This window comes from Lissotriton vulgaris, chromosome 10 (assembly GCF_964263255.1).
Source record: "Lissotriton vulgaris chromosome 10, aLisVul1.2, whole genome shotgun sequence".
Lineage (NCBI taxonomy): Eukaryota > Metazoa > Chordata > Amphibia > Caudata > Salamandridae > Lissotriton > Lissotriton vulgaris.
Genome location: NC_141698.1, coordinates 363,671,433 through 363,743,521, shown reverse-complemented (window position 1 = coordinate 363,743,521; position 72,089 = coordinate 363,671,433). Strand labels below are relative to the sequence as shown.

At 45.1% G+C, this 72,089-nt stretch overlaps 1 protein-coding gene across 1 annotated transcript; it reads right to left on the bottom strand.

Annotated features, from left to right (window-relative positions):
• Positions 1-14,428: 14,428 nt before the first annotated feature.
• LOC147685260 (nmrA-like family domain-containing protein 1) lies at positions 14,429-71,375 on the bottom strand. The gene is made up of 5 exons (XM_086941153.1): positions 71,215-71,375; positions 48,803-49,041; positions 48,314-48,563; positions 47,731-47,921; positions 14,429-14,808 (listed from the first exon to the last, which is right to left on the bottom strand). Exons 1-5 carry the CDS (start codon positions 71,249-71,251, stop codon positions 14,629-14,631), a joined length of 897 nt encoding a protein of 298 aa, XP_086797279.1. The 5' UTR covers positions 71,252-71,375; the 3' UTR covers positions 14,429-14,628.
• Between the last annotated feature and the right edge of the window lie 714 nt (positions 71,376-72,089).

Here is a 72,089-nt window from a genome sequence, read left to right as displayed (position 1 = left end):
CTATGCACTCCCGCAAGCCCAAGTGGCAACGTCATGTGATGCAAATCAGCATTAAATGAAGTTGATCATCACCTAAATCTTTGTCTAAGAGTTCTTCAGTTTGATTTTCAAATGACAGTGAGGAAGGATGTGCAATGCTGATGACTACCTCAGAAAAACGTGCCAGATTGGCTGCATGCAAAGAAAAATAAGAGTCAAAGAAAAGTCAACGAGTACTATCGCAAAAGCCATTCAAATATTGTCTGAAAATTACCCTAAAAGTAAATGTTTGCTCCATACCTTTTATTATTGACAGTGGTGCATTGATAAACATTAAGCCTGAGGAGAAATACAATGAACTGTCTGCATTGCCCCATTTCACACTGTCGACTACTAAAGTGGATACAAGGTCTGCATCAATACCATTGAAAAGTCCAGGTTCATTTGTAGCAACAAAGAGTCACAAAAAGATTAAAGTACAAACACCCATTCATGCACTTCAAGGTACTGCGTCAAGTGCCTATTTTACTCCGTTTCAATACTGCTGCTCTTATGGGACTGACGTCTGTGAACTACAACATGAATGCCCATCACGAAATAGGAAGTCAGTTCCCGTTATTGTTTCATGGATCCATAAAACCTCAGACTATAAAAGTGCAACTACATATCCAAGAGGATGTTCATCCTGTTGCCAAAAGACAGACAAATTGCATTCCATCTATAAGAAGCTGTTGAGAAAGAGCTCAAGGGATTACTAAAGCATGATATCATTGAGTGATATACTGGTCCAACTCAGTGGTTTGAGTCCATAGTGGTGGTTCCTAAAAAAAAGACAGTGAAGGAGCTGTACGCATCCGAGTTGATGTGTCAAGCTAACAAAGCAATTGAAATAGTAGGGCATCCCGGTCCAGACATTGATGACATGATCACATAGTTAAGGGTGCCAAAGTCTTCTCTCGCCTTGATCTGAACAAAGGATATGATCAGTTGGAACTCAAAGAAAATTTCAAGTACATTACTACCTTTTCTACACATATTGATTTCTTCAGATACAAACAATTTTGTTTCGGTGGGTCATCAGCTACAGAACTTTTTCAAGATGTCATTCAACGTATCATACAACCTGTCATAAATGCTTTCAATTACAGTGATGACATTCATTTTTGGAGCTACTCTAAAGGAACATTATATAGTTTTTATACAAGTGTGTTGTTTAGTTGCTGATGCAGGTCACAAAATTAATCTCAAATTCTTTGACCATCTCTTTTCTGATATACGATGCCGGATCCAGCTAAAGTACAAGCTGTGTCATTTACCAGTCCTCCACAAGATATTACCATGTTACATCCATTCCTTGGCATGGCCAGTTACTGTTCCAGATGCATTCGTGACTTTGCCACAGTGAGTGCTCCCTTAAGAGGCCATAAGAAACGCTTAACTTTACTGGCCAGAGGAATGTGAACAAAGTTTTCAGAAAATCAAGCATGCAATCGGAAACGCCATTGAAATGGCCTAATTTGATCTAAAGCTGCATACAGAGGTTGTTGTTGATGAAAGCCTGGTCGGGTTGAACGCAATCCTTGCCCAACACAGTGGACACCCAAATGCTTGAAGGCATATTGTGGCATATGGAAGCAGACGTTTGTCATAAACTGAAAGTGCCTATTCACAACCTGAGAAATAAAGTTTAGCAATGGTGTGGGCTTGTGAACATTTCCATGGATTCTTATATGGAAAACCTTTCACTCTTGTAACAGATCATTAAGCATGAATTACCATCTTTGGAATCCAAAACCAAGAGGCCTCCTACAATTTAACGTAGGGTTTGCGACTACAGGAATGGGACTACACTATTGTGCACCGTGCAGGAAAAGATCAAAACCCTGCTGACTACTTTTCACAAGTGCCAGTACAGTGTCCTAATCCTTCCAAATTAGTTGAAGCCTACATTAACTTGGTCGTAAAGTCCAGTACCGTGTCGCGATTTCATTAGCACAAATCACTACTGCCACGAGCAAAGACCTGTTGATACTAAAAGACATTATTGCACATCAATCCTGGAAACACACTCGACCTGTCACACGTGTCAGCGATTTTCAGTTCATAAATTAAAAAAGCGGAACTGTCCGTTACTCAGGAAGGCTTTGTCTTAGGAGGTTTGAGAATTGTTATACCTGAAAGCCTGTGACAACAAGTAGTTGTAGTGGCCCATGAAGGACATTGTGGAATTGTTGCCACTAAACAAGCTCTCAGAGACAGTTTGGCTTCCTCGTCTTGATAAGAGCTTTGAAGGTCTGTCATTTGTGCAATTGTTCATCTCCCAAAACCACTCAACATATCTTGAACATGTCTGATTTACCAAAACATGTATGGGAGAGAATTGCTGTTTATTTCTTTGGTCCTCTCGACAATGGACATCACCTGATGGTGGTTATCAATGAACATTCCGGTTAGAAGATCACTCAAGAAAGAGTCAGAGAGGTTAGAAGGCATTTTTGCAACATGGAGTGTTGCTTCCATTGCAAAGTCTGGCAATGGCCCACCGTTCAGTCGAAAAGTCAAAGACTTTCTTGATCATCTCAATGGGCATCATTAGTAAAAGTACACCTCCTCAGCCAAAAGTAAATGGTGTTGAACGCTTTATGAGCACAATTAAGACTGCCTAGTGTGATAAATTTGAGAAGCTTGATCTGAAGTCAGCTCTCCAAGCTGCTCTGAGCTTACCCGTCTACTCCTCATTCAGCAACAGGTGAAAATCCTGCCACCCTGGTGTTCATGTGTCTTATGAGTTAGTGATGACTGGGCCTTTTTGGTTCCTGATGGACTCCATAGACCTGTGACATAAGTGTTGGGGTATTGTGAATAGAGTTCATGTTTAGAATGTTAATTGCGCAGTTGCACACACAGCAATAAAGATGTTTAAGATTAAACTCCGTGTGTGGCATAATCATTTACAAGTACCCAGCCTGGGTCGGGCGCTACCCCGACAAGCAGACGAATGGATCAAGAATAAGCAATCACCATTATTAAACATGGGGAGTCTGAGTGACATTTCTCGGATTATGAGGCGAGCGCTGCTAAGAGCGGGGCCTAGAGGCAGCGAATCAGAAACCGTATTAGCTCAGTTCAGAAAACACTGTGGTATGGAGCTGGGCGATGGAGTGCATGCCCTTGGGGTGAGTGGATTCAAGTGAAATGCTTATGGTGGAATGTGAAAGAAAGTGGTAGGTTATAACTTGGGAAGCTGGAGGGATGACTGGAAGGAGGGGGACATCAACATTTAGAACAAGGTTCAAGTCACAGCATCAGCTCCCTATCTTGTGTTTGAGCAAAACACAATCTGCACATGCTTAAAAAAAGGAAGATTACTGGTGCTCATGTACAGTGCTCCAATACCATCTGGTCAGGTCCACATTACATAAACTTGTACAAGAAAAGTGTAAACACACTACACTTGGAGCAGCAAACTCATTAGGACCAATCTTCTCACACTATAGCAAGACTGTCTGAATAGAAAAGGCAGAGATTTGGATTTCATAATAAATGCCAAATATACTTTATAGGAAGCAACGCAGCTGTCTGAGGGACACGAATACAACAGTGAGAAAACCGAATAAAACCACTATTCATATTTAAACATGTAAAGCGTGGCCACACATAATATCATCAACCTCCAGTCCGTGCTTTTTTGGCAACAGTCGCGTGCATGCTGGAACTTGGAAGCTCAAACGTATAACAGCAAAAGAGAACGCAAATGTCCAAAATGCAAAATGCGGTTTTGTCATTTGGCATGGGGCAGGGTGGGACAGGGGCAGCTAGACCGCGTCCGCGTCACTCGCATGGAATCTTATTCTTTGATCCTTTCCTAACTTGTGTCTCACCGGTGACTTCAAACACGACCAGGGTGTGCTTAAACACCCTGGCAGGACAGGTAGATGCTCCAAGTCAGCAGGCCCGGAGTGCCGCACGGACTTCACAGCAGTGGGCAGATGGCTCCGAGCCAGACGGTCTCCGTGTGCCGCTACACACTCGCGTACGCGCCAGGCCTCTTCAGTTTCTAGAATACGCAGATGGGTCGGGAACTAAGTCACTCTCCTACGTCATGCAGGCAGCTTATTGATTAAATAGTGGTGTGTGTCAGAATTATCGATTGCATGCTTCGGCGTAGTTCAGCAGGCGGATGTTTGGAAGCACTTGAGTTCGATTATTAAAGCTTTTATTGATATAGCTTGAAAGGGAAACTTAGTGCAAGCGGAAGTACTTATGTTCTTAGTGTCACTGCTAGCGCACTGCGTATCCCCTAGGGCACCTGCATGCACTAAACCTCCCCTCCAACGTTCTTCTTCGGGCTGGTTAGACGGGTTTCGGGATTCAGCACCCTGTGCGCCCATGTGAATCCAGGGTCTCCCCACACTGAATTGAGAAACATTGAGATTTCTTCTGTGTGATCTTCTCCAAGTTTGGATTGCTTGTGTGAAAAGTGATACACCCTTTTTCAGCGCTAACAGTAATATAGTTTTGTTTGATAAACCCTAGAAGGATAAAGTATACAAAAAGTGATTAATGGAATGTTTGAATGATTCTCAGCCACTGGTAACTACTGGGGCTGCATCCCAGTTCGTTATTTTCAGGGCAAAAGTCCTAAAACAAGCATTTACAATGCAATGGTCTCGGCATCATTAAAGGTAGAGCTTTTGGCATTGCTCATGACATCTTTTTTTTTTAAATCATAAATAAACGGCATTGTCATTTACAATGCCAATAGCTACACCCCTACACAGAGCCACCCGCACACAGACAGAGCCACCCACACCTAGAGCCACCTGCCAAAAAAAGCTATCCACACATAGCCACACACAACACATTCCCTTATTGCATATGGGGATGCCCGATATGCCCAGATACAACAGTTGTTTTTGTCACAGGGAATGCATGATCACTACTAAATCGGTTCTATGGTTGCAAGAAGGGACATGTAATATAGCCCAATCGGTTAGGTTATAAAAGTAATCTCTTGAAGTGGGACACATTGGTTGTTGCTACCCACGAGATGCGGTCTCACCCATCCCTCGATTGTTGCGACACTAGACCTACGTGTGCCAGCACAACCGACAACTGGTAACACACTGTTTGCTACCTCTTACATTTTGTTTGCTTTCGATACTTGCACAAGTGCCACCATTGCCTACGTAATGTTTGTTCTTGTGTTTGAGTGTCTTCCATTTATTGCAGAATTATACCTCTACGTGTACTTTGTTCGCTTTTGTAACCTGCACACTTGCCACTTTATCGTCCTGTAATGCAGTTTCCTAACGATTTTCACTTTTGCCTCATGTAATGTAACTTTTGCTTTTGTAATTTGTTCACCAGTAATGGTGTAATGTTCTCATGTTTCAGTTCTGTCCTATTGTGAAGCGCTCTGACACTGTGCTGGTCAGAAGTTACATGTTGTATCCCTTCAGATAGAGACTTGAGCGTATGGACAGCAATGGGCAGCAGCTGTTCAACAGTGCCCATCTGGTACATCAAGTAAAAAAATAAAAATGGGCGTGGAGAAGGCACAGAGTGTACTTACTTTGTCTGTCCCACACTTTGGCTCTTTTTCCTCGGCCACCTCCTCCGAAGCGCCTATTCCCAGAGAAACCTCTCGTTCCCTGGAACATGTTCTCAGGGTATGCTTTCTGGGAGAAGAGGGAAGGGGTTCGGGGGGGAACCGGAGATGCCAGAACCCCACCCGCCCACTGGCTGTGGCTCATTCCATTGTCCACTCATGCGACCAGGAAATGCCAGCATGGGTCTGTTTTTACGCCCGTCTCTGCCCCAGCTCTGACTCCGCTGCCCAAAGTTGCTGCGTGCTCTGGAACTGGTCCCTGCGGTTCCCGTAGGAGCGGTCATAGCGACCTTCATAGGTCCTGTCCCAGTCATGTTGCGCCTCACTGTAATCGTAGCCGGACCTGTAAAGATCAGTCATTCAGTGAAGACCTAGAGTCGTAGGATTCATACTTGCAAGAGTCGCACAGCAAGCAAGGAATCCAAACAGAAGCAGATAAGGCAACGGGAGAAAGAGCCTGCCGAGAAATGGCAGCACAGACGTTAAGCAAAAGATAGAAAAGAACATTAATCTCCAGTGGGAGTGGACCCGTCGCCTCCAGCAGCACCTGCGGTGCACTTCTTTCCAGATTATTATTAACAGAAGTGGAAGTGAGATTGGGCGCTGCGGAAATGTGCCAGGAGGGAGAGCGAGGAAGGGAAGTGACGTGAAGTGGTGCCGGCAGATGTCTTGGGTGCAGCCGAGGGTATGGGACCGCCGACAAGTGGGGAGGTGCTGGCTGGCTGCCCAGAGGTGATTTCAAAGAAGAGGGTCTCACACGGTGGCGGGCGGGTCTGGAGCAACAGAGTTAATCGGTGAGGGTTTCCTTCAGTTTCATCTGTGGCAGGCTGTCGAATTGAAGGACCCGGGTGTGAGCTGTGTTTCGGGTGTGAGCCGCCAGCAGCCTTACTTTACCGTTTTTCTTCTGTTATAATGGTCTTGTGGAACACACCTCATCACACGGTTACCAGATGCCTCGGTGTCATTAGGGACACCATGATCCAGTCATGCTCTCTTTTCCCTTGAAAATAAACTCAAACGACAACAGCCCCACCTCCAGAAGGCATTTCTTGGGTGAAAATGGTGCTCTTGATGGCATGGCATCCAACTCATCTTTGGGTGTGCAAGTAGTTCATTTGGTCCTATTTAGCTCCCTCGTTTGCATTCTAGATGTTTTCACATGTGAAGTCGGTAGTAAAAGTCCCAGAGTTAAGAGAAAAACACAAGGATGAGTCAGCCATTCGTCTGACCTGGGACAGATTTACTTTACACATTCGCGCAGCCTGACTTGTATGTAGGTAGCACTTAAAAAACCAGCGATTGGTGAACTGCACTGCCCGACCCTGTACTGCATCTCAGGGAATATTTTATTTTTATTTTAATTTCTTATATCGCGCTGGATTCAATCCCGTAAGGGTATCTCCACGCTTTGCCAGCCATAGGATCAGCAGGTTATGCGAGACAAAAAATTAAAGGGACCGAAATGCTTCTTGGAAAAGGAGGGTTTTTAGTGCCTTTCTGAAGGACAGGTGGTTGGTAGTCATTCTTACATCAGTAGGAAGTTTATTCCATAAGGCAGGACCAACCGAGGAGAATGCACGGTCTCCTTGTCTGGATTTTTTTGTTACAGGGGGTTTTAAGAGGGCTTGATTGCTTGAACGGAGTGACCGGCTAGGAAGATACAACTCAAGAGATTGTGATAGGTATTTAGGGCTAACCCCCATATAGGCACTTGTGGACCGTACAGCATATCTTAAAATTGATACGCTGCTGCACCGGGAGCCAATACAGCTCTTCCAACAAGGGCTTAGAGGGAGTCCTGGCCGGTACACTCATGACCAATCTCGCCGCTGTGTTCTGGACTACCTGCAAACGACCCACTGCATCTGCATTCGCTAGAGTCAGCAGGCCGTTGCAGTAGTCCAGGCGGCTAGTAACCAGGGCCTGTACAAGTGTCTTCCTATAGGTGGCAGGAAGATACGGGAAGACACGTCTGAGAAGGCCGATGGTGTGGAAACACAACCCTGCAATGTAATTGGTGTGTTCCTTTAAGGTCAGTTTTTGGTCCAACTTCACCCCTAGATTTTTAACATGAGGTTTTGAAGAGGGTACTGGGCCCAGATCTAATGGCCACCAATCTGGGGACCAGAGAAGACTCGCCTTGCCAAAGAGCATAACCTCTGTTTTTCCCACGTTACATTGGAGGCAATTTACAGCCATCCAATGTGACACTGCCCTCATACCCTCAGCAAAGTTCTCCTTGACTTTAGGGCCAAGGGAGCTGAAAGGGTAGAGGAGCTGGGTGTCATCAGCATAGGAAACTGGTGTGAACCCATACTTCCGCACAATCTCAGCAAGGGGGGCCACATATACATTAAACAATGTAGGGCTAAGGCATGAGCCTTGTGGCACCCCCTTCGTGAGCGCCCTCGAGGTGGAACGATAGGGGCCCAAGCTGATAGATTGTGATCTCCCGGAAAGAAAGCTCTCCAACCATGATAATGCTAAGCCTCCAATTCCTACTCCCTGCAAACGGCTGAGAAGGATGTTATGGGACACGGTATCAAAGGCCGCGGACAGGTCCAACAGCACTAGAATCATGGAGCCTCCTCTATCCTGTGTCATTTTGATCTTATCAGTCACAGAGAGAAGGGCCGATTCAGTGCTGTGGTTGGGCCTGAACCCAGATTGAGATTGGTCCAGGCCCCCTGTCGCCTCAATAAGCTGGAAATGATGGAAATGAGGCGCAGGGATCTGGGGCAGTGTTTGCTTAAGATCACACAGTTTGATCAAGAGGAGCGAAGTCCTTGGTTTCACAGCCGAGAGTGCGGGAAAGGAGGCAGGTCGGTGCGGGCGATGGTGCCCCCGAAGACAACAAAAAAATGGCGGCCGCAACTTTCGGATTCGGGGGCGTGTTTTTGGCATTCTGAGTGACGGATGACGTCAGTTGAAAGAACGCAAAAAAAACACGCCCCTGAATACGAAAGACTGGGCTTGACTGGAGGTATGCCCCTCTCCTCCAATGGCTGGCCTCCGTTTAGGAAGCCAGCCAATGGAGGAGAGAGGCGGGTTCAAGCCCTAATACTCAAAATCATTAAATCTCCTCCTGGAGAACTGCGCAAGCGCAGCCTTCAGTCCTCGACCTAAAAAGAAGTGGGAGAACTCTCCAAGTTAGGTTGTGTCACAGAAAGTGACATCAAAGCGCGTGGCATTGCAGGAAGTGACACCACAGGAAGTAACCTCACAGCGTGTGACAGGTTCCTTTACCCAATGATTGACATACTAACTCTGCTGCCAGCCTACCACACCAGGCGTAATCGATGATCGATAACTTCTACACCAAGTAAACCTCACTGTCTTATGGAACACATCCTGTACAAGGATTTACAAACTTATGTGATTTATTGACAATATAATATGTATGTTTGCTGTAAAGTGATCTGGCACCCTACATTGGGATGAATAGCGCTGTAAAATAAAAAAAATACTGGTATTTAAATTGTATTTTGCATGGGACAGAGTAACACATCTGACATTCTTACAGTACATGAAAATCTTATATATGGGTGTCCGAACAGTCTTAAAATCGTGCCTCTTATGAGCCTTTGAAGTGTTAACAAGCTGCTGCTTTTGTTTCCGTTCCTCTGCGCTTACATAGAGGTGTGAGGCTACACGAAGCCCCACAAAGCAGGCCAAATTGGCTCTTAATTTCGGCCTTTGTTATGGCCCAGCTGGAGTCTCAAATAACAAAACCCCTCTGTTTGCATGTTGCTGTTCGAAAGGAAAGCAGATACCGAGCAGGTGCTAATGTATGTGTCAGTGTCTCAAAGTTACACCAGGACTTGTTCAGCATATTTTAGAGTGGGGCTCAACTTCTTGGCAGGGTGGATGGCGTCCACCCTGTGAAAAGAGTGGGTGGACACCATCCACCCACGTGTACCCAGATTCGAGCCCTGGTTATTTTGCACGCCATGCCACATCAGTTTGGAGCCAGACGTATGCAAATTATTACTGACCTTGCTCTAATGGGAGCATGCCAGATCCTCCCTGAACCGGAAAACAAACCACCTAGGACCAGTTTCACCCTGATTAGGGCCCATCAGCCAGGTACAGCTTGGTCCTAGTGACAGTGTGCACAAGAACCACATTTGACATACACTCCCACTTAAGGCAACACACCGAAGTACACAAAAAAGTGATGGATGGAATGATTAGATTAATCAGGCTGCATTGCAGTCCATCAACGTTTTGCACACTAATCTACCTCAGTTTTGACCCACACATGTGAGAATCAGTCAGGACCTTGCTGTAAAAGTGCAGCCCGCATTGCCAGCCCAAGCCCTCCCGAAGGTGGAACACAAGCAACCTACAGCCAGTTTCACCCTGATTAGGGCTCATCACCTGGGTACAGCTTGGTTCCATAGGTACAGTGTGCACAGGATCCACTTCTGGGCATAACCGTCCCACTTAGGGCGACACATTGAAGTATACAGAAAGTGATGCATGGAATGCTTGAATTAATATCAGCCTCTGGTAATTACTCGGGGTCACATCACCGCACCATGTCACCTCAGTTTGGACCCAGTCTTGTGTAGCTCAGTCTTCACCCTGCTCCAATGGGAACAATCCAGCCCAAACTGCCAGTCCAGGTCATCCCTAAACCAGAACACAAGCAACCTTTTCGCAAGCAACCTCCAATCAACTTGTGTGTTTGATGCAACGCCCTAAATGGCCATGGGTATGCCCAGACATGGATCCACTGCTCCTTGTGCCACTGGAACCAAGCTACACCAAACTGAAGAGCCCCAATCAGGACAAGACAGGCCTTGGATTGCGTGTTTTCCAGTTCAGAGAGGACCTGGTTTGCAGATCACACTGGATTATGTCGGTTGAAGCAGAGTCAATACTAATTTGCATAAGGCTGTGTCCGGTGCTTAATTTGTATAAAAGTAAGTGCTAGGGCTCATCAGGGGAGGCCACTGCAGTCTGCACCACCCATTACCCCCGTCAGTGCTGCCAATTACAATATCAACTACTTCTAACCATTGGACTCCTGCAAATGATACGATTTAGACAACTTTTTTTTACTTTTAGAACTATTCAACACATGTTGTGATCTCAAACTTACAAAGACAGCGCCACCATGTGGTGGAATTTCACTAGAGCAGGTGTGGACAATGAAGGGCCGGTCTGAGAACCAGAAACCACAGGCTCAAAAGAAGCACTGGCTGGGTCTAAGATGAGGTAGCACGGTGGGCAAAAGGATGGGTGCTACCCTGAGCAATTGGCAGTGGTTATAGTTATTGCAAGCATTCCCTTTACATTTTGTGTGTGTTTGTAGCAGGATGAAAAACCAATCTAAAGATAAGAGAATGTATAGTGAAATGGCTAGCTCACTGAGCCATATGGCCCACTTTATTTTCTGGCTAATTGGGATTGCTTGGAAGGCAGTTGGCTGAAAAAGGCTCTTGTACAATTTTCTGTGTAATGAACAGCTAAAAAAACGGTATCTTCATATGTAGGGCTTCACATGGGGTGATATGTGCTAGTGCACACCTCAGCAATGGTAATTAACAAGCATTGGTAAAGCCAATAGGTTTTGCCTGTGTGGGATTTATTGTGTTTGCTAATTGTTTTTAGCTAGGTTGCAAATGGCTGAAAGTAATGAGAAAAATAAATATGACAGGCCGCGTGGTCTGTTAAAGTGCTTTTTATCTTTTCAGTTATGCAGCGCTGAAGCTAGCACTGCTGTATAATATGGCTAAAAAACAGATAAAAACTATAGATTTCACATAGGCGAGCGCTATTGGTTTGGTCAGTGCTTGGTATGGAATGCCGTATGGTAAGTTATAAGAGTTTATATAGTGTTACAAAGGCTGAAGTGCTAATGTTTATAGATTGGAGAATGCCCATGCCAAGGGGTTAGTGTGCTCAGATTAAGAAGCATTTTAGGACCATATAAAACTGAAAATACGCCCTATAAATGCGCTGAATGTAACATGTTGTAGGTAGACAGAAAAGTCCAATAGGTTACAGCTTTTATTTCATTGAGGCTTTAGGCTGGGAGTTTTTCTGGGTGCAAGGATTACAAAAACACCCAAAAGAGCACTCCCGACTGCTTGCTTAGTAGTAAAATACAGCAATAATCTGTTCAGTGGGATTCATACGACCTTTGAGCCCCTGTACAATTCACATCATGGCCCTGGTGCCTGCAAGCTAATTGCACTTAAGACTGCTTGCTCAGTAGTATAATATAGCAAGCAATCGTTGTTCAGCAGCTTTTCTTGACCTTTTGGCCCCAGTGCCATTGCACCTTCTACACCATTCAAATTATGGCCTAATGCCCGCATGGTAACTGCACTTATTATTGCTTGTTCAATAGTAATATACAGCAATAATAATCTGTGTTCAGATTACTTCCTAGACCTTTTGGCATCTGTGCCTACTACACCATTCATATAATGACCCTAGTGCCTGCAAGGTTATTGCACTTGTGACTACTTGTTTCGTATTAAAATATAACAATAACCAGTGTTCAATGGGTTACAAAGATATTTTGAGCCCTGAGCCACTGCACCTACTACACCATTCAAATTATGAAACGTGTCTGCAAATAAAAAAAAAGAAGAAATGGTCTTTAAATGTATCTAACTCTCCAAAATGAGTTGCCACAGACGTCATACATAAAGCATATGCATTACACATCAGTGCAAAAATCAAGCATTGTTAAATTGTGTTACAATGTGGCTGGTTCGTTCCTGTGAAAAGATCTGCTCCTCTGCTTGGTAGTGAATGGGCCATAAATAGTGTAAATTGCCCAAGATCACAATAGGTTAGCCTGACATCGAGAATAAAATGCAGTGTTGTACTTTACCTAAAAATGCAAGTTTCCCCAAACTAAATGGACTCCAAGAAGAGTAATTTTTGAAAAAACAAGCAAATGTTGTGTGTTTTGTGCAGATTAAGAACGAGACACCTTTTGACATGGCTATGTCTAAAATATTTTTTTTTTAAAAACAGGCAGGCTCCATGGATGCTCTTTCCTATAAATACTCACTTTAAAGTCATCCAAAAGCAAAATAAACGCTAGAATCCCACAAAAACACAGCTTGACATTTAACCTCTGCCTTTGAATGCCCATCAAACGTGACAAGATAACAAGATTTAAAGCCTGGGTTATTACAGAAAAAGTTTGTGGAAGAATACTGTTAATACAAATTTAGCATGAGAGGTACGAACTCAAGCTGCACAGCCTAAAACTGGAGTCTCCAACCTGTTCTGTAGTGAGTTACTTCTGATCAGTGAAAATAATTGCGAGCTTCTGACTGCTATCCAACTCTTGCATGGTTAGCAGACACCCCCACACCAAGCTTCATTGATCTGAAGCCTAATGTCCATAGAGTCATATACTATAGTTTGAACAAACTACTTTCACCTAAACGACAGTGGTACAAAGAAGCTCAAATGAGGTCTCAACATGAGTCTCTCCGCTTGTGAACACACAGTAAGAAAGCTTTTAGAGAACACTTGGGGTGATTTACGCCATTTTCAGGTGGAAATTAATGTTAACTAGCAAATTGCTTAATTTATGGGTACAAATTCACTTTGTAATTCACACACTTGTAATATTAATCCCATTATTGAGTAACATTATATGGGTGTAGTCTGAGGGAGTTTAAACTTTTGCAGCCTATTCCTCTGCTTGAGACAGTCAGACATGGGGGCAGATGTACTTGGTCTGCCCCATGCACAAACCATATTTCAAGTCGCTAACGTATTCGCAAGGCACAAAATATGGTTTAAGACTTGGTATTAGGAAGGGGCATGCCAAGGGAGCCCCTTCCCAATGCGAATCTAACACTAATGTATGATTGTTTTGGTGGTAAACCACTTGCAAATGAGATGGAATGGGTGCGAAAATATTTTTAGAGCAGGGACCACTGCCTGCCCTTAAAAAAATTAAACTGAAAAGTTAAAAAATGTTTTTTAAATGCAGCCTGCTTTACTTCAAGGAAAACAGCTGCATTTAATAAAAAAAAATTCAACTGCTTTATTGAAAAAGCAGTCACAGACATGGTGGTCTGCTGACCCCAGCAGACCACCATACCTGTGAGTGCCAGCCATTCCCAATGGGCTCGCAAATTGCGCTTGCCTCATGAATATTGATGAGTCATGCAATTTGCGACCCAATTGGGAATCGCAAACAGTGTCTGGGACACTGCAGTACATTAGTTTAGCGAGTCCCAAATTGCAAGTCGCAATTCTGCGCAATTTGCGACTCGCTAAACTTAAAGGTCATACATATGCCCCTTACTCCCTTCAAGAGCAGGCGTAAACCCCTTCCCATAGTGGGAAAAGGAAGGGAAAACCTTGAAAATAACGGCCGGGTTGGAGGGCAAAGCTTTTCCCAGTGTGGAAAAGAGCAAGTGCAACTACATTGATGCAAATACACTTTCAATTGCACACTATGTATTTAAGCATAAAGAAATGTTTTTTCAACAACGTTAATATGAATTCAAAAACAACTGCCTTGAAAGCAGATTACATCGAGCTCTTTATGAATCCAAGACATTTGGACAGCTTTTCAATCTATAATATTAGCCACATTCCAAAAGAACACAGGTGGATAAGCCTCTACTAAAACGTAACTTTGTTGTCAGCAACAAGTGGTACATGCGAAGGCTTGATCTGTCCCATCATGATCTTTGAATGGACTTGTCTGAGAAGTAAATTCCTGGTCAATGGCAAAAGGTGGCACAAGTTCAGAAACAAAAACTGTTTGGTGAAATGTATTAAAGAGATAACTTCTATGCACAGCTGAACGAACAAAGTGTTTACAAATTGGGATTCAAAGAGGTGTTTCATACAAGATGCCTTTTATTAACTTGGGCTAATCCAAAGCTTCCGATGGTACACAAGGAAGCATCCAGCACTTTAGATAAAGTTCAACTTTGAAAGCTTTATGTGTTGCAGGAAGACATTTCGGAGAATGTTGTTCTTTGAAACAAAGCCACAAGAAAAGAGTCCCAGCTTATCAATCTATGTGCATGATCCAGCCACTACAGGTCTTTGAAGGCATCTTTCTTCAGCTCCATCCACTCTGCAAACTTCTTGGCCTTGGGGTTAAGCTGTAACGTGAGCTGTATGTCACGGTTCGGTTTCATTTCGTAGAAACGGAACATATTCGCCAATTCTACAGCACCAGGGAAGCCCAGTTTCTCATAAGCTTCGGGAGTCATCTGAATAAAGGTAAAAGGAAACAGCAGCATTAAAAAGGGCCCAATATCACACAAATGTAATACACAAATAGAAGTAGTGTCTGCACGAGGTTGAGGCTCTTTCCTCGAAGGGCTGGTTCGAGATAAGGCATTCACTCATGTGTATTAAATGCTGTAGTTGGTCCATGAGCACCATTCCCTTGCCTATCATTCTTTACCCTGTCCAGCCTGGGAGCCACTGTTCAATATTGCATTCAGCAGTAAGTACCATCAAGGGTCATATAAAGCATGGACATGTGAGATTAATACAAACCACCAACAGCTGGAGTACTTGGGTTAATACAAGTCATTTCTCTATTTCATATCTAAATCGTCCCCTTTTGCCTTTGGTTAAGCAGGTTTTTCCAACAGACACATCTGGACCAGAAATGTTATTACCGACAGGAAATTGTGCGATTCCATGCCTTCCACAAACTTAAAACATCCTAAATCAGAGTACATGAATATCTGCAACATGTTACAGAATTACTTCCATGTATCTTGGAAATCTCAACAATTAATATCCATATTATGCATTTCTACCCTAACAGCATGAGACTTGTATCAGACAAGTAGAGAGGTTAAGGATCTTTAAACCACACAAGAAATGGGGTTACAAAGCCGCAACGGATCGCAGAAATCCCATGTCTGAATCTGCAGTCATTTACAGGTAGATTCTTCAAGCCGAAATCGGCTCGCAAAGGGCCAGATTCTGAGAGTCTGGCCCTTTGCGAGCGCCATCTTTGCATTTGGGATTCATCATCCCAAATGCAAAAATCGCAATTCTAGAAATCGCTAAATTGCGATTAATTGCATTTAAGGAATCTCAATTTGAGATTCCTTAAATGCAATTCATGAACCAATTTAAAATTGTGAATTCGCAATCTGGGGCCGCTATTTACCGCGAAGTCCAACTACGTGGTAAATAGCAAAAACTTTAAAAAAATGCACTTTAGTGCATTTTTCTAAGTTGTATGTTACACACACACGTCCTTTGGACATGTGTGCGCGCAACACCAGTGTACATTACCATTTCAGGGGTGCTACAGGGTGTCCTTTGGACACCCTTGAAATTGCTTCCTTATTTGCGATTCGCTAATCGCAAATAAGGAATGCCTCCCCATTCATTCCTATGGGCCTTTAGGCCCATAGGAATGAATGGGAAAGTCATTCCTTATTTGCGATTAGCAATTAGCTAAATCGCAATTAAGGAAGCAGTAGAAATCGCATAAAATATTGAGATTTCTACATGCATCCCGTTTTGCAAATCTTTAATGGCGAATCCTTAAAATTCACTATTAAGGACTCGCAAAACATGACCATGATGAATCTGGGGGATAGTCTGGTGTGTTACTAACACACTGAGGGCTTTAAGAAGACAACCTTGCAAGAAACTGAGTCACGAGGGCATGAACTGAAAAAGGTACTGTGGAAGCACAGCATTAAAAAAAAAAAATAGAACAGAGGACATCTTTTCTCCTGAATTATGTATTGGCAAAGGCATATCAGTCTAGTCTTTGAGCCCTACTGACTTTGACAATTGTTAGTAGCCACACTGTACAGCTTCCTCATCATTTTGTATGTTTTGAAGGTGCACACCAACAGGAAAGGTTAACTCTTCTGACACCATTTCTGAAAGACTCATTTACATGGAGGGAGAACCACCAAGAGGTAAAAAGTAGTAATCCTGAAAATGAAAGGTGGACAAAACAGAAAAGTGGACAGTAAATAATTCCAGCATCAAAATAATCTGTAAGCTTATTGCAAGAAAAGGAAACTCCAGCCACAGGAGGCAGCGGAGGGAGTCAGAATGCCTTCAAAACTCCCCACTAAAGTACAAACATTACAACAATTCCACAAGAACATACCATAACACAGGCCAAAGGGAAAAATGCAGGAGATGCCAAATACAGGTTCTAATAAATACACCTGCTAACTATACCACATATTTCCCACGGCCAAAGAAAAACTAACATCACACAAACCAAAAACCCTAAGGAATAGGAAAATGAAAACATTTCAGATGGGATTATGGACAATTTTGTTAAAATTCCAAATCATATCATCCAACTTTATCGAGTGACAATTTCATGGAGCTGTAAAGTCTACAAAACATGAAGAATTGAGTCATTCCCTTTGCTAGTTTCACCTTTACCATATCCACCCCACCTTAACACCAAGGGACTGGACTGCTTTACGGCGGACACAGTTTTTTTTTCTTTCACATTGCATGTACAGTTCTCTAGCCTTTCCTCATCTCAGCCCTTTTGTGGAGTGTTGTACCTGCTTACCAAGGGCAGACACATCATAGTACATGGCATGCATGTTTAAGCAATTAAAAAAAGAAGAAATGCCCGTTGTACAGGGAGGAATAAACCTATATTCCACTATCATATCCTTCATTACTCGGACCCAATCATGACCTCCATGTTTTGCAATTAGAATTGTTTCTTTGAGCGTTCCATTGCATCATTTCATCATCCCATTTGTGTTTGGGTGGTACAAGGCACGCTTCTAGTGTAGAATACCTCTCTCATTCAGAAACGTCATCTCTTTTGAGGTAGAACACCTTGTTGAAAAACCTGATCAGCGAAGATTTGGAGATGTCTTGCCCTACACTGACCTCAGGCCACCTCAACACCTCGAATGCATGGCCATTAGTACCAATAAATACTTAGACATACCAAAGTTCAAAGGTCCCATGATAAACGATAATTCCACTCACTTCCAGGAATCTCATGACAAATTAAAGGAGATAATTTGATTTTCTGTGTCCGATCACTCACCTGGCAGTCATAACAATATCTTACAATATTTTCCACCTGAATGTCCAGATCAAGCCACCAATAATGATCTTGTAATCATTACTTAGTCTTGCATAAGCCCTGATGACCTTCGTGTGCAAGCTGCACCAAGTGACTTCACACCACACGGAGGAAATAACCTTCCACATTTGACTATTAGCTGGTCGCCAACATGAAGCTCACCCAAACCTTCATGAAATCGATTCCGCTAACTGAAACCTCACTAACACCCTTGATAGCTTCCCTGACCTTTGAGGGAAATTCTTCCTGGTCATTTTCACTCAACCACTCACACACTTCCACCAGAAAGTTTACAAACCGTGACCTCATCTTCTTTCCACTGTGCATCTTCCCCACCACTTAGACTCTGATCAAATTCAATAAACAATCTGTTGTCTTATTGTTAATACCAGGAATACAGGACACAGAAAAACGATAATTCTGCAAAGCAGCCAACAATCTATATATGCAAAAAGTAACATGATCCAACCTTTTCTTGCCATAAGCCTCTTGAAGAGGTTTGTGATCAGTTTCAACAACAAACTTCACACCCCATAAAACTTGTTTGAATTTCCTTACTGCCCAGTTCACTGCCCTGCTAAAGCCTCCTTCTCTATGTTGGGTTACTGAACCTCTGCTCCTTTCAAAGAGCAGAGTACAATCGTAACGTCACTGCCATCATAGTACTGTCAATACAGCACCCAAACCTTTCACTCGCATCAGTCACAAGAAAAGGCAAACCAGTAACAAAGCTCTCTTCAAAAAGACTGTGCGGAAGCTAAAATTGTTTTGATGTTATAAAACTCTTCTTGCTATTTTTTGGCCCAATTCAACTCGACCATTTCTTGAGCAACTGCTAAATAGCGAAGTTTGACAAGCAAAATTAGGAATCAACTTGCTAGAAAACTCAGCCATACCCATACAAACTTGCATTTCTTCTTCCTTGGAGTGATGTGGCAAATCTGTAATGGTTACGACAATATCAGTTCTGGGTTTAACATCTTCAGCTATGATAGCATGACCCAATAAACCTGTTTAAGGTTGACAAAACTTGAATTTGTTGACTTTCAAATGAATACCTTTAAGACTTAGAACACATAATGGAATGGAAGGACATTTATAGAGCACATGGCTACCCCGAAGCATCCTAGCGCTAGTAACTGACACAGGGGACCAGAAAAGCGAAGGAAAGAGTATGCCTTTAATTGCTTCCCGGAAAGCCAGGTGGTCAGGGATTGAGCGAAGGTGGAGAGGCCAGGAAATCCAGACTTTGGAAGCATTATAGGAAAAAAAAACACCACTCCTAGACCTCTTCATCCTAGGGATCTCTGCCAAGTACAGATCATCTGATTGAAGCTTACGATTGGCTTTATATGGACGAATCATGATGGAGATCATAGGTGGGCAGAGACCTGGCTTGCCTTATGTACTAAGCACAAGGCCTTGAACCTAATCCCTTCCTGAACTGGGAGCCAGTCGAGGGAGCGGAAGGCCGGTTTGGCCGATAGCCTATTGGTGGTTCCCATCAGTCTTGCAGCACTATTTTGTACGGATTGAAGTTTTGACTGCGGAGATGGGAGCGCCCAGGTACAGGGCGTTCCCGTAATCCAGTCTGGAATGTATTCATGATTGGACCAGTACTTTCTTAACTGCAAAGGGAAGGAGGGGCAGGACCTATTGGGCCATTCTAAGTAAGATGTAGCAGAGAGCTGCTGTTTTCCTAGCTTGGGTCCCAAGACTGAGGTCCTGGTCCAGCCATACACCAAGACTCTTAATTTCTGCTTTCGGGATTGGGGCTGGGCACATGCAAGAGGGCCACACCAAGCTGGGATTAAAGCGGAGAGAGTTGCCTAAAATCATAATCTCGTTTTTCCCTCCATTAAACCTAAGCTGGTAGTCGTCCATCCAGTTTGAGATATTGTTTAGACAGGAGTAGAGGGTATGGATTTACTGTTCGGCTTGATTGAGCCAGACCACCAGTTGAGTGTCATCGGCGTAGGTGACTATCCGGATTCCATGTGAAGCTATTCTGGCTGCTAGAGGGGACATAAACATTAAAATAGTCGGGCTGAGTGAGGAGCCCTGAGGCACCCCGCTCAAAAGGTGTGGGCTTAGAAATAATATTTTCCTCAAAAACCCGAAAGGTTCTTCCCTCCAGGAAAGGCGAAAGCCATTGGAGGGCCGTACCATCCACTTCTATGTTACTGAGTCGCCAGATCAGAATCGAGTGGTTCACCATATCAAAAGCGGAGCTCAAGTCCAGGAGTAGAATGGCCTCCGAACTTCCAGAGTCCAAGATTTTTCTACTTTCCTCTACCAGTCAGAGCGGTTTTGGTGCTTTGGCGTGGTCTGAAACCGATTTGGGGGGGTGGGGCAGGCTATGGCTTTCAAGAAACCTAGAGAGAGTTAGGTTAACGTGTTTTCAGTTACCTTGCTTATGGCCGGAAGGAGGGATATGGGGCGATAATTGCCCAATTCAACCGGGTCCAGATTGGGCTTTAGTAGAGCTTTAACCTCCCCTCTTTCCTCTTGGAGGCGACTATTCCAGTGGTAAGCGAGGCGTTGATCAGGATTTTCAAGTTATGGGCTATTATTGGAATGACCTATTTCAAAATGTTCAGTGGCGCTGGGTCAGTAGGAGAGCCGCTCTTTACCTTGGCCAACAGCAAGGTGATGGTTTCCTGAGACACCGGTAAGAAATCCTCAAGGATGTATTCAGGGGGCCCCGATTTAAAATCTGTCTGAGGGAGGGGAGGAGGTTCTTCCTCAATCTTAGGTGGTAGGGATTCAAGGATAAGCTGGACTTTGTTATTGAAGTCTTCGGCAAGTTTATTGCACCGTTTGCCCGAGGTTTTCGGGACTGATCGGGGGGGGCGGGCGCTTGAGGTTAATTTTTGATAATGTTAAAAAGTTTATGGGCGAGTTGGACGCTGCTAAGAATCTGTTCTCATAAAAAATGCTTGAGCTTTCCTTAATTCTGCATTGTAGGCAAGAATGGCTAGCCTATAGTCCTGTTCTTTAGAAGAAAATCTCTCCTCCAATGTCTTTCCTTCACTTTACATTGCTGCTTTAAGGTGCGTAATTCCGTTGTGAACCATTGGGCATTATGGGGCCCTGCCGACTTAATTTATCTTTTTCTTTAGGAGGACCGGATTGAGGGACTCCTCGATCCAGCCAAGGAAATCCTCTTTAGCTTGTACCGGACATTGGTTTAAGCTAATTTTTGTCTTTTCCAGCTCCTGGGACCATTTCCCTAGGGGTAGCTTGTTCCAGGGGCAACCAAATGTCCAGGATGATTGTGTCATGGGCCTGGATGTCTGGGGTGACCAAAAAGATTTATCAGGAAGTGATCAGTCCATGGTAATGGAATAGGGTCAGTTTCATTCCGGTCGGCTAGAGAACACTTGGTCGAGAAGGTGTCCTCTAGCGTGAGTGGTCTTACTAATTTTTTGGGAGAATTTAAGAGATCAGATCTCTGGATAGCTCGCATGCATTGAGAACTTGCGGATCAAAATGGAGGTTGAAATTTCCCAGGATCGTGAAATTGCCTGTTGCGCTGCCAAATTGATCGTGGCCTCGAGCAGTGAGTTATTAAATTACCCCACTGGCCCCGGGGGATGATAACTCAAAATGCCTGTGAAAACGAGAAGTGTGGAGAATTCAATAGAAAACTGAACATTCTCGCAGTCTGAGCGGGTTGCCAAGGAGGACACAGGTAAGCTGTTCCTTATGGTCAATGGCGATCCCACCACCTCGACCAGTCGGTCAATTCTTTGTAGCACGAAGCCAGGGGGAAGAGCTTGCGCAATATCTGGCTCTGAGCTAGGGGTGAGCCATGTTTCCGTAAGGAGAAGTAGATCAGGGTCTTGGTCTCTGAGAAGCATCCTGGTGAAAAGCAGAGATTAGAGCCAAAGTGGTAAAGAACTTTGCATCCCCCAATAGGCGTACCATCTTAGAAATGTTAGGTAGGGGTAACCGGTCCTCAACTACTTCACTGTTGAGCTTCCATAGATCCCTGCAAAGTCTGATCTCACCATAATTCTGGGTGGCAACTACTGCAGGTGCAACTATCCCCTCATCTAATCGATTCAATTCCATCTTGACTGCAAACTTCAGGATAAACCATATAGCCCTAACCTTAGACACAATAAGGATATCACCCGCCTTGAATTTAATGTAATGCACATGACCTTTAATGCCACCCACTTTTTCAAAAAACACTTCTGGAAATTCATGTAACATCTCTGGAACAGTATTTACATTTCTGATTTGAACCTGGGGATTAGCATTAGGAACAAGATACATTCTCAGAAGCTTACCAAACAAGCCAGGCACAAAGAGAAACAAAAACAAACTGCAAACTAACTGACACCAGTTGAGAAAGACTTGATCACGTGTAGGAAGAACTGCCAAAAGTTAAAAAGCAGTAATCTTGAAAGTGAAAGATAGACTAAAGCAGAAAAAAAATATGGTTACCTGACAGGATATGAATACCGCATATTCAAATCCTATCCGGCTCAGTGGATCGTTAGATAAATTAACATATTTACGGCCACTTCATAAATATGGGAGGTGCAGTGGGGTAATCTTAAAAGACATGAAATTTAAAAGTGAGAACTCTGAATCAAGGCGAATGTAAGGAGATCTGGCTAAAAAAACAATATGTATTAAGAAAATGTAACTATTGGAAGTCATCCATCTACCCGCCTCTACTAAAAAAAAGGTACTGAAAAGCTCTTGGGTGAGGGGGCCAGCAGGGAATGCCCGGGAGTACACCTGTTTATTTCACCTTTCTTGGGCAGACTAGAGCAGAAAAGCAGTCAGAGAAAATGCGGAATCCACTGGTAATTACTCAAGCTGCATCCCAGACCATCATTTTGCACACCATGCCACGCCAGTTTGGACCCAACCATATGCAAATCAGCCATGACCCTGCTCCAAAAGGACAGTCCAACACAATCTGCCAGCCCTAACCAGGTGCTACCAATATGGGAGACCAATAAAGTCTAACGAAGGGCACCACCCATGAGACAGATGGGGAGCCAAACGAGTCAATCTCATGGAGGCGGATCGAGAATCTTGGTTGCCGTCACACTTTCAGCGTACTAGGAACAATGTGGAGGGGGGGAGGAGGCTGAGGGGGGAGAGTGAGTGGAAATTTAATGTCTGTTAGTTTTTTCGGCCTGCCTTGTCCAGGTTGTCTAGTTCGTCCTGTTGGTCTTATCCGAACTACCGGTGTCTCTGGACTACTCGGTCAACTCCTACTACACACAATCCTTTCTACATCCTGCTCAACACTTGCTTAAAAGGAAACCAGATGCACGGGAATGGGATCTTATCGTAGCGAAGCTCCTAACCAAAGAGAGGGACCCTGGAGGGATGCAGACGGTGCACAAGGTTGACCAACAAAACCATAAAACTAGGAACGCTACCCACAATGGGGTGCTGGGAGGATGCGCGGCACGCATTCAATCTAAGACATGTCACACAACAACAGCTCCTCCCTGGCAAATAATCTGAAGATAGTTTTCCTCAATGTCAAGGGCCTTAACCACCCAGTCAAGAGGAAGAAGGTACTAGACTGCTCAGCCAAGACTAAAGGGGACGTCATACTGCTACAAGAAACCAAATTATCCCTAGAAGACACAGCTAGAGTTAAGGCGAGATGGATAGGACAGACTGCATGCTCACCAGCGGTAGGGAAAAAATGAGGAGTGATCACACTCAAACAATAACTCTAGAATCCCCATAGAAGACCAACTGCACGATGACACAGGTAGACTACTAGTAAAAGTTGGAGGGAGCGAAACAATCCTAGTTGCGAACATCTATGCCCCAAACACAGATGACACCGCATACTGGGAAGAGGTCTTTAAGAGACTAGAAGCAGGGGCCCAAAACGACATGACCGTGTTGGCAGGCCACTTCAACTTAGCTCGTGTCTACACCCTGGACAGATAATCACAAGTGCACCCCCCCCCCCCCCCTCAGCCTCACATAACATTTAAAAAAACATATGCAACAGATTAAATCTTAGGTATCAATGGCGACTACAACACCCGGACCCCACACACACCTTCTACAAAAGCTTCAGGCCACAACTACTCCCAACCATGAAAAAGGTCTTCAACCACTGCGCAGGGGAGGGAAGGGTGACGAATACTATGGCGGAAGCAAACAATTATCCCTAAGGAAAGCAAGAACACTCAACACCCCCAGAACTACAGACCCATATCGCTCAACTTAGACTGCAAAATCAATGCCAAAATCCTAGCCACAAGACTCAACATAATCCTCCCACAGCTGATGGGCAACTCACAAGTAGGCTTCTTGAAGACACGCATGTCACATGACAACACAAGACTCCTGTGCCACGTTCTCGAACAGTCAGCCAAATCCAGTACACAGGCGGTGGCAATCACCCTCGACACAGAAAGTCTGACAGTGTCCTGGCACTTCCTAGAACAATGCATGAGGTCATACAACTTGGGAGCAAAATACACGCAGACAGTGATGGCACTATACGCAAACCCCAGGGAGCTATCAACGGGGAGAGTGGGTGGGGGTCTCAGAACAACTCACGCTACAGCGAGGGACAAGACAGGGCTGCCCCCTGTCCCCCACGCTTTTCTTGCTGGCGCTCGAACCCCTGATAAGGGATATCCTGACCAACAGAGGTGTGGCAGGGGTCAATATAAACAGGGCCACAGCCAAACTAACAGCCTATGCAGACGACATCCTCAGTCTCAGAAGACCCCAAATCCTCCATCCCTGCCCTCATGGAAACCATCGGTGAGTATTCAGCCCACTCAGGATATAAACTCAGAGACAAAACGGAATGCATGCCTTTCAATATCCATACCACCAGAGGGGTACTCGACAACTCAGGTCTTTTATGACAATCCGGGATCATCAAAGACCTAGGGATCCATTTCGGCGAAAACCTTAAATCCACACTTTAACACAACTAGAAGCTAACCCTTGAAAAAATGTAAAAAAACTCTTGGAGTCCTGGTCTCCAAAATTTCTATCCTGGTGGGGCAGAGCAGACACAATTAATGTGATTATCACTCCGGTGATCAACTACCTGGCCGGAATGATCCAATTTACACTTTGATGACTTCCACCGCAAGACTGAAAAATTGCTAAACAAATTCCTTTGGCAAGACCAAAAAACGAGAATAAGCCTGAAGAAACTACGATTAGAGAAGAAACTAGGGGGCCTGAACCTGGCAGACTTCAGAACTTTTCAGACTGCATTCATTGCGAGACAGGGGATCTATTGGATCCGTCCCAACCAGAGCTACACGCCGCTCTGGAGAGGGCCATAATCAATAAACTCGACCCACTAACACTACAAACCACAAACATGAGCCTCATATTCAAAAAAACACCAGACTTGCCCTGATTAAGGTAGATCAAAAACTAAAATACAGCATTAAAGACTCAAAATGGGAATAGCTGTGGGGAAACTAAAAAATGAACTAGAAGGAAACTCCTAACCATAGACGCATGGAAAAGCCTAGAGACCTCATTCTGAGCCCATCTGGAAGAAGAGGGAGCACCCCTAACCTTCAACATGCTACAAAAACGTCATCAACTACCAGACCTAGAACTCTACAACTTTCTTAAAATGAAAACTGCCCTACCCAAATCTAGCATAGCCAAACACTTTCCCTCAATTTTCCAGTATATGGAGAACTTTAACAAAATTGGCCATCAGGTCTACCACATCTACAAACTACTCTGCCCAACACATCCATGCTCAACAAAACCACCAACCACTGGGAGGCAGAACTAGACTCGGCCCAGACGCCTCTGTTCGGCTCCCTAGTAAAACATGGTCTCTCCTGTGCTTGCCCAGACAAAATTCTGGCTGCTACACAAAGTCTACTGGACCCCAGCTCGCCTAGCGGCCATGGGTTTGAGGGAACATGACCGATGCTGGAACTGCGACATAGAACAGGGGGACCTGGCACACCTCACCTTCCACTGCACAAAAGTCAAAACATTTGGGAGCAAAATGTTCTCCTTCATAAACAAAGACCTAGGGTGCACCCTTAAAGCAGAGTTCTCTTCACTCACCACCGCATTCATAACATCTGACCTAGACTCGCAACATGACAGAAGCTTCCTTGACCTCTTACTAACTGCAGTAGTTAAAATAGTCCTTACCAATTGGAAGGACACATCCAAAGCCACATTCAAGGGATGGCTCAATTGGGTAGCATTCTTCAGAGGAGCAGCCCTACGCAACACACCATGGAGAAACCCTAATAGGGGACTGTGGGCTTCCCTGTACAGGTTCCTAGACCCGTATGAACCACCGTGAAGGCACAGAACAATACCAGGGGCAGGACCCAACTCCTCCCCTCAGAGCATGACACCCCTCCCCTTAGAATCTTTTCTCCCCCTTTCTTACTTCCAGAGTAGTCTATGAGACAGGTGCCCGATTAAGTCCTTGGCCTTCTGCATCCCAACCAACGCTGCAGACACCCCAGCACAAAACACCACTGGGTATAGGTTATGTTTTATGTAGGACAATGGTGGTGTTAACAGGATGACCACGCCTTTGCATCTCATGCTACCAGCTCCTAAGCCTAATGGATCGTCACCCTGTATGGACTATGCATAATGCTTGAATGTCAATTGTATGTGTTTGTGAAAAACACAATAAAAATACTTTTTTTTAAAATGTGATGGCTGGAATGTGTGAATAATCAGCTACTGGTAATCGCCAGAGGAGTTTTGTAAAGCAGTACTACAAAATAATGCAGTAAAAAAAAATTAACAAAAATACAACCACTGGTTCAAGTAAAAAATACAGTTAAAGAATAAAGGAGATTGACTAAGGAATTTAACACCTTTACCGTACGAGTCAGAACACACAAAATAGCACTTCTGAGTAAAATGTTTATAAGGTGTTTGATTGGAATCTGTACTTTTTGACTGACTTGCAAAACTATTTCAATTAGGTCAGGCAGTGCAAGCCAGATAAACGGAGATGACACACTCTTATCCAAAATGGCAAAGAATACTTTTTTGGTTAAGGAGCTCCAGGAACCCCTTCGACCCTCTAACCGAATGTAGCCAAATTTACATCAAAAGAATTTCAGCAACTTCTGCAGAAACCAACTCATCTAAGAAACAGATTTATTTCTTGTGTATATTACAGTTAATGCGCCTTCTGGAAAAAAGTGATCATGGACACAGGAGTTGGCCAAATCTGACCTGCATTACCGTCAGTGTTATTGGTAGTAGTAAACTACAAAATTACACCATTCTACTGGTGTTGCCACTTATTAATTGTACTGCAATTCAAAATCTCTTTTCAATTTTTAGATTTTCAAATCAAAACTAATGCTTGTAAAATAGCAAATACAAGAGATTTAAAAAAATCTAATAGTTTAGAAATGCTTTCTTCCAAGAATGAGAATTTCCTTTCCACTTAAATTTAGAGCCAATTTCCAGAAAAGAGAAACCATATCTGAAGCTCTTGTTCAAAATATAGAAAAAAAATATAGAATAAATGTATTATTGAGCAGCCAAGATGGATTTAAGCACACTTATTAGATAATCTAACTAGGTCTGATAACAGTCATGAAGACAAATCTCAATAAGTCACTTAAGGTTAATCAGGCACACAATACTGTAGTCTAAAAAGCAATTAAAATAAAGTAGGTAACTCAAATAGAACTGCAGATTTGTACTTTTAGGGCTTAGTTACATTTATGATATAATTGTGGTGTCAGGATCAGTTACTAAACTATATATCTAACTCAAATGATGTATTTAGTTCGATAAGACATTGTTTTGCAGTGCAGGTGTCAGAATTCAGTGCTGTATCCAAGCTGAGTGGCATTTTCATAACTATGAAAATGTATTATGATCCAAGGTTTTCAAAAAAGGATTCTCCAGTAAAAGACCTGGTTGTCCTGTACTAATACTGCTGTTTTTCAATGGGCTGCTTCTAAACTTTGGACATGTCCAGTGACAATCGTGAACCCTGACATTCAGGGCAAGCCTACGGGAGGAGCTGCCTCAATGAGAAGACAAAGGCGTACCAGGTTACAGAGCACTCCAGACTGCCCTGTTTAGCAGGTTTCTGCCTACAGCAATAGTCAAAAGTCCAGCAAACAGCCACAGGCCAAAACATACAACAAATGTGTAAGAGAGGAGGGAGATTCATGCGAGAGGGTGAGGTTTCATGGGAAAATAGTTCTGTGGAATCTTGCAATAACAGGCCACAGACCTATAGCAGTATCGAACTGGCATCCAAAGCCCACCAGCTTAAGAGGTATCAAAGGTGACGTGGTGCCAGTGGGAAAGAAAAGGGTAAAATTTTGGAAGATCTGCTTAAAGAATCGAGGTCTGCATCTTTCAATTGCGATAGGCGAGGGCTCCTGGTTAATCTCCTACAGAAGTGGATAATACCTATAAATGATGGTGGTCTTCATTCAATTCCTCAAAACCTCTTGCCAAAAACTGGATGGCGTCGAGTGAAGCCATCCATCCAGAATGAACTTCAAATTGAAAGGTATATGCATGCTTGTGAGATTGAGCCATTCCCCAGAAGCAGGGTATTAGGGAGAGCAGCAGATCATCAGAAACCCCAAATAAATTAGGTAAGCTGGTGCAAAAGAAGAGCTAAGAAATGGTCACCTGTCCAACCTAACAATACTCCTTGATGACCTGATTAGCGGATCTTAATAACAAAAGATAGGGTGGCAGTGTTAGAACCCAAATTGAGAACATAAACCCCCTCCACTTCTAAACAGAGGAGGCATATTGTCTTTCAAGCTGCAGAAAAAGGTCAAGTGACTTCACAGGTCTTATGAGTTTGCAGTGGTCAATACCATAAATGTTATTAGACAGACCATGATCAGCAGATGAACACTTTGTACAGATCTTCATCCTTCTTGAGTGGTGTAATGTCACCTAAGTGTGGATCGCAACTTACTTTTTTGTCAGACACTGAATGAACATGCAAAGCCCTGTGTTGGGTTCATGTGCTTAACAAAAGCATTGCCTAAAGAAAAAAAAACTATTGTTCCATCTGAAATATCCATTGTATGCAGGTGATAAATAATTAGTGCTCAAAACTGTTCAGCAACAAACATTTTCACAGACTAAATATTGGCCTAAACTGATCTCTCAATGGATACAAGCCAGCTGCCGGCAGAAAAGCAGCCAAAAGAGGAGCTATTGTATTCAGAACATTCAATCAAATAACCAAGAGTTGAGCGGCTGGGTGTAATCTCATTTTTACCAAACCTACAACTCCATCCCATCAGGTTACGCTTGGATTCATTCTACAGAAGAACCAATCACTACATTGCTAGGACCATCAAAGAAAAATCTGTTGTCACCTCTTGCAGTACAAAACAATTATCTACTGTATTCAGTGCCTTATAATGCCTTGAACTCCTCTAAACATTAACCTTCAGTACGAAAAAAAAGCCTGGCCATTATATTTAAAAAAATGTTTTTAAATCTGCAAACTGCGGGGGGTGTGGAGGGCTAGGGAAGTCAAGCCGGCGACCAAAGATGGCCACTTAGGGACTCTGCTCCGCCGACCTCCCTTTCCTGCCACAACATCCTGCCATTAATCCTGAGCCCCAACCCCACACCCATACAGGGGAACTGGAGACGCTTGCGGTGTTGTTTTGGGCCGCCCCCAAGATCCGGTGGCGAAGATACGCCGTCTGGAAGATTGGGGCCTGGTCAGTTCGAGAAGCCGGGGCCTCAGGTGGCAGCGCGTCCGCCTGGTAGTGCATCAACATCAGACGCCGCGGGCCTGCCCAATCTGGGGGAAAGCTGCTATCGGCCCGGGACATTTGGCAGGCCCCACAGCATGAATGCAGCGGCTGGACTGTAAAGGAGGGGCATTGGCACAGGACGACCTGCTCAGCCTGCCTGCGGTGGTGTCGTCACCCAGGTACCAGAGGTGGTTTGGAAGCCCATTTAGAAGGGAATATTGGTGTGGCTGACCGGGGGGACGGGCTTTAAACGTCTTGTCGGTGGCCAGGTGCTGAAATTGGTCGCAGGGGGTGCCCCCAAAGTCCACCCTGTAGGGGAGATGCCTGAGACGGTAGATGCGGCCAAGAAGAGCTGTGAGGTGTTGCTGGGCATATCTCCCAGAGTGGTAAGGAGCCGCCCAGGAGAGTTTTGGAGACGATGGCTGAAACTATGGGGAGATCCCGGAGGAAGTGCTGGCCATAACATCTGCTTTGTAAAGCGGAGGACCCTGCCAGGGGGGTTAAATCCACTGCGTTGTAGTCAGCAAGATATCTTGACCGGAGGGAAGATTTTAACAGCAGCGAGGAACCCCTAGGTCGTGAAATACGCCCCCAGGAGTTGAGCAGTGTGCGAGGAGAGACTGTCTGGGCGACAGGGTGTGGCCTGGTAGAGGAGTGGGGCGAGATTGGAAACAGCCCGTGGTCTAATAACGAGCTGGGACCTCGTTGGCAGGTGTGGAGAAGAGACATTTGGGATCAGAAGGAGAGATGGCGACAAAAACAGACCTGGATAAATCCCAGTCCTCTAAGGGGGCCAGAAACATTCAAACAAACAAATTGGATCGCTACTCTGCCTAAGGGGTCTCTGGTGGAATCGAAAAAGGCCTCCGCGGGAGGTGCCACTCCTGCCAGGGATGAACCAACGCAGACAGATCTCATGGCGGTCATCACAGGAGTTCAGACATCCTTGGGGCCAGAAGATGGAGGCCCTAGACAATAAACTTGATACTGTCACAATTGAGGTGGGGCTGATGAGTGGATCTCACAAAGGCAAGTGAGAAGGTCAAAACACTGGAACTCAAGCCAGCCAGCCTAATAGACTGTGAACCTGTTGCAGCAAGAGAGGCGTGATCTTAAGGCCTCAAGAGTTCTTACCGATCACAAACTGGATGATTATGAAAGAAGGGCACGGCGCAACAACGTTCGTATACTGGAGGTGCCAGAGTAGTCAAAAGGCCAAACCCCTCAAACCTTAAGGTCTTAGTAACTACTTCATGGTTGAACGTGCCCACAGAGTCCCGGGAGGTAGGCCTAGACCGGGGGCACCCCCGTCCTATGATAACAAGGGTTCTGAACTTTCGGGACAGATATGATCCTCCAGGCGACCCAGGCTGGGGTTCCACCGAGATTTGAAAATGACTCTCCTTCCCGGATTTTACCCAAACGGTACAAAAGCAACGTCAAGGCTTCTCGGTGAAAAGGAAATTGAGAGACAAGGGTATAAAATATGCTATCATGTTTCCAGACCGCCTCCAGGTGGAACTAAATAGGAAAGCCTGTTTTTTTGACAATCCTGAGGTGGTAGCGGATTGGTTAGACAGTACCCACATGCCAGAGTAAAGACCGAGAAGAGGCGGATGGACAGTGATTTAGTACACAATGGGGACTGAATGGGCTTCAATTGTAGTAAGTCGTTGTGAGGGTTGGGGCGGGTATGTAACTGATCCCCTGACTTGAGTTCTGAAAGATATCTTGGTGGGTTGAACACAGGGGTAGCGATGGTGTGTCGGGGGGGGGGGGGGGGGGGGGGGGAGGGTGTGGCGGGTCTGTCCGAGGGCCCTCATCTGTTTTCTACTTTTAGTTAATTGTAGAGTAGATTGGGGTGACAGGCACACTGCTAGTTGGGGATGAGCGTTAGCTATATGCATCAGGTGACAGTTTTGCTATTCAATGCTAGCGGTGTGGGGGTAAATGTCTCGTACTAATCAGGGATCGAGGATAAGAGTGTTGAGCTGGAATGTCAACGGTCTGGGTGACAAGATCAAGAGAGGGATGGTGAATCAGCTAATTAGAAGACACTCCCCGGAAGTTGCACTATTACAGGAGAAGCATCTTGTTGGGAATTGGTGCATGGCCCTCCATAGTGGGGGATATAAACTAGTAGCACATGCTAGGTTTACATCCGGGTCTAGGGGGGTTGGCATCCTCATTAAAATTCCTTCCCAGTTCGATCTAAAGGCTACATGGTCGGACCAGAGGGGCAGATATGTGGGTGTCGGGGCAGGTGGGACGTTACCTTCCTTTCCATATATTTACCACCGGGCCCTCAATCCGATACTTTTAAAGATCGGAGTGCGGTCTTTCCAACCCTGCCCTGGGTCTCCTGGTGCTAGGGGGAGATTTCAATGCTGTGCTTGACGAGGGAGTGGATAGGTTCCCGGCGCGTATTCATACGCAATCACAGAAGTTGCTACCCGACTTTCTTGAATTGCTAGGGTTAGTAAATTGCTGGAGAGTGCGTAACCTGACCCGGAGACACTTCACTCGTATATCCGCCGCACATAATAGCATGTCTAGATTAGACTACAAACTGGTGCCGGCAGCTATGGCAGACACAATTAGAGAAGCAAGATACCTGGGATGGGGTATTTCAGATCATTCCCCGATGTGGTTACAGGTCGAGATCGGGCTATTAGTGGTTGGCAGAGTGGCTCCGATTAATGCATGGCACTTGAAGGACCTGGCCACAAAGAAGGGGAGATATTGCCAAATTTCGAAACACTATTTTCAGGAAAATGTGGGCACAGTCGACTCAGCACAGTCTCTGTGGGAGGCATATAAATTATTACTGCGGGTGAGGTCCTCCTTGATTGCAGGCAAAAAGACGACACCAGGCAGAGGTAACCAGGGTAGAGGCCGAAGTTGTGGAGTTTGAGAAATGGGTGGCTGAGACTGCTGCTCAGGGAGACCTGCATCTGTTGAAATTGAAACCAGATGAACACAAGGGCCTCTCCAGGGAAAAGGCAGTCTCATAACAATGACATACAAAGTCAAGTATACGAGCATGGGGATAAGGCTGGTAAGTTAATTGCTCGGTTAGAATGTGGAGAGCAGGTCTCATTTGGTGCCTGAGCTAGAAGGGTCGGGATCGGATAGCATCATGGATCCGCAGGCAGTAGCAGACGCCTTCTCAGAGGATTATAAAGAAGTATATACCTCGGCGAATGGTTTTACCGAGACAGAGAATGGCGAAATGATCAGAGATATAGCTATGCCGAGCCTCTCCAAAGACAATAGAAAATATTTAGACTCCATCACGGATGATTAAATTGCGCAAGCAATTATAAGCATAAAGTCTGGGAAGAAAACAGGTCCGAATGGAGTGCCTATAGAGCTATACAAATTGAATGCCCATAAAATTGCTCCGCATATCCGTGCCAGGTTTCTAGAAAGTAGAGTAGGGACAACTCCCATACGACCAGCGGGTGGCGAATATTGTAGTTATTCATAAGACAGGCAAAACTAGGACGTCCCCTTCCTCATATCGACCCATCTCACTCCTCAATGCTGAGCCCAAGATATTGGCGAAGTCACTCGCCACTAGGTTGGTCAAGCTCATTACAACCCTGATACACCCCGATCAATCTGGCTTCATGCCGCGTCGTAACAGTCCTGAACCTGCGGAGACTCCACAGGATTTTAGGTGGCTCTCGGAAAATACTGGAACCGGCGGTCTTGGATGCCACTATGGCATTTGATAGGGTTGAATGGGCTTATCTGTTTGCGGTTTTTACTAAGATGGGCTTTGGCTCGGAATTTATCGGATGGGTTCGATTGTTGTATGTCGCTCCTTTGGCCAGAGTGATTGTAAATAATTGTAAATCCGCTGATTTTGCCCTTGGGAGGGGCACAAGACAGGGATGTCTATTGTCCCCTCTTACTTTCGCACTGGCGTTGGAGCCACTGGCAGCATGGATCAGATGGGACCGGTCGATACGTGGCTTGCGGTGGACACCGGAGTGGGAAGATAAAATCTCGCTCTACGGGGACGATATCCTGTTATATCTCACTAACCCCAGGGCATCCCCGAGTAATTTCTTGGATGTCCTGACTATATTTAGTAGGTACTCCGGGTTTGCAATAAACTGGATGAAGTCAGTAATGTTTGTTATATCGGGTGTGTCGCCCGTGGTCCCGCAGTCATGCCCTATAACGATCGAACTGGTGGGATTTAAGTATCTTGGCATGTATATAACACTAGACCCGTAGGCGAGATATACTAATAACTTGGAACCCCCTTTGGGTCGGCTCAGAAAACATGTGGAATGTTGGAGGGCTCTCCCCTTGTCGTTACTGTCGCAGGGATTCTGCTCCTACACAGAACTGTGCATAGAGACTTGGAACCTCGGTGTATTAGGGTGTGCCAAAACTCACCTTCGTATCCAAAATCCCCTACCAAATTAGCAATCAGTATCTCAATGGTTCTTACACACCCCTAATGATTAGACAACCCAGAACATGAACTTAGAACACCTCAGGTCACGTGGAACACATAAACACTCTTTCGTTATACTATCATACCAGTCCAGAACGAGGAGTAAATGAAGACACGTGCAAGTTTGAAATATTTATTTCTAATGCAGTGTTCTCAAGCGCAGTATCTTGGCTAATACAAGCAAACATATTATAAAGCACCAAGGTTATCAGCATAGTTACTAGTTCATAAAATACAAAGGGTGAAAGCATGTTAAAATGCTAAAGGGAAAAGGTCTAAACAGAACCTCAGTCTTACCCTCCCTTGCTAGTATATTATATTACAGAAGGTCTCCTTGGGTTTTAGAAGGGCAGCCCCATACCTCTGGTCTTAGTAGAAAGGGATCACATCATCTTCTACACCAGTTCTCTGCATGCGAATGTTCATCAAGTACGTGTGCATGCTCTGCGCAGTGCATTATTAAAACGCGCCTAAAGCCAGAGTTGGCCACAGCTGCCTATGTGTTCTGTCTAAGACGTGCGCTGATCAGACCGAGCAACCGCTGTGTTAAAATAACCTTGAAGGCGTCAGCACTCACTGTTCAGACATAGCTTACCAAGCAAAGCTGATACTATACGAAAACATTCGTGAGAAGCAAAATATTCCACTGGGCTCAACGCATTAATAAAAATATGTGCTGTGTGTAAAAGCAGCAGAGGTAAAATGGCGTTTAAACTTCTAAAAAGCTCATGCTAACTTAACACAGTGTAAAGGCAAAGCCTATCTACATGACATTACTTGGCAGGACGGTGTTCAAGATGATGGCCTTGCCTCGGTTCCTATACATACTGCAAAACACTATGGATCCAGTGCCTGTTGCTTACTTCAGGGAGATTGAGACACTCCAACGGCAACTTCTTTGGGACGGCAGAGCCCGCATAGCATTTGTAAAGCTGACTCCCGTGATATGATGGGGGCATCGGTCTCCCAGACTTGAAGAAATACTGGGCCTCTCACCTTGCAGCGGTGAATCATATGATTTATGGCCCCCCAGGGGACCCAGGCTATGCTATGGACCGTGGACAGGCACCAGGTGGGGATATTGTTAAAGCTTTATGCCAAACTGTTTTGGTATCAAGGAACCTGGCCCAACAAATTGAACGTGGCACTAATAGCAGGGTTTGAAAGAAAGGACTTATGAGATAGATATGGCCATGGGCAGCACCAGAGATGAAGGGAAGTATCTCTCAAGTTCCATGCCCCAAGAGAGGAGTCTTCTCCAGGCAAGGTGGGCAGTAGGAATCTCACGGGACTATGTGATATCCTTCCATGATGGATAAGGCTTCAGCCAAGCATCTTTGCAGGAGGAACAAGGGACGAAAGATATCAATTTATTAGCAGAAGCCAGCCAATTTTGAACTGCTGGTGGTTTTCAGTTTAGAACAGGAGACAGCATTTCGGGTCAGATGTGCTACAATGTTGCAGTTAGAAACCCTCTGATTTGGAAAAATCATGCAACTGCAAAATCCTTTATGTATGAATTCTATTTTGGGATTTTAAAATTTTTCCAAAATCACAAAACTGGGCTTGCAAACCATAAATCGTAATTTGAAAGGGATTTTCCTTACAGATTGCTTTCTGAATCTGGGACCACTACCTGCTCCCCATGAAGTTTTCTGATATAGACTGAGAAGATTAAATAAAAAGATAGTGTTGGAACACAATCACAAGGAAGGTGTCCTGTGGTCTCTTGCAGGCTACCATTCCGGTAATTGGAGCCAATCATAGGGGGGTATCGTAAATAGAGATCTGCCTAATGAATATTAATTATGCAGTTTGTGCTGCGACCCCCCCCACAAGTCCCCATTTTGTAAACCCACCCACGATGCAGAGTTTAGAGGTCCACCGCTCTAGCCATAAGGCTAAACCCTCTCCCCTTTAACTCCCCTCCACCTTCTGTGGTTTCTAAAGCCCTGGTTCTCCTCCCACTTTCCCTTGTTTATAACCTACCCTCAGTTTCACCCACCACCCCCTTTTCCATTATACTTTGTTTCTCTCCGGCCTCCATCCCTAGGTGCGCATTTGTGCGTTTTGAGAAAACCAAAGAAGGAATTTTGCTACAAACTGGTTCAGAATGAAAACATACAGCGTAATGATTCAGGTGGAACACAACTCACACTTGATTGCTTCACGTCAAAGCACACATTTTTTCTGGCTTGGACTGGAGTTAACAGTCGCAAAAGATTTTAAGGTGCTTGCTGTTTACAAGTTTAATTTATCAAAAAAATAACTGATTTCAAGGAATTCATAAATATCTGCATGTGTGGCAACTCCGGATACATAATTATGATTGGATAATAAGGTTTTTTTTTTTTTTTTTTTAAAGGTGCACGTTTTACTTTTTGCACCTTAATTTCTCTGGATCTCAGTTTTGAGGGTTCAGTTTGCTCAGTGAGCGCGCCTGCATCCAGTTTGCTTGATTAAAGTGGAAGGACTTCACTGGTTAGTCTGTGGGTACAAGGCACAGCTGAATATCAATATTGTGATGCATGGCAAACTAGTTTCCTTGAAAGACACAAAATTTACCAACTTCGAGGACACAGACAAGAAGCCTGGGCCAAAATTCTGCTCTGTTAACATTTTGAAGCCCTCTCCTAATCAGGGACAAGTGCTTTAGGTCCCTTTCCCTTAGTTCTTGCAGGTAGTCCGAGTCACCACCAGATTGAACTGGTCATGATCAGCATGTATATTGGCCCAGACTGAACCAAGCAGAAAGGCACCATTTCTAGGAGACGGAGACATAGGGAATGGGTGTGGAAATAGAGGGAGCATAGCTTTAGAAAGCTTTGAAGAAGATTCTTATTCTAAAATCGCATGCCTACTACAAAAGTTGTTCTTTGGAACTGCCCCAAATATTTAATCCTAAATACGTTTTTATTGCATGTCTCCCGAAACACAAGAGCAAATGGACAATGACTTCTGCCATCAGCCTGCTGAAAATGGCTACCATGAAGAATGGTTACTTCGTCACATTGTGAAACCCTTCCACTAGCTCTTCGTCTGGACTTCTGCACCTCACATTATGGTACTGTTAAAAGAAGTTGCTAATCGACTCAAGTGCCAGCTAATCATCACCAATTTTAAGCAGCATTCAACAGCTGGCCAGATGTATGCGCTATACAAATGTGCTTACGTACACCTGTAAAAATGGTATTACCAAAATAAAAGCCTTACGGATGCGACATGCAGTCTCCAAACATAACTGACAGTGGAAGGCCTGACCAATGTCCTGCCAACAGGAACAAGTATTTGCAATGCAATAGGTCTTGCATTTATGCGAGTTTAAGCTATTGGCATTGTAAATGACAGTGCCTTTAATTTCGGTTTTAAAAACAAACAAAAAAAAAGGCTTTGTTGCTATTTGCGATGTCAACACCTTAAACTTGCGTATACGCGAGACCTATTGAATTGCAAATGCTTGTTTATTTAATTTAGCAGAAACTGAAACCATTTAGTGTTAACTCTGAAGCAGAACTAATGTGGGCTCTGGAACAGAAGAGAACGGTTGACTAAGTGCACTGCCAGTTCAGATAGGCTATGCTCTTAAGGTATTACCGCAGATTCTCTTTCAGCTGTGGAGTATTATTATGCCATCACTTGAACAGACCCCTGGAAACCCCAACTTTTCACTACAGGAGATGCAAAGATGCGCTACTGCAACAATTCAGATCAGACGGCACGGCAGGTGAAATTCAGGAGATTGCTTGTAGCAGCGTTTGTAGCTTTGTTGGCATGACGGAGAGGGAGAGAGGTCAAACGGATCTTTGTTTAAACTACCACCTTCAATACAGGTTTAATTATTTATATTATTTCAAATGTAGGATTTAACTCCTTACTAGATGGAAAACTCAGCCAGCATTTACACAATTGACGATTCATACGTTTTATACAACGCCTAATACCGCAATTCCGCAGTTTGGCACTTTAAATGAGGGGTGCTACTAATACTACCTTTAATGCTACTGAGTTTAGCGACCTCGGAATCAGTCTTGCCGGACTTCTGATGGCATACAGATCACTGCACTTCCATCATGCCACCTTGGAAACAGATGTGAGCAAGGCCAGCAGATGTATGCACTAAAGTGGGTCAATACAAGTTTGCTTCAAACAGCTATTTGGAATTAATAACGTATGAGGAATGGAGCATGCGACGTGTACCAACAGAAGACCCATCTCGCTAACACTGGCAAGGACATTTAGTGCATGCCCACTTCCTTTACTTCAGAGAGACTATTCCCAGGTTCACAGATCTAATCCCCTTGAGCGCCTCGTGGGCTGCAGTAACATTCCAGGACTCCACATTTCAACAGGGAGACAGTTCCAAGAATAGTACAGTGGCTTCTCTGCCTTGTCAGCCATCGAGTGACCAGTTTAGTGCCACATACATTCATTCTTATAACTGAGGTTGATAGGTTGCACGTGAGGCTCGGTAATCGGCTCTACAACAAACGGATTCTACATGTTGTCTTGCCGCTAGCTCTTGGTTACAAGGGTGATTCTAACCTGCAGGTGACCTCAGGGGGGGGATAATGAAGAATCGCGGGTGCCGTGGCGTATAAAACAAGGCACTGGAGAAGGCAAGGGGCAGCGACCCCCGAGCTACAGAGGGCAGATGCTAGACATCGGACCGAGGGTCTGGGAAAGGGGGGGGGTCCCTTTTAAGGGGTCACTCAGTTTTGGAATTGCAATGCAGCGTTCCTCGATGGACGGGTTTAGGGATCGGATGATTATACGATCGCCTTTATATGGGCCTCACTGTAATATGTGCTCATGTACACGCGCTCATACATGCGCTCATGTTTATGTACACGCGCTCATGTCTATGTACACGCGCTTATACGTGCGCTCATGTTTTCTTTGGGGTCTGACGTCATGCGCACACTTTGTTAGGTGCGCATGAAGTCTAATGTAATTGTTATTATGCTTTAAACATGCATTCTCGGGAGGGCAGCCTGACTCTCTGGCATGGACGGTTGTAATTGTCAGTTGCCGTTCATGCTCCGGAGAGGAAGGATGCACTCCCGTGGTGTTCTGACTGTTTTCTTGAATAAACCTAAATTTCATCTTTAACGCCCCAGCTGGATTATTTCAATTGTAAACACCTCTTTACAATTGGCGACGATTTGCTGCAATTTTCTGGATTTCTTTAAACATCACCAATCATTTGTGCCTCTCAAAGCCTCACCCGATCGGCTCCTTCATCACCTTCAGTCCGGAAAGGCATTGCAACCGGAAAGGAAATACGTGACTCAGCCTCTGAACCTTTCAGCTTCGTTTCTCTTAAAGGGGACCTCCTCCAGAAAGTTTTTGGTGGCCTGCTTTAGAGTCTGACGTTACCAACTGGGTAAATGCTTGTAGTACATGTCTTGTTTCAGACAAGCACTGGAAGATTGCAAAACTTCCATTACACAACGTAACACCTGAAGAAGCTTGGATGAAAGTCGCATTAGATTTTGCAGGTCTGTTTGATCTACTCCCCAATGAAAAAAAATACATTGGGGTTTTAGTTGATTATTACTCAAAATGGGTGGAGTTTGAGTCTTCAGCTTCTAGTGCTGTGATTAATTTTTTATCTAGAATTTTTATGACTGAGGGTTTTCCTAAAGAGGTGGTAACAAGGGTTCACATTTTACCTCAACAAGTATGGAATCATTTTTCTTGTCTCATGATATCAAGCATTTGAAGGTTGCTTTATATTCCCTGGCAGCTAACGGTCTAGTTGAACGAATAGGGTTATAAAAGGAATACAGACAGCTTTACCTGTGAGAGTTCCTGTGGATGTTTTTCTAAATAAGAAACTTTGGGCATATCTCATTACCCCACACACGACCTCTGGTGTGTCTCCCTTCGGGCTTTTGAGAAAAAGGGAACCAAATGGTACTCTGTGTCCTTCTTGGATTAAGGATTTGAAGAAAAGTGACAACTCATGTTTGGTCTGTAAAGATAGAGAGAATGCTCAAGAGTGTGGCTTTCAAGCAAGCTGCTCAAAAGAAATATTATGATGGTAGGAAATGCAAAAATGATTCTGAAATTGAAGATTGGGTGTTAATTAAGTCTCCAATGAAAGTGAAGAAAGGTCTTTCTAGGTTCTCTTCCTGTACAGGTACTGAAAACTACAAAAGGATCTTTGTTTCTTGGTCAAAGAGGTTGGTGGAGTAAAAGAGTCTTGGTGAAATTAACACCAGGTCAAGCTAGAAGGATTTTTGATAAAAAAAAGAAGCTCTATCAAATGATTTACACTTTTCACATTTTTTGGAGGATTGAGGTACAAGATGAGTTTCCTCTTGATCCGGATCTTCAAAGCCCAAGGGTACAAAATACTCTGGGTTCTCAAGATCAAGGTGTACCTAATCAGGACTTAGGAAACTTTGGTTAATCCTATGATTTCAAGTAGTTCTATATGTAATGATGTTGCATGTACTGAACAAATAAGACCGACACGCAATTGCTCTTTTCCTTCAAAGTACTAAGATTTTTATTTATCTTAACTTTATTTGTTCGTGAAAGGGGAAGGGTGATGTAAAATGGGCTCATGTACACGCGCTCATGTTTTCTTTTGAGTCTGACTTCATGCGCACACTCTGTTAGGTGCGCATGAAGTCTAATGTAATTGTTATTATGCTTTAAACCTGCATTCTCGGGAGGGCAGCCTGACTCTCTGGCATGGACGGTTGTACTTGTCAGTTGCTGTTCATGCTCCGGAGAGGAAGGATGCACTCCCGTGGTGTTCTGACTGTTTTCTTGAATAAACCTAAATTTCATCTTTAACGCCCCAGCTGGATTATTTCAATTGTAAACAACACCTCTTTACACTCACACTGGCACAAGTAGCTTGTTTACCTTCCGGTCGCCATGAATTTCCAGGTGATTGTCACGGAGCCATGAAGAGAGGCAATGAAAACGAAGAGCGCAAACACAATCCAACACTGCAGGCGGCAGGCAAACACGGCACTGAGGCCCGTCACTGATCCAGGATTACACAGTGTATAATATAGCGATTACGCATACATGTCTACATTTGAAATAAGCATTGGCTGCGCGCGAGGTCAGGAGAAGCGCGAGTTGTGTGGGCGCTCAGCCAATGCTTACAAAAAAAAAAGTCAGCCTGGAGCACGCGTTGGAAGAGATGCGGGAGGACGTGCACGTGACGCCGTGCGGCTCACGCGCACAGACCGGTGTCTGCTCGTGCACCGGTCTGTACCACTTGGGGAGCCGCATAGTACAGAATTAACCAGATGGTAACAGGCTTGAGTGCACTGCTGAACTTCCAAGGAAAATTAAAAGAACTTTCTACATAAAGAGTTAGACTTTGAAGTGCTGCGTATTTTACAGGTGGATTAGACAATCATAAATCTACCTCGTGTGAAGAAAAATAACACCTTTGGGAATCGCTCATCAAAACATGAACAATGAAAAGTAAAACTATAAAAGGTTGTAACAAAAACTAGGCTATACCTCTTCCACAATAGTTTGCTCAACTGTTAAGTAGCAACTAACACTTTTACTACAAGCAAATTAATGTAAAAAAAGTGACGTGGTAAACAGGAGTTGCAAATGAGCCACCAAACCTAGTATTCCAAGAATGCAAATCAGAGAGCTCAAAACCAAGAAACAGAATGGTAATCACAGATGGTCAAAAATGTGTGCAAATTCAATGACCGATGCAGATCTAGACGGACTCAAAACCTAGTTGAGGTGGGGGAAGCGGGTTAGACCAGGGCAAGCAGCAGCAGATCCAGAAAGCACCACACTTAAACATTGGCAAATCCAACAGGTCTTGCCAACGAGAGCTATTGGCTTTTGGCAAGGATTTGTAGCCATGCTGTGCAGCAGCATGGATGCTTTGCAGTGTGGCTAAAACCAATTTTTAAAAGCGCTATGACCGACAGTAATAATGAGTTTTTTTAAAGTGCATTAGTGCTGGATGCATCAAAGGGCAATGGCAGGGCCAATAATCTCAATGGTGATACCCATTGACTATACCAATGCTTGCTAAGTCTGGCAGAACATCGCTATGATCCTGAGCAAATAGTCTATTCTCCCCATGCATTAAAAAATTTTTTTTTTAAAAAGACGACATTTGGCAAAAAATCCTACCAAAAGAAAGCAATTGCACCCATGTTGATGCCTTAGTAATAATACTTTTGGAAGCAGGCAACATCTTGCCACGATAAACATCCAGTTCAAAGGAGAAAAGGGCTTCTTTGAAGTGTGTGTAGCATAGTAAAACATAGCTACAAATTGTGACGGTTCTACCAGGATGACAAGAAAGTGGAATACAAATAAAGTAGTGCCTCAATCAAAGCGTGATCAGCGGAAGGACAGCAATCAAGCTGAAGCAATCAGTACTTCGTCTATGCTCCAACCGAAAAAAAAACTGGTGGTGGTGGTGGATGTGGATGCGGTGGATGTGGTGATGGTGGATGGGGTGGTGGATGGGGTGGTGGATGGGGTGGTGGATGCAGTGGATGTGGTGGTGGATGCAGTGGTGGTGGATGCAGTGGTGGTGGATGTCATGGTGGATGTGGAGGTGGAGGTGATAGTGGATGTGGTGGTGGATGCGGTGGTGGTGGATGGGGTGGTTGTGTATATTGTCTAGAAGCATTGTATCAGCAGAGCTGGGCATTATTCAAATAACAGCAGTGGCACACAGGTGGGTAACATGCACGTGACCTGGTGACCCTGGGGGCGTGAGTGGTAGGACATTGTTACACCCCTACAGTGTGCGTCTGTGTGGTGTGTCCTGGTGCGTGTCTGTCCGTTTTCACGTGCATTTATTCTGGGAAGGTCTGTGTGTCTGTCAGTCTTTGTTCGAAAATGGTTGAAGGGACATCTGTTGTAGAAGTGTTTGTGTGTTTGCGACTGTTTCCGTGTGAATGCGTGCCTGCGGGTGTTTATCATCATCTGTGGGAGTCTCTTTGCAAAACAACATGTATGTTTGTGTGTATGTGTGCTCGCTCGTGCCTGCGTTAATGTGAATGTGCGTGCTATTGTGTGTAATGTGTGTGTCTATATGCGTGCGAGTGTGTTTCTCTGTATGTGTCTGTGCGCCTGCGTTTGCACCATTGTGTGCGTGTCGGTGTGTGCGTGTTGAGCTAAAAAACGGTTTCCAGTCTCAATTTATTTAAAAATGGCCGAGATTCGACTGGCTGCAGTGAACCCCGAGGCGTTCATATTTAAAGCACACTTTAGCAAAGCATTCGAAGGCCAGTTCACTTTGCGAAAAGGCAGCGTGTTAGGTAATTTTACCACCCTCTATTTATAAATCCCCGATACCTGCCACAGCAAACACAAACCGGACCTCGCATCATGTGTGCGTCTTGTGTAATTGTACACATGACAATTCACAGTGATCAATATCGACAGATTTGGAAAAAAACACTGCATTTTTGTTCTTGAAAAAGAACTAAACAAAACTTTCTAATTCCGCACAAAGCTTTGAAACACCGCGGAGCCGAGGAATTCATGGCTCACGCTCAAAAAATATTCCAGCTGGAACCTTTCAAAAAAAGGCCGGGCCGAGATGAAGCGCATTGTCCTGAGTTGTAATGTTGCAGCTTTGCTTTGAACGGAGAGAGACGTGACATACGCGCTGAACGGAAGACAGCGGTAACCTTAAGATCCAACAGCGTAGTAATGTTGGTAATGGTGCGCCTTTAATAGTATTACCATTTCTTTAAACACCGCTAAGCACCAACGCGGCTCAACATAGTTCCGGTTACCAACAGGAGTGTAATTTTAAATAATTCACTAAACGCATAGAGCACATTTTGTCGCTTATGGATTTGAACAGGAGTAACTTCTACCGTTGCACTGCTTATCAAACATGAGCATAATATTTAACGTACAGATTGACGTTTGTATATAGTTTTGAACCACTCACGGAGCACAGAGCACTTAGTCGCTTACGGACCTGGAAAGTAAACAAGACAGAGGGAAGGCAGAGAAGGGGAGGGGGGGGGGGGGAGGAGAAATGCGACATGGCAGGCAGGGGAGGGGGCCGAGCGACGAAGGCAGAGAAGGGGGGGGGGGGGAGGAGAAATGCGACACGGCGGGAAGGGGAGGGGGCGGAGCGGGGAGAGGGTGTGAAAGCAGCAGGGGCCTTTGAAGTGAAGCTAAGCTTCACTTCAAAGGTGTGGGAGGAGTGCGGCTGAGGGAACAGACGGCGATTTGATGTGCACGCGCATTTTAGGTCAATGGGCTTGCGCATTGACCTAAAAGCTACGGGCACAGCACCAAATCGCCCAGTTAGGTAAAGTCTGTTTAAGACGCTATAGTCTCGCTCTGCTCAATGCGCTTGCGCATTGAGAGGCGAGACCTAAAAAAGACATTTTAAAGCATAATACACTAAAACGGGAATAGCGTTCCATTTGGCTAGGCATGTAACAATGACAAGCAACCACATTTGATTAGAGGCCACCCTTTATGTGTGGAGCACTTTTTTTATGTTTGTTGATCTGGTGTGAAATGACTGCACCACATCCTTGAAAAGTAGGGACGAGCTTTGATGTCTTTCCAACAGAGAATTAATGATCAAGGGAAAAAAAGAAGTTCCTCGAAGAAGAATCACACCCTTAAAAGAATGTTGTGCACCTGCTAGGCATCATGCTCCACTTAAACAAAGGCAGGTGTGCCATGGGAAAGATTGTGCACTGAAATGATCGTGATGAGCTTGCGTCCCTCGCCAGTTTATTTTTTCAGTAGAGTGGTAACCAGGCTCTCTTGCCTTCCTCTTGTCCAGCATTGCTTAAATTGTGTTATCCCTTGAAATCCATGCCCGGAATCTGCCACGACCACTTATCTCAAGACTCAGAGTGTCACCTAAGAGATTATCCATCTTAATGCACACATGAAATCTACATAACATACGCTTTGATTCAAGGGACTCCGATGAGCTATAGTGTCACTGTCAAAGAAGGATTAAGAGAGATAATCCGTCAGTCTATGGAATCTATGGCGTGCACTCGCAGCTTCAACATCGTGCAAAACAAGATCCAAGACTAACACTCTTAAATAGCGCATTGCGACTGAGGCAATAAATGCTATGTAGACCACTTCAACTGCTTTTCGATGGGTTTGAAAGGAATAATTGGGATGCAGAGTGAGAGCGACTTCAAATATCAGGTACTGGATATTAGCAGAAACCCTTTTAGGACTCTCCTGGGCCAGTACAATGTCCACATAGAGAAGACAACAATGATGCAAATACATAACAGAATGCCATAACATTTGCATTCTAAAACAGTCCACTCTGCCTTTCACGCTTCTGAGCTTGCAGCAAGAGTACCACTGACTTGAGCACTAGTGACTTGTGTAATATTAGCACTAGCAACTGCTGTGCTCCGTGACAACTCATACTGCTAGTAGTCACAGAAACTGTAAGCTCCAGCACGAGATGCAAACTCAGTTGATGGCAAAAACATGAAGAAATGATGGGGGCCAAGGGAGTGACTGTGTTGGGTCGCAAAGATTTTTAAGACACTTTTAAGTAAAATGTCCATTGGCCAGGCAGAGCCCAATTTAGACCTTCCTTAACTAGAGCTCAGTCTCCGTTACAGAGGTAATACTGGACTTTGAGAGCAATGAATAGATGAAGAAAGCAGGGCAAACTAAGTATCTGGTTGTACAACTTCTTTGAGACATGGCTGTCTTTGGCTAACATTGCTAAGCCTAAAGTTCCAGTTTCTCTTCATTATACCACAGCTTTGCACTTTGCTTAGACTCCCTGAAGCAAAAAGTGGGTATTTCCCACTGAGAACATAGGCAGCGACAAGTGTGAACATAAAAGAACTGCTCTGGTTACCACAACACTTCACGCGTAGACCACATTTCAAAACAACAATACTGCAACCAAGCACTGCCTAAAGTGTAAAGTGTTACCCATCCACTAATGCGGGTCAGCGCCTGGTCGGCGGTATGAAGCACTATATAAATGCAATTGCAGACCAATGTATTTTATGAGCAGCAGAACAAAAGATGTACGTACTTCCTTATAATATTATGCTTTTTACTGATGTCTTTGTCAACATTTTTTCCATCGAAACGTTAGCAGGGTGAGTCAGTAAGCACTCTCCCATGAGAAACATTGAAACAAATACCATACCACAGTAGCATCGCTGCAGCGCCTACCACACCATGGGTAAAGCAATAATACATCTGCACTGCTGAGCGGTAACATGTCATCTGCGTAAGCGCAAAACATGAGCGACATGTACTACATTCATCGAGCGTCTGTTGCCCAAACCCAGGAATTGGTACCAGGACTTCCAGGCAGTGCCCAGGTAGATGACAAGAACCTTGACGGGTAAGCCCAAGATACACAGTCCCACAGCCTGGGAGGGGGCCTGCGCTCTCCTGCTAAAGGCTCATCATGCAGTTCTCCACAGGAGGCCCACGATTGGAAGTCAAAGGGAAACGCTCCCCTAAGACCGACTGCACCAATTGCAACCATCTCACCACAAATCCCCCCAAAATAGTCACCTTTTCTAAGATCAGTGGTGCACTCTGCGCCTCATCAGAAAAGCGCCTCGAGGCGTTTGACTGAGCAGAGCTGCGCCGTACCAGACACAAAACTCGTGTTCTTAAATACAAACTGCTGAACAGTTTTCTTTTTCCGGAAGCACTTTTGATTTTACATTATAAAAGGCTAAATATGGAATTGTGTTAATCACAAAATCGCTTTCTGTCAAGGTTACATAAACCACACATGCTGGTTTACATTCCACCTGCAGCAGATGGGCTATCGGCGAATTAAAAAACTTAACTCAGCTCTGAAATCTGGAAAGCGCCTGGTTACCTCCGGAGCGCTCGCTCGGCGGCTCTTAACGGCGGTGCCAGTTCAGCTTTAAGGCGCAGTGCTTCTGTAGGGAGGGAAAGACCCTGGCGCACTGCCTGGGGCTGAGGTGACTCCGGCGTTTCCTTTCGGGGCGCGAGGACTCCGCAGCGAAAGTGTGTCACGACAGGCGCGCGTCGCGAGAGGAGCCCTTGATATTCCAAGTCACGATACCTCAGAGCGGCAATCCAAACAGAAACTCGCGAAGATATCACTAGGAATAGATGTGGCTTCCTCTCGGAATACTCTTGTCTCGCTCCTTAATGCCAGGAGTAAAGCAGGGGCTGAATAAACAAGGAGCTTTACTCCTGGAATAAAATAGTCATTCAGGAGTGTCTCCGAACAAATTCGTTGTGATTCGAATGTGGTCTACAATCGGAGTACATTACATACACCTGTCAGCTGCAAAACTTTACAACCTGCGCGGATATATTCTTTATAAAGCAAAAAGATTCAAACTAGTTTTCCTTGACTGCAGTGACATAACAAGCACCGCCTCTCCCCTACCTGCTCCACCGCCGAGGAAACAGGATACTGAATCCTGCCCCTCCAGGACTCCGACCTGCCTCATGGTTGCCAAGGCAATATTTCTGAAAATATTATTGTGCTACCGTAAGGCAGGTCATGGAGTCCGAGAGGCAGGATCCAGAGCAGACAAATCTGTTAAACAGGAGCTTTTTCCAATGGCAGGCCTCCATTTCGTGAGGCCTGCCAATGGAAAAAGGGGGCGTGGTTTCACGCAGCACTGAGATTCTCCTGTTCACAATAGGTCTTTGCCTGCAGCAGGGCAATGCCCTGCAATGAAGGCTTCGACCTAAAAAGGAATGGAAGCCAGCATGTGATGGCCAATCAGAAGCAAGCAAATGAAAGTGACAATGAAGCAAACATGTTATGCAATGGGTGGGCTGCAAGCCCCTTGCTGTATACATTCCTGAAAAAGTACAAACAAGTGTTGCTAGGGAAGCTATGAACAATGGAAAACGGTGCAAGTCTCACCTTCGCATCCTTGATTTTCTTCCCAGTGAATTTAGTCATGATGGCTGCATACTGTTCAGTAGTCAGTTTCTCCGAGCTGAGTCCGATGTCCCGCCCAATGAACTGTTCCGGGGCCTTCAGGACACTGACTACTACAGGACCAAGATCATCTACAGCTAGGCCATCCATTGGAATGTCTCCCATTGGTACAGCTAAAAAACAGGATGGGACACAAAATAAACTAAGCCTGACAGCTATGGTAGCAATAAAATCTGGAGGTCACGGGCTTATACATTAGGCATTTAGCATTTGAAAGTGGATATACCCAAAGTAATCTGGCTCACTGTGAATAAAGCTGATGATGGGCACTGATATGCTTTCATTTTTGATACAATGTTTTGTTTAAAAATATATTTTTATTGTTTTTCTTGACAGGATACAAATAAACATAACAATTAAAGCAATTAGAGCGATTCGCTGTTTCATTTGGAATACATAAATTACATAAGAGCATTTTGTATATGGTTTTCCAGAAGCAAGGCCAACACCTACGACACAACCAGCTACACAGCTTGAATTAACATAACCACACTCCTCCTCTTACCAAGCAAATAGCCATCGCCATCTGGGGCCTTCTGAGGTCGGAAGAAGGTAAGAAAGTTGTCGAAATAACAAGGCAACCGGATGCTGGTCATAGGGACGTTGATGTCTCTGAAATACTCTTCCACCTCACCCTTGCCGTCAAAGTGTTGTACCTCCAGCTTGCCTTCCGTCAGCTTCTTCACATTCTCCAGACCACTGAACACCACGTGTTTTAAGCCTGTGTCCTTGGACAGGTCAGCCAGAGCCTTACCCTATAAGACACACCAAAACCAGGATCGATTTAGCAAATACAGGTATTGAAACCCAAGATCCTACCATGTAGGATTCTTGGTTTGTCACAAAATCTGACATCAATCCAATATTAGATGCTCTCTGCTATGTACAGTGCTTCTATGCCCAGCCCATAACAAGGTGGGGTTGAGGGAGAAGGCTACCCCCGATGGCTGGGCAGCTCCTTGCACTCACCCCTGATAAGAGTGGTAGGTCTCACCTGTGCAACCTCCTTCTCTTTACTGCAATGCTCCCAGTAGTTGGTAACAAGGAAGGCTCCATAGGCGCCAGTCAAGGCATGCTTTAAAGTCTCCATGTGATCCAGGTCTCCTTTGAATAGCTCAGCACCAAGTTTCCTCAGTTCCTGGGAAGCACTCTTATCGGGGTCTCGAGTCACAGCCCTCACAGCAAAGGTGCCATCACTGATTAGAGCTCGGGCTACTGAGCCACCCTGGGCCCCTTGGGAAAAATCCAAAGAGAAGAAGATTTAGAACAGAGGATTCAAGTCTCAATTTACAAACACACAGTTGTGTAGGTCTGAGTGCAGGGCCCGGCTGAACCCAACAGCGTTTTCTCTTACCCAGAAAATGGTCTTTGGGGGAATAGAGCTATTTTGAAGGGGGTGGAGCACTATATACTACCCCATTTTAAACACCAAATCAAACAAGCATTTGCAATGCAATAGGTCTGGCATTAGGAAAGTTTGAGGTATTGGTATTGTAAATGACAAAAATTTTATTTATGTGTCTGTTTACAATGCCAATAGTGTAAACTTTTGCAAACGTGACACCTATAGCATTTCTAATGCAATATGTGTTGTACTTACATGACTTAGATGTATTATTACAAATAACAATGGCTTTTATTTTAATAATGAATACTTAAATAAAAGTTATTGTAATTTATAATGGCAACAGTGTAAACTTTTGTAAATAACTTTTGGGAAGATTATGTTCAGTGTATTTTATTGTGATGAAAATCCAAGAACAGAAGTGAAATATTAACATCTTTGTGACATTTGTAATAAATCTTGAAACATTGAGAGAACATATTTGAACCAGTGTTGTTGAATGGTGTGATAGAGTGAGAAAAAAAAAAATAAGAAGCCAGGCATCACGGGAGGCGTCTCAACATCCTGTCAGAGTACAAGCAGAACGGGGACACCAGCCTTCACTTTCCTAAATCCAAAGCAGTCTACTTTTTGATAAGAACTCAAGGGAGGCAGGAAGAGGTGAAATACCTTCCAGTTTGAAACACCATCAAAGGGCTGTTAAAATCGGATGCGAAGTATACCCTTATTTGTGAATTTTAAATGCTCAGGCATGGTCAATAAAGCATTCTCAAATTGAGTTGCATGAGAGAAAAATATGGAAAGCAAGCAACAGAAATCATAGCCAAGTGAAAGAGTCCCTGTCTAATCTGTAGTAGATTCTGCTCTCTTGCACAAAAGCATAGGATGTCTTACGCCAGAGCCGCGGATTTTAAACTGAGCAGTACCCTGTGATTCTGGGCAAATCACTTCATTTTTCCGTGTCTTAAAAAAAAACACAAACAAGACTGAAAGAAACCGGAGGAAATTACACAATCGGAAGGGGAAGGAAAGAGATGAGGGAAGATAACGAGACAGAATGAAAGATGAGATGAAGGAAAAAAGAAAGGTGGTGAAGGGCGTCGGGACTAGCGAGGGAGGGAAAACCTAGAAGGGGAGACAAAAATGAGAAGAGAAAAGGAGGGTAGAAAGAAAGAAAACAGCAGCATGTCTTATTAACAAGACTGAGAGACAGCGGAAGATTAATGAGAGAGAGGGCTGTGAAGAGGGAGAGAGAGAGAGCAAGGACGAGAGAAAAATCAGAGGTAAAAAAAGCGCACTCGATTAAGAAGCAGCAGGCCAAGGGAAGATAAGTGGGCATTAATGAGGCCACGGGCTTGAAGAGAGAGGATATGGGGGGGGGGGGGAAGGAGGGAGAGTATACATAAGCGAGTGTGTGAGGGAGAGTAAATGAGGGAAGAAGAGAGCGTGAGAGAGGGGGGAGAGACAGGAGGCAAGAGCATATGGGCATTGCTGTGGGGGCGGGGGAACAGCAGCCTTTGATGTCTGGTGGTGTTAAGAGACATGTTGGTGTGCGAGGCTTCCTTTCAAGTCGGGTGGGGGGAGCAAGCGTGTGGGAGGGAACGAGCATAGCGCACGCCTGGCGAAGCTTCACGCTTCAGTAGACAACATGCATTGGGAGAAATCCGCTTGTTCAAGAGGGTTGTTTCAACTACAATAGTTCAGAGCTATAATAGCTCGACCTAAAAAAGGTACCCAACAGCCCTTTTCACTCAGTCCTAACTCAGGCTGACCAAAATCCTTTTAAGAAAGATTCAAACTAGGTTTTTCCTTCACACCCCCTTTGGGAGCTAGGTCATCTTAACTTTCATATTGCACTGTTCACAATGTCACCAAGAGATCTTCGAGGACCACTGATTACATTACCATTTCAATGTTAAGAGAATGCAGCAAATTCAAAAATACTGCTAACTAGCTAGCAGGACATTATTTATAATTAGAAGCATATAGTCTCACTTTCAACATACTGAATTAACCACAATAAGCACATACAGAACAATCCTGCACTGCCAAGGCTATCAAACAGGTGCAAAAAAAATAATAAGGGGACAGCTTGCAACTTCTGTGATACCAATAAAATGCGATATGAGGTCAACCGGGATGCCGGTTTGAGATCCTGGGCACCGAATCAAGGGTTAAGGTGGGGAGAAATCAGTCATACGTTTCACCAAGACTTGCACATTTCAGCAGGTTCGGAATTTTAAACACATTTTCTTCAATGCTATTTTTTAAGTAGAGCAGCATAATTTGGCTCCTTCCTTGCACGTCCTTACCAACAGTGTATTATTCTCATGTACTCGACAATATAAACTGTGTGCCTTAACACATTAAATGTAATATGCAACATGTAGTCCCTATTCGAAACCATCCTCGCACTAGAAACGTATTCCCTGTAGAAGCTAGAGATTCATTCATATAGGTAAATAATGTGCAACATGTATTTCACATTCACGCTTAGTTACAAACTCTGAATTTTATCGTATTTGAGAGTATAAGAGGAGTGTGATCTAGAACTATTAATAAGGTTTCCATTTATTTGTAGTTGTATGTGGACTCATTGTCACATATTAAACTTGACATTCAGTGTTCATGTTATAGTTAGCCAGACTAGGCCTGCATTGTTTTAACATTAAGTGGTCTTTTTCTGCTTGATATAACTTTTCCCTTGCAGGTGCCTTCGTGACTTAGAGAGTTAGGAGGACAATGTATTAGCAAGCCTGGGAAAGAAATCTCGACAAGAACATAATGGTCTGACATGGCAAGAAAGCCTACTATTCAGCAAGCACCAGTAGTGACAAGTTGTTCAAGGCTGAAAATGGCTGGTAGTGATATTGGGAGCTATACTGCAAAGCACCTGAACACTGTTTTTTCATTGGATGATGGTGTTGTGATTGAGATAACACTATCTAAATCTCATGTTTTCCCCATATCCTGGTGTTCACACAGTTCACGGAAGAGCAGATTCCTATTGGACTTTGAGCCGTACATACCTCTATGCTTTCCTTAATCTTTTCCAAGTGTGGCTTTATGCTAACCAAGGCTTAATTTGTGCTGGTGCTTTGCACCAGAATTTATGTCTCAGGTCTGGTCTACACTGCAATACGTGTGACAAAAAATGATAACGAGTACAACTGTTCACAAGCTCCGTACTCTCACTCTGTTTGCCCGGCAAAGAGCCGAGCATGAGCGCAATGCCAATATTAAAACCAATAAGAAAATGGGAAGTCTTACATCAGGTAAGAACTGCCCTGAGCACTCTTAATGCACAACAAGTGCGTAGCTGTTGGTTAACTTGAAGTAAATCACTTGATATTCAGAATTTCTAGAATGTTTATTCATCCAAGTGTTTTTAATAGATCCAGAAGTCAGTGTTCATAAGTACATATTTCTTCATATGATTACACTTTTGATCAAAAATCCTTAAGGATCCATAACAAATGCTCAGTTTAAGATGACATGAAAACCCCAAAACATTTCGTACTAGGATGGCACTTCTTCAGGGGGATATATATTTCTGAAAAGAAAAAATGAACCATATTGTAGAGGGTTGCTGAACAGGAACCTCTATGCACACACGAAATTTATCTAGGCAAAACATATCAGGAAAATGGAAGCGGTAAAGCAACACAGTTATGCCCTCAGGAATGGATATATTAAGGATTTGTGATTTTGAAAAGTTAACTTTAAACCCCGCCACCTTTTGGAATGAGAGGAGTTCTGCCGATAGGCATCGCAGGTAGGAGTGAGGGTTAGTCAACGCTAAAATTATGTTGTCTGCATATAGACTGATCTTATGAACATCTGCCCCGAATATGATCCCGGAGATACCGACATGGGACCGAACGGGCAGGGCGAAAGGCTCCATATAGAGCGCAAAAAGCAATGGGGAGGGGGGGCAACCCGGTCCAGTTACCCTGGTGATGGGAAAAAGATCAGACCTACAGCCATTCACCTGCACCGCTGCTTTAGGAGCCGCATAGAAGCACGGAACCCATCGTAGGAAATTATCCCCCACCCCGAAAGCTCTCAGCACCGCAAACAGATAACCCCAATCTACGCGGTCAAAGGCTTTCTCCGCGTCAATAGAAAGCAAGAAGGCCTGCGTCCTGGAGCGGTGCACCAGATCCATAAGATGGAGCAGCCACTTAGTATTGTTCCCCCCCCCACCCCCCCCCCCCCGATGCGTTGGAATAAATCCCGCTTGATCGGGCTCAATCACTCCATCGAATAGTTTGGCATCAATGTTGAGGAGCGAGAAGGTCTATACGAGCCACACTCTGCAGGGTCCTTCCCGGGCTTGAGAATGCCAGCAATTGCTGCCTCGTTCATGGACTGAGTCACCGCTCCCGTATCAAGAAAGGAATTTTTAAAAAAAGGCATGTTAAAAGAGGAGCCAGCTCCACACAGTAAGTTTTATAAAATATGGCTGAGAAGCTGTCTGGCCCAGGCGATTTAGCTCATTTCAGCCGCACAATAGCAGATTTAACCTCCGATGCGTATCGCTGAATCCAAAGCTTCCGCCGACTCCCGATAGAGGGGCATAATACCACACGACTCAAGATACTCCGCTATTGCCCCGGAGCCGTTTCCTCCCTCTTATATAGAGTTTGATAGAATTGGCGTAAATCGCCTACAATGGCAGCAACAGTGGTTTGCTCCGTTGCCTCAGGGTCCATGATGGCTTGGTTAGTGTTTAACTGAGTGCGCGCCTGCATTCAGTGTGCAAGCATCCTACCCCCTTTATCCCCGCAGAGGTAAAACTTGTGCCGTATGCACAATAAGGCATGCGCCGCCCTGTCGAGGTCAAGGTGTTTGAGCATGCGCCTTTTCGTGTCCAGCTCCCTCCATACCCTCGGAGCCCCAGTCCGCTTATGGATCGCCTCCAGGCCACCAGACCTCCCTCCCAGCTCAGCGCGCTTCTTCGCTCAGGCGAGAATATGTTGCCGCAAGCCCTATAAATTCTCCTCGCACCACCAGTTTCAAGGCCTCCCAGATAGACGCCAGGGGAGTCTCCCCCACCTCATTTTATCACTAGGTAGTGGGTAATCGTGTCACGTGTCTTCGCAACCACTGATTCAGAGTGGAGCATGCAATCGCGAAGGCACCAACAGGCCGGTGGCGGCTGAGCGCCGCTGGAGGTAATTAGAACAGAGATAAGAGCATGATCTGATAGAGAGCGTGGCACAATATCCGTCGCAGACAAGAGGCAAGAAGGAGGACATGGCCAGGAAGTGGTCTAAACGCGCATATGTATAGTGGGATGCCGAGTAGTAGGTGTAGTTGCGCTCCTGGGGGTGCTGAACACGCCATACATCATGCAACCCACCCTCTAGAAGCCACCGTTTCCCCCCTTGTGACATTGCCCCCGCCTGATGTGATCTCTGTTCCGACCTGTCCACCCCACTCTCCATCACTATATTCAAGTATCACTCCACCAGAATCAGGGCGAGAGGGCTGCCCGTAAGAAGGTCTCCTGCTTGACATTGGGGGCATAAATGGACCCTATTGTGAAGGGCATCTCCCCATTGTACGCGCAAAGCCAAGAATCTGCCCTTAATGTCCACCACCTGCGAGATAACCTTGCAGTGCACACGCTAAACAGAATAGCCACCCCATGCTTCTTGTTTGGGCCCGAGGACCAGAGCTGAAGCGGAAAGCGTTGTCTGCCATGCGCTTGACATCTTTAGAGAAGAGGATCATCTCCGAAGAGGCACACACCATCCACCGCATTCTCCAGAAGGGAGAGAATAGCAGCACACTTCACTGGGCTATTTAGTCCCCCAACATTGAGGCTCACCACCTTCAGGTCTCTACCCACCATACCAAGGGAGGAGATAGCTAGCTAATGCGCGACCCAGCACCAAGGCCCCTAAAGGATTGCATTGTCCCAATGGATCCCTGGATCCTCGCCTGATGCTCCCGAAAGCTGATGCGGAGCCCCCAGAACAACCCCAGACCCCAAACCCTGCCCCAAACCCCCTCCCAGACACTTGAAACCCCAAACAAGTAAAAGGCGCAAAGTTCACAGTAGAGAAGAACAAGCATTTACAATGCAATAGGTCTTGCAGCATTAAAGTTTGAGTTATTGGCATTGTGTATGACAATGCGTTGCATAAAATTTTTAGCAAACTTTGAATTGGTGAGCAGTGAGAGTGTGTGCAAGAGTATGCTTTTGCTCACAGCTGGTATTATTCACACAACTCTGATGATACACCTCATGCACGGGGCTGACGCAGTTATTATTCACACAGCTCCGATGATGCACCTCAGGCATGGGCTCACAGCTGTTATTATTCACACAAATGATGATGCACCTCAGCACTGGGCTGACGCAGTTATTCACACAGCTCTGATGATGCACCTCAGCACTGGGCTGCAGGCAGTTATTCACAGCTCCCTCTCGCAGCGAGCCCGGGAGGCACGGCAGACAAAGCGATCGCTTTCACTTTCGCTTGAAAAACAAGACGTGCGCGTGCAATGACAACCAGCAAGGGGGGCGTGTCTTAGCCCGGCTCACGTAGCCCAGTAGTAATCCTACACAATCCTGCTGTAAATCCTAAATCCGCGATATACTACCTGTCGTCCCGGTAACCACATACCCTGGGCTGCAATCTGCGACCTCCGGAGATGCAGTGGACCGCGGAGCCCCAGCCACCCAACATCGGAGTGTTGCGCGGCCCAACCTGCGACTGCCGTTGTGAGCTGGTGCCAGAGTGTGGCAAGGACCCGGAGTTGTGCGGGTGCTTGGACCCCAGCCCTGACCTGACTATGACCCCTAACTCTGCTTAGCGAATAGAGTGCCCCTGGTCCGTGCCTCCGTGGTTTTCCTGGTTGCTGCCGGGCCGCAGCTGAGAGCAGAAGCATTATCCACCGCGACAATTGTATGCAGGAGCTGTTGGGCACAGATGAGCCGCTCGCGGCCTGTGAGCCGCGCTAGACATCGAGCGGCCAGCGGTGACATTTTGACATCTCTGCTAGAGAGAGTAGAACACAATTTGGAGAACTGGTGAGGAGCGGTGGGGGCCCAGAGCTAGAGAGCCATCAGGGCACAAGATGTATGTGTGCGGGGGGGGGGGTCTATGTGTGCATGCATGGGCGCTCGTGTGTGTGTCTGCACATGTGTGTTTGCGCTTCCCAGGAGACAGGAGACAGGAGATGGCCACAGCGAGCGCGTTCGCACGCGTGGCCCCGCTCTGATCGCCTGCTTCAAGATGCGCGCGGCCAGCTCCTGTCCACTGGAAAGCTGTGTCGCTGACTATAGGTCTCTGGCGAGACCGCTGTTAACGCCACGAGACCTAGTCCAGTCTGTTAAACAGGTCCCAATAGCAGGGAAACAGGATCCCAACATCTCACTTTGCCAATTCCGGATACAGGACAAATCACCGTCCAAGGACATAAGGGATTTACCACACTGCAACAGAGAACTGTCCGCCTCCGACGCCAGCTACAGGCCCAGCCAGTGCCATGCCGCCGAGTCTCAGGCGTCCCCAGAGGTGTCCGTTACAGAGGCCACTGCAGCCCCCCTCTCCAGCAGGCTCTTTGAGAGATCAGGTTTTGCTGTGGAAGAAGGCTTCCCGACCCGCTGCCACTCTGCAGATAGTCTGCGCTGCCTGCTAGGCGACCCACCCAGTCTAGGTGTGGAAGCAGGCCGCTCTAGCCCCAAAATGTCAAAAGGCTGATTCCAAGGAGCGAACCTTGACTAGCTTTCCCTTGAGCTTAAAGATGAGCCAAAACAGTAACCCCCAGGAATAGGGAATACCCTGCTCCCTCAAGTGGTTAGTGCCGGGCTTGAATTCCCTATGCTTGACAAGAGTAGAGGTCGCCAAGTCCTGGAAGAGTGCCGGTTGGTGGTCACGGAATTGAAATCACGTGCCTTCCGGAGGATCCTCTCCTTAAGCTGAAAATCATACACACTAATATGTCAGTAGGAGGGGCCCTGCCCCCCCCCACCATCCGAGGCAGCCCCACACAATGGACCTGGTCCAATTGGATACCTTGTAGGTCTTCCTCATCTAGGATCTGGCGGAAAAGGGCTCCTACATATTTGCGAAGATCATCCCTCTCTCCTTTCCACGGGACCGCCCTAATCCAAATATTATTCCACCGAGACCTGTTCTCTAGGTCCTCGGCGTGCGCCTGAAGGTATAGCCGTCCGCTGCTGGCCGGGCCCCCCACTGACCTCCAAGGCAGCCGATCCCCTCCAGACAGCAAAGCACCAAGTTAAAGGGCCACCGGGATCACAGACGACAGGCCGCAATACCGGGGTCTCAACGCCTAGCTCCCTGGTGCAGGCCCCACACAGTCCGCCAGCCTGCGGACCGAACCTTAATTCTCTCGGGGGCCGCCCCCTTGCTCCTCACATCTCTCCATTTGGCCCGGGATGGAAGGCGCCGTCAGCCTCTGCACGGGGCCTCGCAGCGCGAGAGCACTCGCCCGCCCTGCGGGGGTCTCAACCGCGGCAGTCGCACTGGACGCCCTTACTCCTCCCGGTCAGGCCGCAGCTCCACACTCCTGTGGGTGCCAGTCTCCTCTGCTGCTATAGCCTCAGCGTCACTCTCCACACCTCGTGCACGGGGCCAGCCGCGCTCAGCCACTGCCGCCACTCTCCTCCCGCCACGAGGTTCGCTCGGCCCGGAGCCAGTCAAGGCCATACCGTCCCGAGCAGCACAAAGCTCGCACCGCTCGCCAAAATAGGGCCCCCAGCACAGCCTGGGGACACAGGCGCGCACAGTTGCGGGCGCAGAAGGGCACTAGCCAGGGTGATATATAAAGCGCAATGTCAGGCGGCGCCGGAGGAACAGAGAAGCATGTCCTACTCCACCGCCATCTTGGCCACGCCCCCGAGAACCATATATAGAGGGACACATGCACCGCCGGCACCATCATTTTAAGCAGCAGTGTGTTGTACAGTGTGCAGCAGCAGACCTCAGTTGGGCATTTCTGCCGATTTTAAAGACAAGGGATGGTGTAAATTAATTAGGAGGTAATTTTGTATGTCATGGGACCTCGGTAACAAAAATATAAACAAGCATTTGCATTTTAACCGGTCTCGCATTTGTGAAAGAGCTATTGGAGGTGTACATTACAATGTTTTTTACTTTGTTTGCAGTGGAGTGATTATATTTGCAGAACCAGAAAATGAGAAATCAGTTACAAAGGAGGGGAGGTAGAAAATGACACCAATGGAAAAGGAGATTTAAAAAATAGGGAAAGAGTTGCTGTAGGGTTGGGGCTGATGCATGACTGGAGAGAGCATGATACTGGAGCAGGATATGTGGGTCAGACACAGACAGAGCAAAAGAAGATTTAGAGAGGAGTGTGCATGAGTGACAGGGAGAGAGGGATGGTTTAGTGAAGAATTGGGTAGAGAAGGAATATGAGAGGGACTGGGAAACACCAGGCAGTTGCAAGTTTGATGAGAGGATGTGTCCTAACAGGCTAGGGTGGTCGGTCTCCAAACTGGGGGAACCAGGTTCAAGTATAGGCATTGGATCAGCATCCTGTGACTCTGGGCAAATCACTTAATCTCCCTGTGCCTAACAAAACGGAATGTGTCCTCGTGTACCGTAGCTGGTGTTTATATAAAGCGCTCTGATATCTTCGGATCTTCGGGTCTAGTCAACACTATATAAAACTCAGAGAAAAAAGAAATTTGGGCAGAGGAGACTAGAGAAAAATGGATGAGGGAGAAAGCTGGGGAATTTGATTTTGGAGATCGATTACCCAGATATGGGGGGGGGGGGGTAATAATTGGAAATATTGTAGGGTTTAAGCACAGAAGAGTATGGACACCTCCCGACAAGGAAACATCTGAATATAACCCTGCTTGAAAAATAGACTCCCACAGTGATTCAGTTGAGTGTTCCCATAGTAGGGATATAAACAGGTAATCCATTGACGTTTATTCAAGGAAGCAGTAGAAGTGCATAAAGTAAACTGTGGGAACTGTGACGCTATGCCACATCCTCTCCCTATGTTCTTGGCATGGTTTTCAAGGTCTGACGTCATTAATGCTAGCATGTTACATATGAGGATGCTTAATGCAATAAATGTACAATACTTTTATTTAGGGCTGTTTCAGGTTATACATGGGTGCTTCCAGAGTCCCTTGGGCACAGAGTGGCTCCGATTTTGGAAAAAATATTTAGACCACAACAGGGAGGGGCAGAATGGACAGAGTCCATTCTCAATTGTGTGGCGAAACCAACCTGGGTAAAATTTGAAACTATCTTTCAAAGGATGCATAGACTCCCTGAACAGGATGACGGTTACTTGGGGACATACTGGTAGGAAATATTTGCTGTATTTTAGTATGTTCTGCGTTTGAGAAAGGGATCGTATTCCGAAACGTGTTAGGCATTTGAGCTGCTGTGTCATGAGACTCACCTTGGCTGCTCCCATAAAAAGGTTGCTGTTAAAGAGTGCACTTTGCTTGGGGCAAATCTGTTGGATATATATAGATTTATATAAAAATAAATATAAACATACATTTTCAAACGAGCTTCGACACTGCCAGTTCTTTCATTTGTAAAGTGAAATACATTTTTACAAAGCTTCACCATCAAAGAACAAATTAACGAGTTTGGCAGTAGTAGTGCATAACATAATGAATATACAGCCGGTAGGGTACAGCAACTGCAAATCGAGGTTCCCTCAGACACAAACACCAAATACAGAGAACAGGTACAGTCATGAATGAACATAGCACTTTTCCCCACATAAAGCACACATTCCCCAGTGGTATGAGCAGGACAAGATTCACTCACAGTCTGAAGGTGTGTAATGTTTGTTTGTGTGATAGTAGTGAAGGTGTGATGTTCTGTTTTAAGCATGACTACAAAAGTGTTTGTTGGTGTGGTGATGTGATAATTTATGCATACACACAAACCTCCAAACCTAGAGCTCTCCCAAATCATCACCGTCCTGTAGTGTAGCACTCACACATCTACTTCAGTACATTGGCTCGCACCCAGCACTACCAACGCACCTCACATCTGACATGCAGCACCTTTTACTATTCCAGTAATAGAACTTTCACTCAGTTCAGATGGTAGGAACAAATCAAAGGAATTGATCCAAAATCCGTTCCAAAGACCCCTTGCACCCTGCCTGTATCTCTTAAACAGGTATTGTGCAATATGCTAAAGCGCAATCACAGGCTTAACAGTAGACCTACACAAGTTAAGAAAAATCACACAATATTATGTGTACCAGAGATATGGTACATATGTTTTTCACCCAAAATGCACACCAAGAACCCATCCCAAAGCAGCACTGAGGAAGTCCAGGAGCAGGCACATGTCAGGTAAGGAGAAGATAGCACAATACTGGACCATCCTCATCCACATGCAATTACTCCATAGCCGTGGTCTCCTGTAAATAATGCCCTAGTCATGTAAATAATTCTCTGACACTGTTCTTCACTCACAAGCTTCGCTGTACTTTTGTTCACTGTACTTCTTTGTTAACTGGCTCCCTCTCGGCGACGTGCTGTCTGATTTGCCAAAAATTGATTTCACCTTGTTAAATAGTTCAAATACGCCCATTCGTCTGACTAATCTGCGTATCTCATGAGCAAGCTAATGCTATGACAATATAAAAATGTCAGTAACATTTTGGGTCTATAAAATATTTGCTTTAACGTCTTGCACAAATCATCCTGTCTCAACATAACATAACCCTACCACAATGGTACATGCAGTTGGAAGAGAATACGAAGATTGGTTTATCCAATCTCAAATTGTGGTGATCTGCAGAGTGAGGAGCCAAATTCTGAATATACGTAGACCCTCATTCCACATATATTTATTTTTTATCAAAGAACATGTGTATCGGTGGTTATTCTCAAGGGTTGATGGAAGGGGGTGCAAGGTAAGTTGTGCCTCTGTTGTTGACACAGTATCTACCTTAAATGAGTATCTGCAATTTTTGTAGCCAAAACAATCAAGGTTAGTATCAAATTTAAAATAATTGTAGGGACTGTTCCTGCCTTGGTTGCTGAGCTCCAAGAGCTTTTCCCTTGAATACAACTGGGGTTAAAGTAAAGCTGCCAGGGGTTGTAGCGCTGGGCGCAGTCCAGCCGCAGACGTGTGCAGATGGGCTTGCCATTTGCGTGCCATTAAGGGCATGACAGAGGGCATGGCAAAGACTCAAATTGCACTTCTGCAATCAAACAGAGGCAGGCAACTAAAATGCACTAACTGGGGTCCAGCAACAACTGAGGTACTGGGTTTTTCAGAACCGGTACTGATCCGGTAACCCAGCGGTGTCAGGGCAACACCCAAAGACCTAGAGTACTTTCCTGATTCAGACCACAGAAACACGAGTCTTCTAGGTGAAGTCAAAGATCGGATTTATTGGCTGCAACCAAGTAACAAGCGTCCTAGAAGTGCAACAGCATGTATGTTCTCAGGAGACTGCTCAAATTTGACAAAGCCTGGCTTCTCCTTTTATACAGATTTTTAAGCTTCAGGCAAGCATTCTTAGATTTACAGTGCAACAATTCTTGGATTTACAGTGAGCTATTCACATATTTTCATTACAAAAGAAAAAGCAGAGTCATGACGACAAGTACACATTTAGTATGTCCAGTTCGTGATCAATTACCCGGCAAGGCCCAACATTCTCATCAGATATCGGTGTACCCCCAATAAAACCGGGCTCCTCCTCATCATAAAGCAAAAGAGAAAAGAGCAGGGACAGGTGTGAGCAAGATTTGGGCGGGGGTGTGTGCGATGGGAACATTTATGACCTGTTGTGTTTTTGATGCTATCTCGTTCGGCCACTGGGAGAGGAACTGACCAAACAGGTTTGGCTTGGGGCAATGGTTCCACCTTGCCCAGGTCACAGAAAAGTCAATTAAGGTGTATGTGTCCTTTGATATCGAATTCAGCTGTAGTTACAAGCCTATGTGAAGGGCAACTAACAAAATGGCTGCCAAGCGTAAAATGGATGCCAAGGGTTCAGGACGAGAATGACGATTTTGAGGTGAAATAGTCATTCGAATATGACGCAAATGCTTGTACATGGTGTACTAGCCATTATCGGTCTTTTGATATAAAAATAGTCATGCTACGACAAAGCTTGTTGCACGAGTCCAGAATTTTCAGAACTACACAACACCTCACTACACAAACTCCCCTGTGTGGTAAGAATACTGGCAAGAAATAAGATTGAAAGAAAACCTGCAAACATTTAAAAACACATAAAACAAGTATAAAGAGGTGACTAGCCTTGCAAGTATCGCAGTACAAAAAAAATCCATGCACTTTAAGTTGACATGGAAGAGTCTACAACGAAACAAAACTCCACTGTTTCAGCCAACTAATGTGGACGTCCGCAAGAGGGGCATGACTGGGGGGTGAGGCCAAGCTCCGAAGGGGGACTATAAACTTCAGTAATCAATGGGGGGCGTCTAAATTGCACTAACTGAGGTCCAGCAACTCTTCCTCACTCCAAAGGCTGCCCTGTGTGGTGAGAATACTGGAAACAAATAGCTGTAATTAAGGTGTAAACAGACATAAAACAAGTATAAAGAGGCAAATAGCCTTTCAAGTATGGTGGGTCACCAGGAGCCAGGCTCCTTCTAAGATGGCATGGAAGTTCCTACAAGCAAACAAAACACTGCAGTTTCAGCTGACTAATGCAGACATTTACATTCCGGTCTAGTCTATGATAGTTTATGTCTAGCTGAAAGTGAGGTTTCCCTGACTGCCCACCGAAACAATGAGATTGTTGGGGTTACTGCACATTGAAAGCATTAGATGTAAAGAGGTGTCATAACTACAAATTAAAGCATTTCCAATGACATCACAAAAAACTCATTGCACCATGAAAACACGAGGCGTAAAGATGAGCCATACCTACAAATATATGCTTCTACAAAGGTTTCCATAGCTTGAGGGAAACTATCTTGTATTTAGTAAGAATTTGCTTTCCAGATATCCGTGAACAACTGCACTAAACGGCTGTAAATGCAACTGAGATATATAAATGATAAGCTAAGTAAAAGTCAAATTTCTTACTGAAGCAACTATACCTTAAACCACCGACCACTGTTCTGATTGCTTAACCATAGCACTTCAGCAAAAGAGACAATTTGTTTGGTACAACCCCACATTTCAATAATGTCAAAGGTCACCCCTTCAACCTATGCAAGTTAATAGTCAATCTCATCAAATCATGATGCTTCCAACACAACAGTTAACTGTGCAATGCATGTAATAGACAACATCTTACCTGGCTATCTGATACATGCATAGCACATCAGTCCCCCAAGGACTACTCTATTTAGATGAACAGCTGCAATAAATTCAGACTTCTTCATTTCACTGCTTGAGGGGGACTGCAGCACAATATGAATAGTGATCATTAGCTCTGCGGAAATGTCAATTTCTATCTGCACACCTGCAAAAAGATATTACTAATGAATGTCAGATGAATTTTATATTATTCAGGCACCGCTGACGACTAATCACAGGAGTTCCCACCCACTTCAAACTTTCCAAGAATAGTTTCTATAACTAAGTATTCGGAGATTTAAAGCAAGTGTTGTTGTAGGTTGTTCTTTGTTGCCATGACCGTAGCGGACCTCGGGTGCTGTCCTGTGTCAGGATGGACCTTTCCAGCGTACTTCCTTACAGCACCATCAAAAACCTATGCGGAAGGCTTTACTTAATGAAAAACAAACAGACTTAATGGGGCAATGCAAATTTTAGAGGCGACCTTGAAAACACACTTGGCAATATAGAAAGGCGCATTGCAAACAAACCAGCTGCCAGGCAGCAACAAACCAGATGAATGACTTAGCGCAGCCCATTTCTCTCCATTGGTTGATCCAACAGCCCGGCGAAGACAATTCGGACACTAAGTGCGCTTTAGAAAATCAACAAATGAAACAAACAACTGGAGGCCGTGGTTTCAGCACAATGCCCATTACTTTAAATTGCCAATTTGGAACCAACTATCGATCCAGCATCAACGGCGGTGGCCTTGCGTGGTGCACATTTCAATTACTTCACAAGTATAATTGAAGCACTCTTCAAAAGTAATTTGAAGCAAAGCACCCGGGTATTCCTACCTTCTTCTGATCTTCTAGTTTTTGACTAACTGGATTTCGCCCATGCTTGCTCAACTCAGACTATAAATCCATCATATTCGCCCGCTGTCCTTCAAAAGGGGGGGGTCTCTTCAGAGAGGCAGCCGGCTAATCAAAAGAGCAGAGGAGCCCACCACGCCAGTCCTTCCATCACAGGCCTCCTCTGAACTTCGACTCCAAGCAATGATTAAAAACCAAGAGACTCTGTACCGATGAGTAGCCCTGCAGTTCCCCCGGGGCACAAGCAGGCATCCACTTCTGTCAGGACAGCTGATTTTAGCAAAAAGACAGAAGTGGATGCCTGCTTGTGCCCCGGGAAAAACTGACAGCAAAAAAATTTTTTTTAAACTTTAAAAAAGCTTGCTGCCCAGCCCGAGCACGCCCCAGCAGCACAGGAGGGGACATGTGCGATGTCCTTGCGGGTGCGTGCGACCATATGGTGCCACCAGATGGCGCTGTGCGCTCCCGCAAGGAAATCTCCAGACGTGCACGCATTGCACCACGTGCACTTCATTGCTGGAAAAGCCTTGCCGATGGCATTAGGTCTCTCCTATGCAGAGAATGCACGCTGCATAGGCGAGACCTAATAAAAAGGAGCGCTGAAGGCCAGGTAAATATTTGAAAATAAAGGAGCAAGATTAATACTGGATGGTGTTTCACTTTTACCATGGATTTGATGGTAGTCACCATCGGATACACACCAAGGCTAATTGTTAAATTGCACTTATGGAAATGACTAGTTTTATGAATGGAACCAGCATTTGGTATGGGATTTAGCGAGGAAAGCTATTTTTCATATTGAGAAAAAAAAAAAAAAAAAAAAAACGAACATTTAATGTGCAATTGCACAATATTTTGGTACCGACACATGCATTAATATACACAATGTGCAATTAAAACTGCGAAATTGCCTTCATCTCTTGGACTTCACAATAAAATTCCAGTACTGCATAGAGGTATTATTTTTGTGGTGAATTAGCAAAAATAGGAATAGTGTAAAAAACGGTAAACATATAACCTTTCCAGTAAAAGTAAACACAAAGGCTGAGAGTTAGTTGGTCCTCCCAGAAACGTTAACCTATAAAGTAATCACATGCGGGCTGAGTGCAGTAATGAAAGTGTGCACCAAGAGTTCATGTCATCACTGATCTCTGTGAGGAAGGTCACTGCTGTACTCCCCTCACAAGAAGATGTTGTACAAATACAAATACAGAGCAATTATATATTCTTAACTTAATGCTAGAGTTAGAACTTTCATAAGATGCACGTTTAAGAGGAACTGGACTGGGATTTGCAATATTTGCAAGTCTGGTGACGGACATTTCTCACATCCTCCCACAATGACACTCCACCATATGCAGAGTTCGTACTTGCTTTGCCCAGTATCCCGGGTACTGTATGTTTTAGTGACTCTTCTCTGGGGTCAGCCACCCGCAGACGGGCTGGGTTCTACCATGCTTTTGTAGTGGTTTCTTGGAGTTTCTGAAAAAACGTAAGCTTTCCAGATACAGGTGGTAATGCTGCTAGGGCAGAGGATCTCCACTGTGTCTCCCTCCTCTGGAGAGCAACCTGCTCACTTCATTAATCTGGACCAGGGACAGTAAAGTGGGGATCGAGGTAATTAATATAGATCTCTCACGAACATAATCTGCACATCCGAAGGGCGCTATCTTACAGCGGTTAAGTTAATGCCCAGCTACAAACAAGTTGGCAGCAAACGTAACAGATCTATAGTGCCTTGTTACCAGGGTAACTAGGGCTTGTTTGGCAACATGTAATAGTCGATGTGGCTCTGAAAATCCTTACGCTGGAGCTGCATTCACATTATGCAAGAGAAGACATTGTAAATACTGTTAGTGAGTATGGAAGTGCTTAGAGTATTAGCAGACCAGGAAACTGAAGCACAGATGTATGAACTAAATCCCGCTTTAGCCCTATTCACACAGACTAGTCAGTCTGTGCAAGAGAACGTCATTGTCCACTTTCCTGATTACGGTCTTAAGTCCTTACGTCACGAGTCATGTCCCTTTTCAATGCATCCGTCATTTTAGCTAATTTATTCAATAAGTGTGCTTTAAATGCACTTTTGATTTCATCCTTTTCAAAGTTTTCACGGGGCAGGGGTACTAACTCCGATCAAAACCTTAGTTGAGGAAGGTTCCCTTGCTGAAATTCAGATTGGGTATTACCTCTGGTTTTCAGCAGTGCCAGTGGAGGATGTGGGTGGAGCCAATAGAGTAAGTGGGTGGAGCTAGTAAACGTGGGTGTGGCCTTCGACAAACATTTGTGCACCTGGACTTCATATTTTACAAATTAAGCATTGATGCTAACTCAAATTCACTTTTAGAATACATATACAGAGGTTTCTGCAATGTGGACACATTCCTTCATTTTCCAGAGCCTTCTAGAGACCAATGCTCAGTTCCATCCCTATCCTAATTCAGAGTAGATGATTTCTACTGTCCTAAATTATTTTTGGACTTTAGCTTGAGGACTTTAAAGTTTATTTCTGCTTAATGAGGCGAATCTGGGTTTCCTTAAGGAATAATGAATTTTATTTGTAACCATCTGTATCTTTGTGATTGGTTTAAAAAATGTTCAATTGAATGTTAACTTCCTCTGTGCTTCATCCAGTTAACTAGGGCTTCAGCATAAGCATTTTTTGTTATTACATCAACTGATCACCAATCTTGGAGGATAATCATAGATAATTACGAAACAAGCCTAATTCCGTTATGAAATATTTTTGGTGTATTTTTGATAGTTTTGTAATGATTTACTTCAAATACCTTCAATATCCTGCCACCTTTATCCCATAGCTTGCTAGGCCATGTCCAGCACACGTTCCTGCACCCTAAACATGGCCTTAAGGCAGCGGTCTTCAATCTGTGGGGCGCGACCCCCAGGGGGGTCGTGGAGTCCTGGGAAGGGGGTCGCAGATTCTGCAGAGTGCAGTTCCTAGCATTGGGCTGAACGAGGGTGCTCACAGCGGAGGCATAATTCACACCGAGGTGTGAAAAACATAAACGCCTCATTAACAAGTAAAAGGTCTTTTAAAGACCTGTCAAGTACTTGAGTGTGACTGTGTGTCCCTGAAGCTGTTACAGCCGGGCTCACATACACAGGCGGGGGGGGGGGGGGGGGGGTGGTGGATGTAGTTTAGCCCTCTGAGTTCAATGGATGTTGCGCACCTGGAGCCTGTGGGCCCTGTGACACGTCCCCCGCCCCCAGCAGGGCGGCACAGAGATGCCCTCCCATGAGCGGGAAAGAAGGACGACGATGCAGAGAGATACTGATCCCCCCCCCCCTCATGAGAGAGGCACAGAAAAGGTGGGTGGATGAATGATGGGTGGATGGATGTATGGATGGATGAATGATGGATGTATGGATGGAAGGATAGATTGGTGAAGGATAGATGTATGGATGGAAGAATGAAAGGGTGGACGGGTGAAGGATGGATGGATGGATATGTAAAAAGATGGGTGTATGAATGAAGGGTGAATGGATGGATGAAGGATAGATGTATGGATGGATGAAAGGGTGGATGGATAAAAAGATGGGTGGATGAATGATGGGGTGAAAGGGTGGATGATGAATGATGGAAGGATGAAAGGGTGGATGGATGTATGGATGGGAGGATGAACGGGTGGATGGATGAAGGATGGATGTATGCATGGATGGGAGGATGAAAGGGTGGATGGATGAAGGATGGATGTATGGATGCATGGATGGGAGGATGGATGGATAAAAGGTTGTATGAATGATGCATGGATGGATGTGTGATAAGGTGGGGGATGAATGATGGGTGGATGGATGAATGATGGGTAAAAAGATGGGTGGATGAATGACGGGTGAATGGATGGATGAAAGGGTGGATGGATGAATGATGGGTGAATGGATGGATGAAAGGGTGGATGGATGAAGGATAGATGTATGGATGGAAGGATGAAAGGGTGGACGGATGATGGATGTGTGAAAAGGTGGGGGGATGAATGATGGGTAGATGGATGGATGAAAGGGTGGGTGGATGGATGTATGGATGAAAGGGTGGATGATGGATGGGAGGATGAATGTGTGGATGGATGAAGGATGTATGTATGGATGGGAAGATGAAAGGGTGGATGGATGTATGAATAAAAGGTTGCATGGATGAATGATGGATGGATGTGTGAAAAGGTGGGTGGATGAATGATGGGTGGATGGAAGGAAGGGTGGATGGGTAAAGGATGGACGTAAGGATGAAAGGGTGTATGGATGGGGGATGAAAGGGTGGATGGATGTGTGAAAGTGTGGGTGGATGAATGATGGAGGGATGTGATTAGGTCTAACAGGCGCATTTATGGTTGTCAAAAGTTGATGAAGAGTACCAGTTTCTAGAAACTTGTGGGAAGGGGGTCCTTACGCCTAAAAAAGGTTTTACAAGGGGGTCTCTGCATCAAAAAGTTTGAAGACCTCTGCCTTAAGGCATCCCTTTCTGGCATGGAGTGCAGGGCAAATCCAAATTCCCTACTTCCAGGAGCCAAAAGCAGACTCTAGGTAGGTCTTGAGGGTAGGTTTTGGTTCACAATCTTCATGCAGACTTTAAAGCAACTGGTCATCAGCTGTGTCCAGTGTATTCCGGGTGAAGCATGTATGGCCTTCGGCGAAGCCTTGCACCCCACAGCATGCTTATTGATCTCTTCGCCCCCTCACATCCCTAAACAGGACCTTAGTGGAACAAACCAAATACATCACCAGTTGTCATGGGAGCTTATTCCTGGTGCGCTGCAGGTTCCCTGCTATTCATTACCCTAAGGTCAGTGGTAGAAGTGGGCGGGATCGGAAGGGCACGCTGTGCCCCTACTTCTAAAAATTCTTTCAGTCCGTTCCCCTACTTCTCTCAAAAAAGCATACCGGGACAGCAAGAATACTCCAACTTAAAGACGATAACTTTTTCTTTCAGCTTTCAGGGGAAGCTCTCTCTTCTCTGTTGAACTCCAGAGGCTGCAGCAGCCCCTCTGAGCTCTCACAGACTGAGGGCAGGCCCATTGTCATTCTGATTGTGGCTTATTATCCCCTTTCGAATGACCATGCGCCCGCCCTCGGCCTTTAGCATATCATGCTGAGTTAGTGATTACGGAGGAGCTTTCCCCATACAGAGTACGGTGGGGAACTTGCAAACATGTGAAATTTGTCAATGTTATACACAGAGTGAACTGGGCAGGAGCAATGATGGGGCAGAAGAGGAGACTGGAAAGGAGAAGTAATGGGCAAAAGCAGCGAAGGGGGCAGGAAAAGTAATGGGGCAGGAAAAGGGACTTAAATAAACATTGTTATCCATTGTTTGAATTAAATAACGTTATAATCTGCAACTGGTCATAATCTGCAACTGGTCAGTGAAATACTAAACGTACAAAAAATTTGGAATGTTTTGCGATTTCTAGCCACACCCCTGACTCCGCCCACTGATCCACTCTTCAGTTATTCCCGCCCCCTGGTTTTCCACCCACAGTTCCCCTACTTTTTATTCCTCACTTCGACCACTGCCTAAGGTCAGGGCTAACTTCACACCCATTACCAAATGCAGCGATTAGTGTTGGAGGGGCACACAAAGGGAAGCAGCTACAGTGCTGAACAAAAACATGAAAAGAATAAACCTGACTTTGCCGAAGGTGGAGGACTATCATGCGCTGCCACTCACTTCACTACAGCCAGTACATGCCATAGCGTAAATGCGGCTGGATTAGTGACTGGAGGCCCAACTCATTTCACACCTGAGGGAGGGTGTAGGGGCGCTAAAGCACTAACATCGCAGCACACCAGATTGACAGTGATCACAGCGTGACAAGAGCCCACTCAAACCCCTGCAGTTTGAGAAGACTGAAATGGGCGCTGCTAATCTTCAGCAGCAACTCTGCAAAAGAGTGGCTACTTCACGGCTCATTTAGTTGCAAAATGCTCGGAAGCCCTGCCCCGAGCTGGAGGAGATGACTAACCTGAGCCTGCCGTCGATCAGGGTACCGGTACTTTCCTGGTCTACAGAGAAGTGCCCGTCCTGACGGAAGTGCCAGTACTCAGTACCGGCCCATTTAAAAGCACCGGTTTTAATTAAATGTACTGCTCCCTGGCCAAAACAAAACTACCTACAAGCGAACGAATGTATCGAGAACAAGCAGTCACAGGTTTATCTCACGGAGTCTTAATGACACCTCACGCTAAGAGCGGATCTAGAGGCAGCGAAACAAACAGCATTAGCGCGTTTCCGAGAACCGACTATGTGGTATGGAGTGTATGTATGTGCGTGGATGGAGGTAGAATGGATACGGCGAGCCACGGAGTTCTGCGTGGGAAGCTGGAGAGGGGACTGCATGGAGGAGAAGGGGGTGATCATTTCAAGGTTCGAGTCACGGCGTCAATCTCCACGCGCTTAAAAAAGGAAGATTACTAGAGCCCATGTGAAGCGCTCCGATACCTTCGGGTCAGGTTCGCATTGCATAAAACTACAATAAAAAAGTGTCAATAAACTTGGCGCACCAAACTCGATACGACCATCTTTCCCACATTATAGCAAGCAAAAGACTGTCAGAATAGAAAATGCAGAGATTTGGATTTTTTAATAAATGCCAAATATGGTTTTGTGGGCAGCCACGCAGCTAAGTGACACTAATTCAACCGAACGTGTAAAGTTTCGTCCGCTGGGTTTAAACCACGCATAACTTCATCAGCATCCTCCAGTCCTTGCTTTTTTGGCAACAGCAGCGTGCATGCTGGAACCTGGTAGCTCAAAACGTAGAACAGCAAAAGAGAACGCACATGTCCAGAATGCAAAAACCTGTTTGGTCTCATTTAGCATGGGACCGCGGGCAATTAGACAGCGTCACTCGCTTGGAAATGAAATGGAGTCTACTTCTCTTTCGGGAAGAGTCTTTCCTAACTTTTGTCTCACCTGTGGCTCCAAACACGACAATGATGCGCTTCGACATGGTGGAAGAACAGGTAGATACTCGCCGGCAGGACTGTCGTACTGACTATACAGCGGTGGGGTTGATGGATCTGTGCCTTATAGTCTCCACGTTGCGCGTTCACCCACTCACGCTCTTGCGTCTCAAGCGCGTGCGCGCTTCAGCTGCTATATTGTGCCGAAGGGGCGGGACCTATGTCACTCCCTGACGTCTTGAAGGCCTCTTGCTGATTGGATGGTGGAGTGTATGTCAGAATGATCGATGTTTTCTTCGCCGTAGGCGTGGGCACATGTTTGGAAGTATATGCATTTGATCACTTTATTTATTTAATTTGTTAGTGCAATTTTATAAAGCCTGAAGGTGTCAGAGCGCATTACAATGGGGCAGTTACATTACAAAAGAACCGTGGAACACAATAATAGATTGCAAAGAAAAACAAGCATTTACAATGCAATGGTCTCGCCTTTGCCAAAGTTAGAGCTATTGGCATTGTAAATGACAACATTTTTATTTATGTGTTGGTTTTGAAAACATATAAATAAATGGCAATGTCATTTACAATGTCAATAGCTTAATCTCTCGCAAATGCGAGACCTATTGCATTTGCACCTGACCCACACACACACACACAGAGCCACACACACACAAATCCCCCCCACACACAGAGCCCCCCCCCACACACACAGAGCCTCCCCACACACACACAGCCCCCCCACACACACAGAGCCCCCCACAGAGCCCCCCCACACACACAGCCCTCCACACACACAGAGTCCTCCCACACACAGAGTCCACCCACACACAGCCCCCCCACACACAGAGTCCCCCCACACACACAGAGCCCCTTCACACACACACA

Excerpts from the sequence above, each read along its gene's own strand:
- LOC147685260 (XM_086941153.1), bottom strand. The coding sequence starts at position 71,251 with ATGTCGAAGCGCATCATTGTCGTGTTTGGAGCCACAG. Across the intron at positions 49,042-71,214 it reads TGTCGTGTTTGGAGCCACAG|GGGCCCAGGGTGGCTCAGTA; the intron begins GTGAGACAAAAG and ends ATTTTTCCCAAG. Across the intron at positions 14,809-47,730 it reads AGAAAATCAAGGATGCGAAG|ATGACTCCCGAAGCTTATGA; the intron begins GTGAGACTTGCA and ends ACCTTTATTCAG.